This window comes from Peromyscus maniculatus, chromosome X (genome assembly GCF_049852395.1).
Source record: "Peromyscus maniculatus bairdii isolate BWxNUB_F1_BW_parent chromosome X, HU_Pman_BW_mat_3.1, whole genome shotgun sequence".
Classification (NCBI taxonomy): domain Eukaryota; kingdom Metazoa; phylum Chordata; class Mammalia; order Rodentia; family Cricetidae; genus Peromyscus; species Peromyscus maniculatus.
The window spans coordinates 108,156,012-108,228,100 of NC_134875.1; positions in this window are offsets into that span (position 1 = coordinate 108,156,012).

Genomic DNA, 72,089 nt, shown 5'->3' on the forward strand with positions numbered 1-72,089 from the left:
GCCTCATCACTGCCTGTAAGTACCGCCCTCCAGGTCTTAAAGGCGTATGTCTCCAATACTGGCTGTATCCCTGAACACACAGAAATCTACCTAGCTCTTCTAACCACCACGCTCTTACTATGGCTCTAATAGCTCTGACCCCAGGGCAACTTTATTTATTAACATAAAATTAAAATAACATTTCAGTACAAATAAAATATCACCACACAAAATGGCCTGCTGGGCAAAGGACTGTCCATGCCTCAGCTGCTGACATGCTGTCCATTCAGGAAAAGCAGGACACCTGGAAAAGCAACTACTGAAGTCTGCCAAGACAGGGTAAGATGGTCTTTCAAAATTTCTGCTTCTGAAAATGGTCTGTCATATATTCTAGGCCTATAGCCAAAATGGTTGCCCCAACAGTGCTGGGAATCTTTAGGTGACTGTCCAGGCTGCCAGCTGTCTCTTATCTATTCTCTCAAGAATTTCAGAAATTGCTTGCTTGCATTTCTCAGGTATTATTATGTTCCTTCTCAAGTCTTTGATGGGATTGAGGACTAAGTAATTACAGTTATAACCTTCTTGATCCTTAGCTAGAATATTAAGTACTAGATTCAGATTCTTCAGGATAGAACAGCTATTGGAGTAATCTTTGTACATGCTATTTACCTATTTTCTGGACATCTCTGCATTTTAGTATGTGTTTCTTGTTTGATGGTAATTCTTGCTGGTGGTAATTCTATTTTTGTTTAGGTTATTCCTTTTCCCCTCTACTGGACAATACTTGATAATTGTTCCTATTGTATATAGTTTTGTATTAGGCTAGAACTCTCTTATTTAGACAAAAGGGGGAGATGTAGTGGGTAGCTCTTCTGTCTATGACCTTGAAGCACCACCCCTCAAGATGCATCAGGTAACTGCTTCACCTGCCTATGACCTTGAAGTATATGCCCTTAAGATCTAGGATGCACATAGGCAGTTCTCTCTCTCTCTCTCTCTCTCTCTCTCTCTCTCTCTCTCTCTCTCTCTCTCTCTCTCTCTCTCTCAGTTTTGGATACTGAGATGAACCAGGCACAAGAACAGTGTGGATCATAGCTCAGCTTTCCAGAAGTCTATGATAAATCTCTCATGCTGTAGTGAGTTTTTATCCCCTATTAAATTCCTTGTCCTTAAAACCGACTCCATGGATTTCTCGTCATACAATACAGGGTGAAAACAAGTATAAGAGCCAGGGTTTATGGTGGGTAATATTTTCAATTTGGTTTGATTGAGAGATAACTTAGGAAATCAGTCAAGTACATCTTGAGATGTGTCTGAGCAGGCATTTCTAGAGACAGAGCACAAGGGATCTAACTCAATGAATGGTTTAATTCAATGAAGAAATCAAAATCCAAACAGACCATTGGGAGGTAGTGTAGTTGTAGAAGGCAAAGTTCAGTTGGAGGAAGTAGGTCACTGGGAAGATGTCCTTGTGTGGTAGGTAAATCTTACTCTGTTGCTGCTGCCCTCTGGATCTTTGCTGCCAAGAGTTAACAGCTCTACAACATACCCTCCCTTCCATTATGGTGATGCATTTTCATTTCTGAAATCATGGTATAAAATAAACCCTTCTTTTTCTTTTTTCTTCATAAATTTTCAAGATTATAATATAATTATATCATTTTTTACTTTTTTCTTTAAATTATGTGTTTGTACATGAGATCAGTTTCTTGAGGAGGCAGAAAACGTCACTGGATCCCTTATAGAGCTAGTGGTACAGGTGATTGTGAGCCACCTGACATGGGTGCTAGGAACCACATTCAGGTCCACAAAAAGTATGCTCTTTTAACTGCTGAGCCATTTCTATAGCCTTAGTGGTGGTTTGAATGAGAATGGCCCCCAACAGACTCATATGTTTGAATGCTAGTCCCATCTGGTAGGACTGTGAGGGAAGGGTTAGGAGGTATGGACTTGTTGGAGGATGTATGTTACTAGGAGTGGCCTTTGATGTTCCAAAAGCCCATACAATACCATTTTAGACTCTCAGTCTCCCTCTCCCTTCCATCCTCTCTCTACCTCATACCTGTGGATCAAATGGAAACTCTTAGTTACCGTTTCCAGCACCATGTTGCCTATCTGCACCCATATTCCCTGCCATAATGGTCAGGCACTCACCCTCTCAAACTGTAAGGCAAGCTCCTATTAAATGCTTTTTTAAAAAAATAAGGTGGCTTATTACAGCAACAGAAAAGTAATAAAGACACACACTTTTCTTCCTTTAAAAATTTTCCCACAAGTATTTTGGTCACAGCAATGAAAAATACTGATTCATAAGCCTTTCCATGGCCACTTGATGCAGAAGACTTAAAAAAAATCAATTTATTTTATTTTTTTGTGTATATGTGTTGCATATGTTTGTAGATGCCTATGGAGGCCAGAAGAGAGTGCTGAATCCCCTGGAGCTTGTATTAAAGATACTTGTGAGCTGCCCAATGTATGCTGGGAAGCAAACTCTGGTCCTTTGCAAGAGCAGAAAACACTCAATTGCTGAGCCATCTCTTTAGTCTCAAGTCTGGGCTTTGGCTGCTTTCTCTCTTTGGAAGACCTACCAATGCCAACACTGTAGTATCTAGAATATTGGCATGCTCTTATAGACCATGTTGGTAAATTCTTTAGGGAGGAGGCATATCTCACCCTCCATCTATGAACTGTAATTATTCGTGTAGTTTGATTTGTTTCAAAGGAGAAAATCCCATACATCCAAGAAATCATGTTCTTGCCCATTGTTTTATGTCATTTAGATGTTTAATTTATTTTGACTAGTGACCTTGTCTACAGATAAAATAAATGATCCCTCCTGATTATAGTTGGACAGTTACATAGAAATGTACTGAGGCCCATTTCTCTAAGGATGAGGAAACCAATTAAAAATATAAAGGTTTACAAAAAGCATGATGAAGTTATAGAGGCTTATACCCTCAGCTAGCAGATGAGGGATCTCTGCCAGTTTTATTGGAAGGGAAAACATAGCGATCACCCAGTTACTTAGTGATTAATCCATATTCCCAAATGACCACCTTGCTGACAAGAGAAGGATGAAGAAACTTGCTGCTGAGATCTATGTTACTTAGTCTGTGGTTTATTTAGTATACCCAAGATTACTTTTCTGCTCACACCTTTCTTTCAAGAACAAGGGGGCTAAGGTAAAACTTGAGGGCTTTCCTTTGACTAGAATCAGAGGCCTTATTCACTGATGAAAGTTTGTTGGAAACTATATCACATGCAAGAATTGTTTGTTCATGTTATATACATTGATATAGAACTCATCATGATTCTCAGAAGCTCTTGTAGGCACAGTAAAAATTTTGCTAAAAGTTTGTGTTTAACTTTCAGATTGAACTATTGTCTAATGTGAGTTGGTTGTGTAGCAGTTTTCTATGATTAAAACATACTGTCCTGTAGGGAGGCTTCTTAAGACAAACTATAAACAACTCAAAATAGCTACAGGAAGCCTCTGAAACTGACTAGATTCACTAGGCCCCTTCATCCCAGAGTAAGATCAATGACAGCTGAGAGTCACTCTCAGACAAGCCAAACTGCAAAGAAGACTCTGAGACCAGCTGAGCTTCCTGGAAGAGGTTTAGACCAATTGAGTCGCTTGGAAAGGACACTCTCCGAACTGTTGATCTACTTGCAGGCTGGACAGCATGCTTTCAGCTTTTATGAGCATCACCCATGCTGGGATGGGCTTTGGTGATGCAGCTGTCCTTGAATCATTTCTACTCCAGTAGGTAACCCCAAACCCATAATTCTGTAAGTAACCCAAATAAAACTCCTTAGTTGACCAAGGTGGACTTTGGTGGTATCCTTAGTTTTGTTTGCTATAGGTTCCCTATCTGGGGTGGGTTAGTAGATATGTGTATGTATTTTTTTCTTCAGGAAAAGTTTTGTCACATAACACAGCTTAAGAGTAGGTACTTCAAAAATTTATTTATTTATTAATTTTGCAGTGTTATGGATCAAACCCAGGGCCTTGTACATGCTAGGGCAGTATTTTACCACTGGGTCAAATCCACAGCCCAGCATGGGCATTTTTGAGCCAATAAAAGGCTGTTGTCAATGATGCTGTTCAGTGTATTGTGGAAAGGGTTGTAGAGCTTCAAAGCAAAGCCAATGTTGTTTTGCTCTCACTAATGGTCTTAACTCACAATGAAGTCTCAAATATGAGCAATAACAAAGTGGATATTGTCCAGGAATTATCATTTTTAAAGAGTTATCCATTTTAAGTGAAAGTTTAAATCATACAAGAGTTACAATAAGAAGTATCCAGTACCCCTCCATATGAAGAAGTCTCAGATACAAGGACTGAGTTAGCACTTCTGCCTTCTCTTGGCATCAATACACATTCATTCTTGAGAACACATGCATGATTTTCATGAATACATCAGCTAAGTAAAGGGCAGGAAGAAGATACAAACTGTGGAAGCTGTAGAATCTCAGAGGAAATGGCTTGCTTCTGTACATGGAAGATGAAATTCTGATTAATGGGTAGAATCTGAGCCATGTTATTTTTAATGAAAAAAAAAATAGCCTCCAAATGTGCCTTACTGTATATAAGATGACAGCATGGTCTTGTGCCTGGCAGTGTGATAACTAGATCTCATCTCAACCTCTAGCAGTGGCAAACATGGTCAGTGTTGTTTGTGCCACATGTGGATGTACATGAATAAGAATCTTTTGAGGAGAAAGAGTTCAATCAACAGGCTCATGATACCTTTACTACCTGTAGCTATCTATATTGTCCAAAAAAGCATGGTGATTCATCTATAATTTGGGACCAGCCTCCTAGACAATGCTTAGTGATCCCAGTGTGGGTCTTAGGAAGCAGGGTTAATGTGCTTAGTGTACCATCTGCATAGTCAAATAGACAGGGGACCACTGGATAATAGCTAGAAGTGATAGACCTGCTGCTCTTCTCAGGTATACTGACAGGCAAGGACTGCAGTAGATTCTTTTCTCTGCTTATGCTGTTTCCAAGCTTATCCACAAAAATGATGGTGAGTTTTCTGTAAGAGCTTTTAGTTGGACTGTGTTGCTGCATGAACTTAATGATTAGTTTCTTTATTGTGGTGCTGGAGATAGAATCTAGGACCTTGCACATGCTAAGCAAATGTTCTACCATGAGCTACATTATTAGTCTGGACTGTGTTTGCTTACATTTGGATTCACCACCCATGTTGAGTCAGATAGTGGGGCTACCCTTATGAAAAAATATTTCCAGTAGTAGAAAATATTCTAGAATGCCATTGTGCAGTGATTTTCACCCTTTCCAACCCCATGACCCTTTAATATGGTTCCTCATATTGTGCTGCCCCCAAACATGAAATTATTTTATTGCTACTTCATAACTGTAATTTTGCTACTGTTATGAATTGTAATATAAATATCTGTGTGTTCTGATGGCCTTAGGTGACCTCTGTGAAAGGGTGATTTGACCCTCAAAGGGGTCATGACTCATAGATTGAGAACCACTGGCACAGTGGAATGTGTTCTTACTGAAGAAACTTTAAAGAAGTCAGAAACAATAGTAAGTTCCCAGTGGTACAGACACATAAAAATAAAATTAAAATAAAATTCAAAAATTTATATAGCATTTCCCAAGACAGCTATTCCTATTTAAATTTAGTGTTTTGTTATGAGTTTGAAGACAATGTGGAAGTTCAGACCAAATATAACAGAACCATGTCATGTAATCCTTCCCATTTAACATTTCTCCCCATACTTACATTTGGAAAACCAAGGTCTAGATTTTTATGTTACAAGTAGAAATTAGGTTGTTGGATATTCTAACCTGACCTCTTATTCTGTCTGGTCATTTTTTATTGGTTATGTGCAAATATGAATCATAGAGATGGTGATAATGATGGTGAATATGAAGTGACAGGCAATTATATGTTCACTGTTATGGCCACATGTCTGAGTGTGGGAGATGTTCCAAAATGGTACTGAGTATTTAAGGAAGGAATTCATGAGCCAAATAAGTGTGATATGATTAACTATATGTTTAAGATGGTGTCAAGGTTGAACAAAAGAAGGCAGCTACAGAGAGTTATCCTTTGAGCATCTCATAGTTGTACAGATCCATGTGTCTTAGGCCATGCTAGCTTCAGTATGACATTTTTGAGGGTGGGGAAAGTAAACCTTGTTATTTTGCATGTCGTAGGGATACTCTGCTATTGAGGTATATTCCCTGCATTCTTTTTTTTACCTTTTACTTTGAGACAAGGACTTAGTAAATTGCCCAGTCTACCCTGAAACTTGCTCTGTAGGTCAGGCTGGTCTTGAACTTGTAATCCACTTGCCTTAGCCTCTGGAGTACAGTACTCCACCACCAGGCGTGTCCTATGTCTATGACTTGCATATTTTTCTCTTAATTCATCTTGTTGCTTTGATTTTTATCTGAGTCGATCTCTCCTCCTATCCTTGGATTCTTCAAAGCATGTCTTTAAATTTCTTTTTATCTTAGGCCTCCTCTTTGTTGCCAAATTCTACCATGGTGAAGATGATTTCTCCATCTGTATTTCATCTCTTGATACCTCCCAGGCTTCCAGATACTTCCTGTAATGTCACCACATGTTCATTTCTCTGTCATGTCCAATTCTAGATGGGTATTCTAGGGCTGGTATTAGGCAGCTATGAGTTTTCATGTCACCTAACGCAGTGCTCTGATTTCATATGATTAGAGATTGCTCAGCACCTTGTATAACCCCAAAGAGGGCCTAGAGCAAGACAGTAAGACTATAGCACAGGGGCTGACTGTTTGCTCAGGTTAAACTAGTCTTGTGAAGGAAGGGCAGTATGATTGTTGGTTAATAATGACCTGCTACTCGGGTAGCTTTTTATTCATCATAGAGCAGCTTACAATTCTAAACAGATTTGATGATGAGAGCATTGAGTTGTGTTCTCTCCACTAGGTAACTCTATATACTCTGGACAGAGAAATGTGAAAGGTCATCAGACTGCGGTGTTAGGCTTCCTGTAGCTGCTTTTGTGCTTTCTGTCACACTGCACATGCAGTAAGTTATTTTTGCAGACATGTAAATGTTAGACCACTTACAGCTACTGTTGAGCTCAGTTCAAAGCTATCTAGAGGGCACAGGAGAGAAAGCATAGGGCATTGGTAAATATGGGCAGCAGGTGCATTCCTTGCTGTTTCTCATAGGCATTTTTAAAAAATCCCTGAGTGAAGTAGAAGACTATTAAAGCAAAAATTGTTTCAGTGTAAAGCTTAGCATTTCCACTAGATGGTGGCAAAAGGCTGCATGTTGTCCTTTCACAGAGACTGAATTGTTTACGATAGGCCTGAATCTCTAAAATTAGAAGAATGGTTCTAGGAAAGTGAAAATTATGTCTGAAATACTGGTTCCTTTGGAGAGGATAAACACACTAGGCTCAAACCTATGAAAGGAAGTGTTTGTGTAAGTTGTCTCAATGAAATAGCCTGCTCAGATGGCAAGCAACCAACAGTCACAGGCCAGGAAGAATACATTATTTGAGTGGCAAACAGCTTATCTGTTGGAAGTGTAAGGGCCTCTTTACCTTCCATTGTCCTAGTGTCTTCTTTCGGGGGAACCCAATGCTCTTGTTGGTGCCCTTCCCAGACAAGGGACTAATAAATGTCCAGGCAACAATAGGACTGATAACACCATCTCCCCACATATGTTATTTGGCCCAAGTCTCTGTACAGAGGCTTCAACAGAATGCCCAAATTGCTATTATGCAACTTTTAGCACCAGAGTCAGTTTCTACTATAAAGGTTAAAAACCCTTGCTGTTACTTAAATTGAATGAGGATTAGTTGTTTAGGAATCCTTGAATCACCCCTGAACAAGGGTCCACATGGGAGTGAGAGAGAAACCTCGTTATTTCCTGATTTTTTTCCCTCTGGGATATATTGAGATGCCTTGTCTGTATCAGGCATTAGCTCCAAGTAGACCTCCTTCAGACAGACATTAGAGTGTCATACTATATTTCATGAAGAACCACAAAATAGTCTCCATCCTCAAGGGACTTACCACCAAGTTGAAGGCAGTTGTCCATATTTATAATACAAAACTCAGGCTCAGGGGTTGGAGAGATGACTCAATGGTTAAAAGCACTGGCTGCTTTTCTAGAGGACCCAGTTTCAATTCCTAGTGCCCACATGGCAGCTCAGAACAGTCTGTAACTCCTGTCCCAGAGGTCTGGCTTCCTCTTCTGGCTTCTGCAGGCATTGCATGCATGTGATACATAGGGATACACGCAGGCAAAACATCTATCCAAATAAAATAAAAATAAATAAATCTTTAAAAAAAATCCAAGACAAAACAAAACAGACCTCTCAAGCTCAAAGGGACATTCCAGTCTAGGACATACCTCAGCACTTCATGAGGAGCTTAAAAATCCTTTCACATATTTAGACTCAGTTCTGTGGATGATTTAACTGGTCATTAAGTCCACATGCATGTATCTTTGGTTTCATTCGTGGCTTTAAAAATGCAAGTGATGGAGGTTAAGAGCACATTTACTAGGTGTATTAGTTTTTCAGGATTCAGAGGAACAGGACTGATAGAATGAATCTATACTACAGGGGGATTTATTAGAGTGGCATACATGCTGTGGTCTGGTTAGTCAAACAATGGCCAATGGAATCCAATAGTTGTTCAGTTCAGGAGCCTGAATGTCTCAGCTGGTCTTTGGTCTATGTTGGAGGCTCTAATACCAGCAAAGAAATGCCTCAACTGCAGGGTAGATGCACTTGTCAGAGAGAATGTGGGAGAGCATACACAATTGAAAAGCTTCCTTCTTTCATGTCCTTTCATGTCCGTTGTCGCCAGGGGTGTGGCCTAGGTTTATGGTGGTTCTTTTGATCTCAAATGATCCAGATTTAGGGTAGGACTTCCCACCTCAAATAATCCAATCAAGAAAAATCCCACACAGGTATGCCCAGCTGTTTGATTTTGGTTAATTCCAGATGCAGTGAAGTTGACAACAAAGATTACCCATCAAACTAAGACACCTGTTTGTTGAATCAAAAAACAAAACAAAATAAATTAAGGTCTCTCAGTAAGCCCCACAGCCTTGACTGTACTTGCCCAAGTCTGCATAGCTTCACTACCATTCCATTAATGGCATTAGCATATCTGGAGTGGGCATTTGATTCCTTTAACTTAAATTCAGAATGGACATTCTTGAGACTGTCACTGGCTCCAGGAGACTGAGGTCTGAAGTGCTAGAAATCTCTTTCCTTCTCAGCTAGAAACCAGATTTAATCTGTGGAGCAGGTCATCTTTTTGGGTATAGTCCTCGGAGCGGATCGTTTTTTTTTTTTGTGTGTGTGTGTGTGTGTGCGCGTGTGTGTGTGTGTGTGTGTGTGTGTGTGTGTGTGTGTGTGTGCGCGCGTGCATGTGCTTGGGACTAAATACAGGGCTTCACATATGAGGTAAGTGCTATACCCAAGCTACATCCTCAGTCTTGGTCCTCATCTTTTGCCTCGCCTGACTCAAACACAGCTGTACAGGTAGGATTTGCATAATAGATTGCTGTTAGTATATAATATTATAGGTCTGGCTGGTGACACATCATTTGTGGAAAATTGAGGCAGGGAGGAATTAGAATGAGAAATGATGGCCAAAGCAGGCCCTGACCTTACAGAACTCATAATCTAGACAGAGAAAGATGTTACTAGAAATGTCTTGGGTGGAGCTGGAGAAATGGCTCAGTGGTTAAGAGCATGTATCAGTTTTCCAGAGGATCTGAGTTCCATTCTCAGCACCTATGTCAGGCAGCTCACGAGGACTTGTGACACCACCTCCAGGGGATCTGACTCTGGCCTCTTCAGACACTGCCCCCCAACACACACATGGCATACATTCACATACACACACACATAGATAAATGATTAAAAATCTAAAAGAAAGAGAGAATTGAGTTGTATTAGTATAGATTTATTTTGAGAATGAATCAACTTAATTTTCTATCTATTGTGATATCTATCATATATGCACAAATTTTTGTGTAATATGTAATTTAAATAGTAACACTTATTTTCCCTATAGGTCACTTGAATAAAAGAATTTCCTAACACATTTGATGCTTTGTGTTCTCACTGAATTTTGATAAATTTCACCCTTACTATATTATTTTTATTGTATTTGCATCTATTCCTAGACAATATAGTGGTTAATTTTATGTAGTATTATTGTATCTATTCTATTTGTTGTTCAATTGCCTTATTTAATCTGAAAAATTTTTTTAATAAAATTTGGAAAATTTGAAAAAAAATGGGGTGTGGGGCTCTAGGCTGGGTGTGGTGTCATCCTAGCACTTGGGAGGCTGAGACAGGAAGATGGTTGCAAATGCAAGGGATGACTGTTACACAGTGAATTACAAGCCAGCCTGGACTAGTGAATGAAACACTGTCTCAAAACGAAAGGAAACCAAACCAAACCAAAACAGAGCTCTGGGCTTAGGAGGATAGCTCAGTGCTATATTCACTTGCCTAGTATGTACAAGGTCCTGGGAATGATCCCCACTACTGAAGTAAAACCACAAAGTAAACAAACAAACAAACACTCTTGTTTCTGTTATCCTTCTGGCTTTGTAAATATATTTGACCTCTCTGAGATTCAAAATATATATGTAATTGGAAGAATAATACCTTTCAGATGGCATGAAATGATAGAATAAATGTAATGCCTTGAGTGTGGGCTGGATTTATGTTTTTTCACATCTGAGAAATATTCTATATATGAACCATATTTTCATTATCTATTCACCAGTCTATGGACATCTAGATCAATTCCATTTCAGAGCTATTGTGAATAGGGTAACAGTGAACATGGATGTGCCAGTGGTTCCATAGTAAAGTATAAAGTCTTTTGGATATACACCTAGGAGTGATATAGTTGAGTCACATGGTATATCTATTTCTAGTGTTTTGAGAATCCACCAGACTAATTTTCAGAGTGGCTGTATTACTTTACACTCCTACCAGCAGTGTGTAAAGGTTCATCTTCTTCACATCCATGTCAGGATTTGTTGTCTTTTGTATTCCTGATGATGGCCATTCTGACTGGAGTGAGATGAAATATTAATGTAGTTTTAATATGTATTTTCTTGATGGCTAAGGATATTGGAGACTTTTTAAAAAGTGTTTCCTAGATACTTCTTTTGAGAATTTTCTGTTCAGTTCCTTAGCACATTTTTAACTGGGTTGTTTGTTTTCTTGACATTTAGGTTTTGAGTTCTTTGCATATTTTAGACACTAATCTGATCTTAGATGTACAGCTACTGGCAAGGATTTTCTCTCATTCCGTGGGCTGCCTCTTTTTTTGAATGTTTGTTTTATTCTTCTCTCATATATTACATCCAGACCACAGTTTCTCCTCCCTCCCCCTCCCCCAGATCCACCCCCACTGTCTCTTCTCAGAAAAGGGCAGACCTCCCTGGAACATCAACCAAATAAGGCATAGCAAGCTGGCTGATATGTGATCTTCCTCCTTAGCCCTTGGAGAGATACAAGAAATCAGCCAGGAGTAGATGGCATTGAGTGAGAAGGGGGCAGAACCCATTGTGCACAAGGCTGCGAGTGGCACTACAGGTAAGTCACCATAACATCAGGCCTGGAAGAGGCAACCCAGTAGGAGGAAGAGGATCCATCCCACAAGTAGGCAAAAAAGTCAGAGACAGCTCCTGCTCCCACTGTTAGGAATTTCACAAGAACACCAAGCTACTTAGCCATAACATAAATGCAGAGATCTATGTAACTAGAGTTTTCCTGCCTTGCCCACAGTCAGGACAAATCTTTGTCACCGGCCAGCCAGACCCAACCAAGTAAATACAGAGACTTATATTGCTTACAAACTGTATGGCTGTGGCAGGCTTCTTGCTAACTGTTCTTATATCTTAAATCAATCCACTTCCATAAATCTATACCTTGCCACGTGGCTCGTGGCTTACCGGGCATCTTCACATGCTGCTTGTCATGGTGGCGGCTGGCAGTGACTCCTTATGCTTTCCTGTTCTTTCTTTTCTCCTCTCTGTTAGTCCCGCCTATACTTCCTGCCTAGCCACTGGCCAATCAGTGTTTTATTTATTGCCCAGTCAGAGTAATTTGACATACAGACCATCCCCCAACACTAGATCAGACTCTTACAGGCTCCCTGATCTCTGCTTGGCCCCACCCCCATGAGTTCCACTCCTTCTGTGGGCTGCCTCTTGATTGACCATTTTCTTGGTTGTACAGAAGCTTTTTAGTTTCAGGAGATCCCATTGGTTAATTTTTGGTCTTATTTCTTGAGCAGGTGGAATCATTTTTAGAATGTCCTTATCTGTGCCTATAACTTGAAGTGTATACATTCTCCTTTATTTTTCTTTATCAGTTTCAGGATATCTGGTCTTATGGTGAGATCCTCAATCCATTTGAGTTGAGTTTGGTGCAAAGTGAGAAGTAAGAACCTATTTTCATTTTCCGAATGTTAAAAATCCAGGTTTCCCAGTACTGTTTATTGGGTAGCTGTAGTTGTTGGACTTAAATCTGGGTCATCTATTCTGTTTTTTTGTGGGGGAGGGGTTTGAGACAGGGTTTTACTGTATAGCAGCTTTGGCTGTGCTGGAACTTGCTTCGTAGACCAGGCTGGCCTTGAACTCAAAGAGATCCACCTGCCTCTGCCTCCTGTGTGCTGTGATTAAAGGTGTGCACCACCACCACCAATCTTGGGTAATCTATTCTATTCCATTGATCTATGTATATATTTTTTGTACCAGTATCATGCTATTTTTATTACTATGCCTCCAAGGCATAATTTAAAATCTGGTATGTTGATACATCTTGCAGTATTCTTTATGTTCAGGATTGCTTTGGCTATCCTTGGTATTTTGTGCCTCCATATATATGCTTGTAGTTTTTTTCTATGTCTGTGAAGAAAGGTCATGGTATTGTGGCTGGAGTTGTATTGAATCTGTAGACTGGTTTTATTAGTATGTCCATTTTAACAATATTAATCCTGTTAATTGATGAGCATAGGAGCCCTTTCTGTCTCCTGTTTTCCTCAATTATTTCTTTAGTGTCTTTAGTTAGATATCAATGATCTTCAGAAAATCATAAGGATGTATTAAAAAAACATCTCCATTAAATTGGAAAATCTAAAAGAAATTGATGAATTTCTAGATCTATACAATATAACAAAATTAAACAAAGATGAAATACATTAACAGATTCATAGACAGCAATGAGATTGAAGGAGTTTCCAAGCTATAAAAATCTCTGGTCCAGATAGATTCACTGAAGAATTCTATCAGAACTTTAAAGAAGAACTATCAGGAATACAATAGTTATTTTTCAAGCTAGTATTATCCTAATACCCAAACCAGACACAAAAAAAATAAAGAAAATTACAAACTGAGCTCCTAGATGAACATAGATGCAAACATTCTCAATAAAATAATGACAAACTGAATCCAAGATAATATGAAAAAGGTCATTCATCCTGACCAAGTTGGTTTTATTCCAGAAATGTGAAGATGGTTCAATATACACAAATCAATAATTGTTATTCATCACATAAATAGACACTAAAACAGAGATCACATGCTCATTTCATTAGATGAAGAAAAAGCCTTTGGCAAAATCTAACATCCCTTCATGATAAAAGTCACGGAGAGGCTAGGAATTCAGGTAACATATCTTTTAAACAATGTATTTATTATTCCTTTGAGAATTTCATGCATTATTTTCATATTTTGATCAAGTCCATTCCCTCCCCCAATACTTCCAAGATCCATCCATCATTCCATACTCACTCAATTTTAGGTCCTCATTAAAAAAAAAAAACTCAAATTCAATTTCTGCTACCTTACCCTTTTGTGTGTGTGGGATTCCATGGGAATATGATTAACCTACCAAGAGCCATATCCTAAATAAAATAACTCTCCTTCTTCTAGCAGCTCACAGTTACCAACAGCTCAACAGCTAGTGGTGGGAATTCATGGCTGCCTCCATTCTCCATACAGGGATGTTGTCTAGCTTGAGCTTGCTCAAATCTTGTGGATGCTGTGACAACTGCTGTGAGCCCAAATGTACAACTGCCCTTTCAAGTGAGAGATCATATATTAACATAATAAAGCTTATATATAACAAACATATAGCCAATATCATGATAAATGGAGAAAAACTCAAGGTATTTCCACTAAGATCAGGAAGAAAACAAAATTGTTTACTTTCTCGGCTCCTATTTAACACATAGTGGTTGAAGTATTAGCTAAAACAATAAGGCAGCAGGAGGAAATAAAAGGGGTACAAATATAAACAAAGTATTCCTATTTTCACATGATCTGATTTTATATATATATTAGAGACACAAAAGACTCCACTGAAACCTTTTAGAGATGATAAACACTTTCAGCAAAGAGGCAGTATATAAAGTCAACACACAAAACCCAGTAGCCTTCTTATATATGACTGACAGACAGACAGGAAAAAAAATGAGGGAAAATACTATTCTTAATAGCCACAAAATATAACATACCCAGGAGTAAACCTAACCAAGCAAATGAAAGGCCTCAAAAATGAAAACTTCAAAATTATTTTCTTCTGGCATCCCCTTTCTTTTTCTTCTGAAATAAAATCTCACTATATAGCTCAGACTGTCCTGGAGTTCATTATGGCTGGCCTTGAATCCACAATCCTCCTGCCTTTGTCAGAGTTATAACAAGCATGTGCTACTTTACTTGGCTCTTGTGATATATTCTTGTAACTATTTTAATTTTTAAGGGTTTCAGAATTTTATTTTATTGGTCTTTAGATAATGCTTCTTGAATTTTAGGATTAAATGAGTATGATCAATTTCATCAACTGGGTATTGAATATGACAAAAGAACAACTTTCAGTGAGCCTATACAAATCTGTTTATATAACTTAGAGAAGAGGATCAGTTGGTAAAATGCTTAGTATGCACAAAGCCCTGGGTTTGATCTATCTAAAATGAATGTGGTGATGTATGCCTATAATTCCAGTGCACAGGAACAAGAGGCAGGAAAGTCAAAAGTTCAGTGATACATCCAGCTACATAATGAGTTTGAGGTCAGCGTGGGCTACATGAGACCAAAAAAACAAAACAAAACAAAACAACCTTATAAATAAATGTATTTCATTGGTTTTGAGAAATCATATAGAAAAATATTCTATTTATCACAACTGTCATGAATTTTATGAAGTTAACTTTGTGTAATCAGTAATTGAAACCTGGAAGCTGCTTTATGAAAAATTCTGCAAATATAGATTAATTTTATATATAACTTGACTGTTTTTCTTCTAGAAAATATTGATTAGATTTTTTTCACAATTTACTGCACACTGTCATGAAGGTTCAAATGTATTTTCTAAGCGTTAAAGACATTTAGGTTAGTGGATACTATTTTGGGGAAAAATGAGAAAGGAACAAACATATATGGAAGAATTGTGTGGGCAGATGCATTCTTGAGGCAACATGTCTTAAACTTCAGTGTGCATATGAATTACCTGTTCATCTTGATAAAGATGTCAACTCTGATTTATTAGTTCTGGGATGGGTTCTAAGACTTTGTATTTCTAACAAGCTTGCAGATAATACTTTGTTGTTTGTCTAGGAACCACATGATTATAAGTCTGTTAAATCAGTGATTTCTATCAAGAATCTTTTGTGATGGAAGTATTCACAGGAGATGTTCGTAGCAGTGATTATGTTTTAATATTCTATTCAAGTAAGAATATCTGCAAAGGCCCTTATGCTAACTGCTAGCTTTCTATTTTAAACTCACAATCAAGGAAGAGAGCACAAGCTGGATTTAGTGGTGCATGCCTATATTCCCAGTACCCAGGGAGGCTGAGGAAAGATAACAAGTTTGAGGCTAGCATAGGCGAGATAAAAAGACTCTTCTTCAAAATAGGAGGGTGGGAAAGGATATCCTCTCCTTGTTGTACATTTATATAATATGCCAGAGCAAACGTTAAGTGTGTGTGTGTGTGTGTGTGTGTATGTGTATGTATGTGCATTCATACATGCATGTGTGCAGTTGACAAGTCTGGATACCACTACTTAACTTCAAGCTGTGACAATGAGGAATTAAACCCAGTATAAAACACTGCAAGTCAGAAGCATGGTGTCATTGTAGCTTCTGTTTTTTCACAGTATATACCATGTTTTTGTTTATGCTGCCCTTGTACTTTGGTCTAAATTGATTTCAGGATCAGAAACAGGAATTATTTTGATATTTTTATGAAATATTTGTTTTCATTTTTAATTGTGTGTGTGTGTGTATGTGTATGTGTATGTGTATGTGTGTATGTGTATATAAGGGCTTGCAGAGACCAAAGGGGTCAGATCTTCTAGAGCTAGAGTTACAAGCAGTTGTGTGATACCCAATATAGGTGCTAGGAACCAAACTCAGGTTTTCTGTGAGACCAACAAGGCATCTCCCAAGCCTTCCTTTAAAAAAAATAGCTGATAAAACAATAGGTTTCCTTAGAGAAATTTGTACATATTTACTTTTGGTGGATTCTCCCTGCTCCCTCATCTCCCTACTCCTCCATACCCCCAGTACGGATGTACTTCCAGTCACCCCCTTTTAATTTCATATTACAGATTCTTGTGCCTTCACTACCCTCTCCTTTAATGCTTTCCCCCCAAGTCTTATTAGTCTCTTTCAGGTTTCCTGCACAAATCTTGATGTACACACAAGTCATCTAGGCAACTCAGTGAAGACAGATTCCTGGGATGCATTTCTGGGGATTCTGTTCTAGTTGGCCTAGGGTTTGCTTTGGAACCTGTAATAGGCACCTATGTAGTTCAGGCCCAAGTAGTAAATGGCCACACTTGGAGAGATATTGAATTAGATCTTTATAATTAACACAGAGAGATTTAATATCCAACTAGCCATCCGGCCTTCTCTTCCTGGGAAACAGAGAATTAAACCTTCATGAAACTTCACATTTTTTCTAATTCTCAGCTGTGAGCGATGTACTGTTCTCCAAATAATGAATTTTTGCTCCACTAAAAAGCAAATGTATCAATTTGACAGATATTTTTTAGGAATAACATGTAGATTTAGGTATGGTTTAGTAATGTATTTAATGGGGGCCCAAGCCTCTTGCACTGTCTTGCTTGGGCCTCTCATTAAGTATTATGAGTCAGTGTGAAATTGTTGGGAGTTTGAGTCTACTTGGAGAGGCTATTTATACCACAGCTACAAATTAGGCTTATTCTTCCATCTCCCAAGCAGCTTAAATATTTACCATCACACTGATGAATGAACTTTTCCCCATTATCATGAATTCTATCAGTTTTCATGCATTTTTTTAAATCTTAAAAATGTTGATTTCAAGGTGTTGAGACTTCCCAAATTTTTCAAGGTATACCACTTTTGTGCTTCTAGGGAGGGAGTCTATAACTCAAATGATTGAGTGGCTGTTATCAAATAAATAGTTTAGGACTGGGAAAGATTAACAGAATGATACAGAACTTCATTTGTAGGTGGCCTAAGAGCCAAAATTTATCTCTAAATGTGTATGGCATTTTACTTTCACTAATGCTACTCAACGCTTAACCCAAAGTTGAGAAAGCAAAAGTTTATAATTTGCCACCTGACATTTCATATATTTAGGTTCTCTATATAGGAGAGTTAAGTTTTCCTATTATACAATACACACAAAAGGCAACCAAATGGAATTAAATGGAACAATTACTTATAAATAGGGTTGCATATTCGCAGGGAGCTGTTATAGAATATTATTTTAAGGTGTGTTACTTTTGTTTATATTGTATTTGTTTAACTCCGTGAAGCTGTGTTGCTGTGTCTGTCTAAAACACCTACTGGTCTAATAAAGAACTGAACGAACAATAGCAAGGCAGGAGAGAGACATAGTTGGGGCTGGCTGGCAGAGAGAATAGAAAGAGAAGTCTGGGAGAAGGAAAAAGAAAAGAGATGAAGAAGGAGAGGGAGGAGCCAGAGAAGGAGGACATCAGGGGCCAGTCATCCAGCCCCTCAGCCACCCAGCTACCCAGCAAGCCATGGAGTAAGAGTAAGATTTATAGAAGTAAGAGAATGGGAAAAGCCCAGAGGAAAAAGATAGATGGGAAAAGTTAAGTAAAGCTGGCTAGAAACAAGTCAGGCTAAGGTCAGGCATTCATAATTAAGAATAAGCCTCAATGTGTGATTTATTTGGGAGCTGCGCGGAGGCCCCCAAAAAAGATGAAAAAAAAAAACCAGAACAACAGGAAGCCTTTTGTGATGGTGAATGAGCTGAACTCATTTCCATTCATAAGGCCTGAGGAGGAAGGTGTAATTAACCCAGCCTGGTGAGAGATTGGATTATCTCTACTTGCAGAGAGTTCTTTGTACACACAACATCACCATCACCTGAGAACTCAGTTCCTGTCTCTGATTGCTTGAATCAGAATCTGCACTTTTAAGAAAACCCAAGTTTATTTGGATTCTTATTAATACTGTGAGAAACTCTCCTGCAGCTGTAGGGATAAACAATTTGCACAAGTTCTGCTCTTCACTCAAAGAAAACAGGCATATCTAAACTGTGGCCAGGCAGGGAAGAAGCTGAAGGGCTAATACATCAAGCTCAGCTTTGTCCCACACTTCAGTTTCTCCTTCATGTATCTGGGTGCTAAAGCTAACCAGAAGCCAAGGAGTAATTTGAAGCAATCTATGAAGTATACCACATATAGAAGAGGGGAAGACAATGGAAGGGCAAATAATATTCAACATATCCATTAAAACAACTTTAAATGTAGTCATGTCATAGTATTATCATAGTGCATTAAGCCAAAAAGCTTGGGTAAAGCAATGTTTTGTAAAGAATGCATAAATTAGGATTGGAGAAGGAATTGTGGCTTGATTATTGGTATAATTATTGCATTTTGTCCCTTCTCAAGCCCCAAACTTTTACAGTCATTGTCAAATAGGGTTTAATTAGAAAACCCATTTATAACAATGTCTAGAAGGGCTCTGTAACTTTGATCAGTAGGAATAATATAAAAGGATGATAGAATGTATTTGATTTAATGGCAACCATGAGCATTTAAATCTATAATATTACATTATTATGTGCAACCATTATAATTTAAATGAAATGAGCTCTGAGATTACTTTCAAGTTTGCAGATCAAGGAACAGGTGAAAATTTGAATTGTCTCTCATCTGCTAAGATCTGGATTTCTCTTCATGTGAGAGCTATTCTGTTAGGTTGCCTCTTTTGCTACCTGGAACAGAGGCGCAAATTAACCATGGATTTAAAAAGAGAAATTTATTTCTCCTTTATGAAGTAGTAATGTGATGTTACAACTTTGAGCGATTATACAGAGATCCATTCTGCTATTTTCCTGTTCCCCTGTCCTCCTTTTATGTATCTTTAGATGGTTGACCACACATTTATGTTCCAGGCACCATGAAGATGTGATAGGAAGCAGGAATGGGAAATATTCCTTGCTTTTTAAACGTAAGGCCTAAAGGTTGCACACATAGTTTCTCTTGGATATTTACTGGCTGGAACTTTATCACATTGCCATTTGAACAGAAAAAGAGGCTTAGCTATCTAGTTCTTTTTTTTTTTTTTTTTTTTTTTTTTTTGGTTTTTCGAGACAGGGTTTCTCTGTGTAGTTTTGCGCCTTTCCTGGAGCTCACTTGGTAGCCCAGGCTGGCCTCGAACTCACAGAGATCCACCTGGCTCTGCCTCCCGAGTGCTGGGATTAAAGGCGTGCGCCACCAACGCCCGGCGCTATCTAGTTCTTAAGTGGGCAGCCATAATTAGAATAAAAACTTTATTATGTAGAAGAAGGGGAGAATTGACAGGGAGTTCCTGTAGTCTTTTTGTGGGTAATTTGAAATTTTGTGCACAAATCTGACAGATCTGGAAAGATGTTTGCTATTTATTTACTTATTTATCAAAAATGCTCACTATCTGCCAAAAATGTTTTTAAACGTAATCTTTACATTGCTAAGGAAATGAAAAGTTTTTCTATATCTTGCCAATATAACAGTTCTACTAACTAGGAACCAAGCATTCATATATATGAGCCTAGGGGGCCATTCTAAATTAAAATCACATTATTATTTTTTTTGATAGTAACAAAGTTGGATGGGTAGGGAGGTGGGTTGGATCTGGGAGGAGTTGGAGGAGAGGAAAACATGATAATACATTGTATGAAATAATTTAAATAAAACAAAAATTGAACATAGTCTATCACTTCATATCTTTTTATAATGAAGATAGTTGCATTCTACTTTCAGCAGTTTTGAAATATAAAATATGTTATTAATTAAGGTCACCTTGTTGTGTAATAGACAACTAGAGTTTATCCCACTAGAGACCAGGGATTGGAGGAATAGGAAGAGAAAGTAGGAATGTTGGCTAAAAGAGCTCAAAAAATCTCTTTGTATAAAGGGATATTGTATTTTAAGTTTATAAGTCTGTTACTTCTGTGAAGAATGGGAACTTTTTTTTTTCTTGGTTTTTCGAAACAGGGTTTCTCTGTGTAGCTTTGCGCCTTTCCTGGAACTCGCTTTGGAGACCAGGCTGGCCTTGAACTCATAGAGATCCTCCTGCCTCTGCCTCCTGAGTGCTGGGATTAAAGGCGCATGCCACCACCGCCCGGTGATAACTTTTTTTTAAAAAATCAGGTTATACTGTTCTTTATTGATAATAATGTCTTATGAATTAAGTTAAATTTTTCTCGCTGGTATTTCCGTTAATACATATTTTGCACATTGTCCTATCTTGGTATATGCTTCCGTACTGGCTAGTTTTCTATCTTCTTGACAGAAGCTAGAGTCATCTGAGAGGAGGGAGCCTCAATTAAGTGAATGCCTTAATTAAGATCGGACTGTAGGCAAGCCTGTAGGGCATCTTCTAATTGGTGATCAATGGGGGAGGGCCCAACCATTGTGGGTGATACCATTCCAGGTCTGGTGGTCCTGGGTTCTATAAGAAAGCAAGCTGAGCAAGCCATGGGGAGCAAGCCATTTTCTTAGTTAGGGTTTATATTGCTGTAAAGAGCACTATGAGCACAACAACTCATACAGAAACATTTAATTGAGACTGGATTAGAGTTCAGAGGTTTAGTCCATAAGCAACATGGTGGGAAGCATGGTGGCATGCAGGTAGACATGGTACTGGAGAGGAGCTGAAAGTTCTCCATCTGGATACACAGGCAGAAGGAAGGAAGAGGCACTGGGCCTGGCTTGGGCATCTGAAACCTCAAAGCCACCCCCAGTGACACATTCCAACAAAGCCACACCTACTCCAACAAGAGCACACCTTCTAACAGTGCCACTCCCTGGTGACCAAGTACTTGAATCTATGAGTCTATGGAGCCATTTCTATTCAAACCACCACAGTCACTAAGCAGCTGTTGTGTGACAAAACTTTTTCTGGGGAGACACAACACACACATCTGCTCACCCCAGCTAGGTATCCCATGACAGGCCAAAGTATGGAAAGTCCAATGTGGTGAACCAATCAGTTTTATTGGGGTTACATACAGGAGTATGAATGTGGCATTATTTACAGGAACAGAAATTACTCAAAGACAGCTACATCACCAAGGTCAACCCCCGTGTGGGGGACAGCTCACAAAAGCTGGGAAACCTGGAGCACACTACACAGCCTGCAGGCAGATGAACAGGTTGGGGAGTGTCCTTTCCAAATGTCTCTGGCCTAAACCTCATCCATGCCACATGGATACTTTCTGCTTTTTCCAGGCAGCTGGTGTGGTCTCAGAGTCTTTTCTACTCTGCAGTCTTCTTTGCAGCTCAGCTTTCTTTTATATGGGAGGAACTCTCTGCTTTTATTATTTATTCTAGCAGGAAGGGGCCTAGTGAATCTGGTCAGTTTTAGGGATAAACTCTGGTTATCTATTGCACAGCAAGGTGACCATAACTAGTAACATATTTTATATTTCCAAACTGCTAAGAGTAGATTGTAAATATCCTCATCATAAAAAGGGACGTGAAATGATGAATATATCCTGATCAGAATTTATTATTTCTTTCATTGTCCTTTGGAGGAGATGGAATCTCAATCTTTAAATTGAAAATTTCTTAATGGTTAAGGGTGTTGAACACTTTTCCAAATAGTTATTTATCGTTTATATTTCTTCTTTCAAGAACTATTTGTTCACTTAATTCACATTCTCATCTTCTATGAGTCTAAAATATTTTTAGATTTTAAATATGAGTGAGATCATGTGATATTTGTCTTTCTGGGCCTGGTTGTAGTTCCTAGGCAATATGGGTGGGACTATTGATTGCTTTTATCCCTTGGCAGATTATGTAGATCCTTTTGGTACTATCAGAGCTAGTTCTCAGAGAGGAGGCTTCCAGTTCCATTCTGGCTCAATTCTGCCGAGTCCTCTGTTCAAAGCATGGGGTGTCTTTAACAAGATAACTTCAATTTCTGGAACAGCTGTCATATTTATAATGGGAGGAGTTATATTGTTATTATTGAAGGTATGTTGTGGAAAAAGAAAATAATAAACTGTATTAAGTTCATTACCAGAAATTTTGGAATTGGAGGAAGGGTACATAAAAATTTATGAATGACAAGTCTTGAAACTCACAATTGATTTTATCTTCATAAACATATACATGCATATACAAATATATACATCTTTTTAGTTCTGTCTACTAGAAGCTCCTTCTGGTACTGTGAGAGCCAGGTTTCAGGTTTCTTTACTGCTCTGTCTGTGGTTTCTAAATACTATTTACCACTAAAATGGAAGCAGAGTTACTTGAAGAATGACAGGTTCTATATCAGAAGCAGGAAATGTCCAAAACAAGCCTGCAGTGTTGGCCATGCCAAAACCCAAGAAAGCTATCAATGAAGATTTTCAATAATGTCAAAAGGAATAAGGCACCTATCTCAAGATGACTTCCCCAACAGCAAGAGATGATATTGTTTTAGTATTAATTTAAAAATGAATGAAATAAATATGCTCACTCAGTGGGTTCATGGAATACTTTAGGAACTTACTGATCACCTTTGGAGGGTGTTATAACATGAAAGTTGAAACACAGGACTTGTTTGGGGATAGGATTTGGAGAATGTGAGTGATCTTCTGATTAATACTATCAGGAAATTGCTACTTCACTCTCACTGAGTACAAAAGAAGAAATGCACAAGCTTTTCAACTAAATGTGCTCAGTCAAAACCAGGGGCATGAACAAAACAAAACAAAACTAGCAACTTATAACAGAGAGAAAGGACCACAAAAATACCAAACAAATGCCTTTATCTCAGGTTGTTGGGTAAACAGGAGAGTTAATGCAAATAAAATTTTCTCAATATGAAAAAGAATACAAAATAAGATATTTGAACATTAAAATTATGGACATTTAATCATAAATATCCATATATAAATTAATACATACATGCATACCTGCACATACACACACATAAACCAACTAAACAAACAAACAAAATCAAAACAAAACAAAGCAAAAGCAGATGATCCAGGGTGGCAGTATGAATGATTTCTACTCTTTATTTTTGTAAAAATTTTCTTTATCATTTGTTTTCAATTACATGTCTGTGTCTGTGGGTGGTTACATGCCTGTGAGTGCAGGTACCAAAAGAGGCTGTGCTGTCCAGGCTAGTCTCCAAACTCATTGTCTACTTGCCTAAGCCTCTCATTTTGTACTGGCATTACAGACATGTGTCATCTGCCCAGCTGTTAAATTGCTCTTTCAGAGGAAGAATCCATTTCTGGCAAAGTTAGAGAAAATTTAGAGAATCTTATTTCATGTTGAAACTCAAGGTTAATAACAGCAGTGAAAATGAACTTGCAGACAAGCAAACACTATTGTTATGATTGTATGTTTGCAGCTTCAGTGGCTCACCCAAATGACTGCTTAAACCTGAGCTGAACAAGGACAGCAGTAATAGACATTTCAGAGTGCATGGGAGAAAACCATTAAGCCTCAACCATAAACAAATAACTACAGGCAACTAAGAAATGCCAAGGGTGAGAAACAGTTTTCACCAGGGAAAAGCACATCAATTGGTGTGTTATTCAATATCAAAATGGTCAGCCCTAAAAACTTATGTACAAATAACATTATATAGACTGAGGAAGTTATATTTAGGAATATATATCCTATATATGTATATATACATATATGTATGTAACAACAGTCAATGAGATAAGAGGTCATGAAGAAGCTTTGAAAGAGAGTAAGGAGGGGCATATGAGTAGTTTTGGTGGAAAAAAGGGATTTGGGAAATGATGTAATTATAATCTCAATAGTGAAAGAAAAAAGAAAAATTTAGTTAAGGCCACCATGCTTCAATTTATATAGGTAATGATCTGTAAAACAGGAGATATGAATAAATAACTCTAAGACTTTTTTTGTAACATTTACTCAATATCAGTAAGTAGTATGTCTAACATGAAAAGAAATGCTAGAGGAATAGGATAAAAACTTTGTGACCTTGTTTAAGAAAATGATTCTCATATAGAAATCCTAATTAGCTTCTGTAAATTACCTTGTCTTCTGCAAAAATACATCACTAAACTCTTTAGTTCTGGTGGTTGTTTTCACTTTCATGGAGAGTTCTTCCATATGATGATAGAATCTACATAAGTACACCATATAGCTGAAAAAAGGGGGCCTAAGGATTAATTTATGGGTGTCTCTCTCACACACAATTTATCTTTCATAATAATCTACTTATATTGACCAATTTAAGGGACTTTATTTTTAATCAATTTTTTACTTTATAATTGAGTGTAGTTGCTCAATCTTCCTCTGGAGGCCAAAAATCTTGATGGCATGAAGAGTAGAAGCCACCAAGGTGGAGGGAAAAATGCTAAGATTTAAAGATTTTATTTTATGTTTTGTTAGGAAATATAGCAAATGCAGATTAAAAATCAAATAACAATTATTAACTTCGGTATCTTGAAAATTGTTGATAGCATTTCACTGTGCTTTTCCATCTCATTGATTTAACAAAAATAAGATAAACCTGGGCATAGTGGTACATGCCAGTAATTTCAGTACCAAGAGGTAGAGACAGGAACATTGTAAAATCCCAGTCTGTGCTACCTAGCAAGATCCTACCCTGAAAATAGGATAATAATTTGTCTTAGTTAATGTTTTATTGTTCTGAAGAGACATCATGACCAAAGTGACTCTTATTTAAAAAAAAACATTTAATTGAGTGCTTGATTACAGTTTCAGAGGCTTAGTACATTGTCATAATGGTGGGGAACATAGAGGCATTCAAGCAGACATGGTGCTGGAGAAGGAGCTGAGAGCTACATCCTGATCTGCAAGCAGAGAGAAAAAGATCCTGGGCCTGACATGGGCTTTTTGTTTGTCTGTTTGTTTTTGTTTTTTTCAAGACAGGATTTATCTGTGTAGCTCTGGCTGTCGTAGAACTCTCACTATAGACCAGGCTGGCCTGGAACTCACAGAGATACAACTCCCTCTGCCTCCCTGAGTGCTGGGATTAAATGTGTGCGCCACCGCCACCTTTGAAACCTCAAAACCCATTCCTAGTGACATACTTCCTCCAACAAGGCCACACCTCCTAATCCTTCTAATCCTATCAAAGAGTTCTACTCCTTGTTGACTAAGCATTCAAATGCATGAATCTAAGGAGGCCATTCTTATACAAACCACCATGTAGTGTTTATTATAGTCTATAATATGTTTGCATCAATGTGGTGATATTGTGTCCCCCAATATATTGTGTACCTTAATAAACTTTTCTGGGGTCAGAGAACAGAACAGCCACTAGATACAGAGGCCAGAAAATGGTGGCACACACACTTTTAATCCTAGCATTCCAGAGGCAGAGATCCATCTGGATCTCTGTGAGTTCAAAGCCACACTGGAAACAGCCAGGCATGGTGACACACACATTTAATCCCAGGAAGTGTTGGCAGGAAGCAGAAAGTTATAGAAGGTGTGAGGAACTAGAGCTTTTTTAAGCTTTTAGGCTTATGAGCAGCAGAGTCAGCTGAGATCCATTTGGATAAGGACACAGAGGCTTTCAGTCTGAGGAAACAGGATCAGCTGAGGAGTTGGCGAGGTGAGGTGTCTATGGCTTGTTCTGTCTCTCTGTTCTTCCAGAGTTCTCCCCAATGCCTGGCTACAGGTTTGTTTTTATTAATAAGACCTTCTAATAATTCATGCTACACACCAACTATATGAGGTCATAAACCTACGTGTCATCTTCAGGTGTCCTGACTGCTGAATCTTTTGACTCAATGGGCCATGCTGTAGCTAGAGTTTTCTCTCTGGGTCTCACCAAGCCCCAGCAGTCCGACAGCCCACTTATAAAATAAACACAAGACGCTTATATTATTTAAACTGTTTGGCCTAATGGCTCAGGCTTCTTGTTAACTGTTCTTATATCTTAAATTAACCCATTTCTATAAATCTATACCTTGCTACATGGCTTGTGGCTTACTGGCATCTTTACATGCTACTTGTCATGGTGGTGGCTGGCAGTGTCTCTCTGCCTCAGCCTTCCACTTCCCAGAATTCTCCTCTCTGTTTGTCCCGCCTATACTTCCTGCCTGGCTACTAGCCAATCAGCATTTTATTTATACAGTGATATCCACAGCACCATGCCTTCACATTTAGACTTGGAAGGAACAGCAAGCACACTAAGTAGTGACTTTTCTGCCTTCTCTAGGGCCTGGCTGATTTACTAGGATATTAGGTAGAGAATTTTTGCCAGTGTTATATAGGAGCTAGTCAGATATATTTTCCCTTCTTTTCATATCCTCTGGAGCACTCTGACATATGAGACTTTCCAGTAAAGTTTCTGAAGAAAATCTCTGTGTTGCATGGATACATCTGCTGAGAAGCTTGTGGTGTTTTGTTACAGCTTCTTGCAAATCAGTAATCATGGCAAACGATGTATAACATTTCATGCTTTCCTTACCTTGTTTCTCTTCTTTGCCTCATCATCAGGTTCCTGAGTTTTTACAAATCAAATATATTTAGCATATTCATGTTTGTCTCAGGTTCTGCTATGGAGACAATCTGGGATAAATTGGAGATCCTATCATTTTATATATTATGCACATTCTCTTCTACTATTAAATGCTGCTTAGTATTTCATAAATTACTTTTTGAATAACATTAGTGACTTGATAAAATATGTGTGTTATATATAGGTATAGAGTTTTATGAATCAAATTTTTATCATGTATATATATATAATACACATATAAAATGAAATATTTGAAGCAGACAACTTATTAATAAATGTTTATTTAGCTTATAGTTTTGAAGGTTCAAGGGCATGGTACTGCCATTGACTTAATTCTGGTGAGGCATTCCTGGTGTATATGGAGTATGCATGGGAGGAAGAGATCACATAGTAAGGCCACAAGCATCTCTGCTTGCTAGATGGGCCATACTTAAAATTTTATAGCATCCCTCTCTGTTATTATACTGAGTCATTGTGTCAGTTACTTTTCTATTGATTTACTAAGATTCTATGTCCAAAGCTTGTAGATGAGTTTATTTGGGCCTACAGTTTCAGAGGGTGAGATCATCATGACGGGGAGCAAGGAAGCAGGCAGGCAGGCATGGTGCTGAAGTAGCTGAGAGCTTATATGTTGAGACAACAACCATGAGGCCGGGGGCGGGGGGGGGGGAGAGGAGAGAGAGGGGAGAGAGGGAGGAGGGAGAGGGAGGGAGGGAGGGGGGAGGGAGGGAGAGGAGGGAAGGAGGGGGGAGGGAGACGGGGGGGGGGAGCTAACTGGGAATGGCATGGGCTTTTGAAACCTCAAAGCCCACCCCTAATGACATTTCTTCCAACAAGTACACACTTCCTAATACCTACCAACTGAGGACCAAGTATTTAAACATATGAGACTACAGGGGCCATTCTCATACAAACCACCACAGTCATGTAAAACTGACCTGAATCCCTTTCAAGGCATTCCTTTAATAACATAAGGCTATTAGACCCCACATCTTAAAAAATTATATGTGTATACTGAATTTTAGTTATTTTTGATACCCTCCATTACCCTTTCTTATCCAATTCCCTGAAACCTCTCTTTCCAACAAAATTCTTCTTACTCTTCTGTTTTCTTTTTGTCAGTCACTGAATTTGATTGTTTGCTTGCATGAATATAGGTGGAGGTTATTTACTGGATCATAGGCAACTTATCAGTGGCTATACTAACGAAGATACCCTTTCCCCAGGAACCACTAATTACCAATGGCTCACCAAGGATGAGTGGGGCTCATGGGCTCCTCCCTCATCCATGATGGAATGTTTAAGGACCCAATTTTGTCCAGGTCTTGTGTGAATAACCATAGTTGTTGTGAGTTAATGACAGTGATGGGCTGTCATGTCCAGAAAACAGTGTTTTGCAACACTCCTCCCCATCTTCTGGCTCATATATTCTTTCCTCTCCATCTTCATAACTGTTCGCTGAGCCTCAGAGGGGTGATAGAGTTGTCCCATTTATGGCTGAGTGTTCAGTGTTCTCAGCTCTTTAGCCTGTTTCTTGTACTACCTGTTATCCACTGCAAAAAGAAGCCTCTCTGATGAGGCTAAGAGCCCCTCTAACCTATGGGTAAAGCATAAATATTGTGGGAATCTTTATTGAATAAGCACTCCAACACCCATGAGAGTAGATGAGAGGAGATGTCACTGGTGGAGCAAAGCCAGGGTAGCTCCTGAAAGGTTTCATTTTATACTCTCAAACCACAAGGTAGGCTAGACAAGCAAGATAGTTTTGAAGCCTACATAGCGGTCTTGGCTAGTTTTATGACAACATGACACAAGCTAAAATCATCTAAGAGGAGGGAGCCTCAGTTTAGCAAATGCATCCAAAAGATCCAGCTGTAGGCAGGCCTGTAGGGAATTTTCTTAATTAGTGATTGTTGGGGGAGGGCCCATTCCATGGTCGGTGGTGCGTTTCCTGGGCTGGTGGTCCTGGGGTCTATAAGAAAGCAGGCTGAACGCCAGGCGGTGGTGGCGTACGCCTTTAATCCCAGCACTCGGGAGGCAGAGGCAGGCGGATCTCTGTGAGTTCGAGGCCAGCCTGGGCTACCAAGTGAGTCCCAGGAAAGGCACAGAGCTACACAGAGAAACCCTGTCTCGGAAAAAAAAAAAAAAAGCAGGCTGAACAGGCCATGAGGAGCAAGCCAGTAAGCAGCACCCTCCTTGGTCTCTGTGTCAGTTCCTGCCTCCAGGTTTCTGCCCTGTTTGAGTTCCTGTCCTGACTTCCTTCAGTGATGAACTATGATAAGAAAATGAAAGCCTTCTCCCCACCAACTTTCTTTTTGGTTATGGTGTCTCATCACAGCAACAGAAACCCTAAATAAAACAATTATGTAGTTTATAATTTAAATGGGCATGACATTTCTACTATAATTAGCTTAGAATGATTTAGACTAGTTGGAAAATTGGAATAATATTCACTTGTGAATACTTTGTTACTGAAAGTGTTCCCACCAAGTTATGGGCATTCTATTCATTGAGTATTCTCATTCTCATTCTCTCTCTCTCTCTCTCTCTCTCCCTCTCTCTCTCTCTCTCTCTCTCTATATATATATATATATATATATATATATATATATATATATATCAGTCACTCTGTTTCAGTATCCTGTGTGCTGGGATGGCAAGTGTGCACCACTACATCTAGTTTATAATTAGTAATTTTATTGGATTTATGTAGCTGTAAGTTTTTTCAGGTCCTGCGGGACTGTGGGGCCAGGCAAGACCTGAAAAAACTTACAACTACAGGTTTATGGAGTATTTTTGAACTATAGATGAGACAGTGGAATGCATAATATTTAATAAGTTGTTCCTGAAGAAATAACATTTATTTGCATAAATTTCTTAGAGTAGAAAATGGGCAGGCTGGAGAGATGGCTCAGCGGTTAAGAGCACTGGCTGTTCTTCCAGAGGTCCTGAATTCAATTCCCAGCAACCACCTGGTGGCTCACAACCACCCATAATGACATCTGGTGGCCTGTTCTGGCCTGCAGGCATACATGCAGGCAGAATACTGTATACATAATAAATAAATAAATCTTAAAAAAAAAAGAAAATGGGTATTTCAATACATATGTTAAAAACTCATCTTTTCATTAATTGTTGCTAATGCTGTTTGTACTTGGTTTATAAAAGTTCATTGTTTCCTTAGGATGAACATGGTAATCATTTTGGGGCTTACATTTTAATGTATCTATTTACTTGATTTCTTCTTAATTATTGTTATCTTCCTTATATGTTTTCTAGGTAATATTTCTCAATTTGGGGAACATTTATTGTGTCCTAGTGATGTATTTAAGTCCTCAGCCATTTGCAACAGAATGGCCCAAATTAAGTGGGAAATATTTGAGCATAACTTAAGGATGGGCAAGCTTTTTTCTTTCTTTTTTTAATCAGGGAGAATCACATCACTGGGATTTTAGATAGCTCATTTTATGGGGACCAACTTTAATAGAGGATAGGATTATTTACTAGTTAAGGTGGAGATTTCTGGGAATAGGAGAAGATTTTCTGGGAATAGAGTTTGTTCCCCTTTTCTGTCTGTTGAGTTTCCTAGCTTTTGTCATGAAGTTGGGTACATGATGGTAGCTGACAATTTTGCAAGGCTAATGATATGGAGATGCCATTATATTGAAACAAAGGTCAGTTAGCAATTATCTCAGTGGGCTATGTTGGTTGTAGCCATTTTGGGGGTGGTCATGTGTCTGTACTCTTTGATCAATCAAATGATGTCCTGCTGTGATACAGCTCTGTAATTGTATCAGCCTCCAGCCATTGTGGACTTTACTTCTTTACCCATGCCCTTTTTGCCTACTTCATTTTCCCATTTAGAGATGTCCATTTCTTAATCATAAGGCATTGAAAAGAGTCAAGTATCCATTTTCTATAGCCTAGCGAAGGAGAAAGCAGCATATTTTGTTACATGGATTCAGAACTACAACAAGCCTGTAAGGAATTCACAAAAAGAAATGAATTTTACATTATAATCTAGGACATGCAAACATATGTGGTCGTGTATGAATATAGACATAGTATATATGAAAGATATACCTATTATACAGTAATCCCCATTTGCCTGAGGTTTTTCTTTCTGTTTTAATTTTATAAAGCTAACAATTTCTGAAAATATATATTTATATATTTGTTGTGCGTGTTCATGTGAGTGTATGTGTATGTACTTGTGTATATGTGAAGGTCTGAGAACAACTTGTGGGAATTAGTTGTCTTTTGCCAAGTGGGTTCTGGAATTGAATGTAAGTTCTTCAGCGTGGTGTCACGTGGTGTTGTCCATTGAGCTATTCAGCTGGCCAAAGTTTTGGAAGTGTTAAATGAGAAATTTCAAAAATAAACAATTCATCCTGCTCTGAATATGAATCATTCTTTTGTATAGTGCAGCCATCCCGTATATACTAAGCACCTCTTAGTCACTTAGTAGCCCTCTCTCTTACCATTTAGGTATTACAGTGCTTGTGTTCAAATGAAGTAGTCTAATACTACACGACACTGCTTACATTATTCACCTTACTTCATCCTATAGGCATCATCACTTTTCATATCAGCATAGGAAGGGTAATGGTAACTACAAATAAATACAGATAAAGGTAAGTTCAGATATTTAGAGTGAAATCACATTTACAAAGTCATATTGCAATTCATTTTTACAAGTGTTTTTTTTTTTTTGCTAATTGTGCCTAATGCAGAAAATTAATTTCACCATAAGCATGTATAGAAAAATGATGGTATATAGAGTTTGGCACTATCCCTAGTTTCACAAATTCACTAAGGAGGTTTTGGCTGGAACATGTCCACTATGAATAAGGGGAACATCTATATATGTAAATAACTTGATATAAAATTCTTCATTGTAAAATGAAGAGGCTGAGAAAAATTACCTATTCATGGTTACATTATCAATATGCAGAACTTGGCACAATTTAGATGCCTTTGTGTCAAGTAAACCTGGTAACCACTACATTTAGGAAACTGGATGAATTTATAATGTTCACATACTCAAAACATTTTCATTTGTTTGTAAAGGAAGAATGAAGCCCACTTAGATATGAAATAAAGAGACTTAAAGCTCATCATTAATTTGCATATGACAACTGATTCATGAACATTATAATTAGCAGCTGACAAAATCAAGATAGAAAATAGATCTGTAACAATACCCTTAAAGAATTTCAGTGGTTGGCAAGAACCAATAAAAGATGAGAGGTTATAAAATACTGGTTTGTGGGAGCTATTCATAATTTAATAGCTTCTTCAAGCATAACATCATGGACATACTCTCCTTTAACTTCACATGTATAGAGATTTTACGTATTATGTGTCATGGGAATATCAATACTGGCAATACATATTATTCAGTCATAGCCATTTAAAGAAACAATAGAGAAAATGTTTCAGAGACAAAAGAACCACATAGATCAAGTTTTATTCCTTCCTTTTATCCATAGACAATTTGAACCTGAAAAATTGAGAACCTGTGTCTTCATAGACTCCATGAGTCATCCTAGTATTTTATAGCTAATTAGAGATTAGCAAGCTTGAGGGTCACAATGGCAATAGAACTCTCATTGGACCTTTGGACGATGAACTATTTTGTCCTTGTTAGCACACTTATTTTAAGGAGGAAGTATCACAATTGTGCCTCTTTAAGATTCAAAACACTAGCCGGGCGGTGGTGGCGCACGCCTTTAATCCCAGCACTCGGGAGGCAGAGCCAGGTGGATCGCTGTGAGTTCGAGGCCAGCCTGGGCTACCAAGTGAGCTCCAGGAAAGGCGCAAAACTACGCAGAGAAACCCTGTCTCGAAAAAACAAACAAACAAACAAACAAAAAAAAAAGATTCAAAACACTATTAGAAGGATAGTTACAGATTAGTCAAAAGAGATGAAGGTGCAGGTAGCAAGACTTTGCCGAAACCTATTTAAGGGAAGGCTGTTTCCTTCTGGTAAAATATGGCTATTTTTAAAAGTTTCATATATATATATATATATATATACATGCATGTTTTGTCCAGGGACTGGAGTTAAAGACATTTATAAGATACCAGTAGGTTCTGGGAATCCAACCCAAGTCCTCATTCTGCAGTTTCTGCCTTCTGAGTACTGGGACCACAGGAATGTGCCACCACACATGGTTTATGTGGTACTGGGAATTGAATCCAAGGCTTTGTGCACGTGAGGCCAGCAGTTTGCTAACTGACCTACAGCTCTAGTCCTGGAATGTTTTTATCATAAAGAAATATGGTTTGGAGAGATGGCTGTTGGTTGAATGTGGGGATAACATGAGGACCAAAGTTTGGTCCTCCTCACTTGTATGAAAAGGATGGTGGTTTGTCTGTAATCCAGGGAACAAAGAGATGATGATGTAGTAATTTCTCTGCTGCTGTGATGAAACAACATGACCAAAAGGAACTTAGAGAAGGAAGAGGGTTTTTTTCCCCTTACAGTTACAAAGGTATAGGGCAGATATGGGGCATCACGGTAGCAGAACATGCAGTGGGATGGTCTGTATGTCAAATTACTCTGATTGGTCAATAAATAAAACACTGGTTGGCCAGTGGCTAGGCAGGAAGTATAGGAGGGACTAACAGAGAGGAGAAAAGAAAGGACAGGAAGGCGGGAGGAGTCACTGCCAGCCACCACCATGACAAGCAGCATGCTGGTAAGCCACGAGCCACGTGGCAGGATATAGATTTATGGAAATGGATTAATTTAAGCTATAAAAACAGTTAGCCTGCCACGGCCATACAGTTTGTAAGCAATATAAGTCTCTGTGTTTACTTGGTTGGGTCTGAGCGGCTGTGGGACTGGTGGGTGACAAAGATTTGTTCTGACTGTGGGCAAGGCAGGAAAACTCTAGCTACAAGAACAGGAAGCTGAGAGCTCACATCTTGAATTGCAAGGACAATTTCAAGTACAGAGAGGGTGAACTAGAAATAGGGCAAGTCTATATAATTCTTATAAGATTTCTTTCTGTGACATGCTTCCTCTAGCAAAGCTGCCTTTCCTAAACCTCAAACAGTGCCACCAACTAAAGACAAAGTGTTCAAATAATAACCTATGGGAGCATTACTCATTCAAACCACCACAGATGGAGACAAGTAAGGTCCTAGAACTTGCTTACCAGCCAGACTGACTGAATCAGTGAGCTCTGGGTTTACAGAGAGACCTTGCCTCTATTTCCTCTCTTTCTTCTTCTCTCTTCTCTTCCCTATCTCTAAAACCCACCACTCTGTCAACTACCCATGGGCTCAGCTTTCTTGAGATAAAAAGATGTTTGTTGTAACTTTAATACTCTGGTTTGTTTTAATTTTGATATAGTTTTTATATGATACAAAACACTAACATACTAACAAAGAAAACGAGCACATTGTGATTGACAGAGTTCAGCAGAAAATCAAAGGCTAATTACAGCTGCTGCCACTGAAGAGCTGCTATGGTAGGCTCTGCTGGGCCTTAATGGCCAAAGAGATGATTGCTCCTACTTCACAAGCACTCTTAACTGCTGAGTCAAATCTTAAGCTCCCTGGGATAGTTTTTCTTCCTGAACTATACTCATTAGAATTACCTGTAGAGGTGAGTACCTTTTTGGAGGCATCTTTGACCTAGTTTCTCTTTAAGTTTAATTTATCCTTACTGTTGAGAAACATCAAAATGGAATTGAGACAGGTTCTTTCATTACATTGAATATACTCAATAAACTCCTGAAATTAGCATGTCAGCATCTTTATAGGTTAATTAGCATGATATTTTTAGTCCCTAAAACATTTTAAAATTTTCATGTGTGTTTATTCATTATACATGGTGCCATGTTACATAAAGACGTTTTTATACAAGTATATTTTGTACATTGTACATGTCATGGATGTTCCCAACCATGCTTTTTCTCATACCTTCCCCTTTACTTATCAGATAGTTTTTGTTTCTACTTTTACCCTTCTTTTTACTATTTCTTTTTTATTTTTTGAGACTATACTATAATTACGTCATTTCTCCTCCTTCTTCCCTCCTTCCCCTCCCATGTTTTCCTTTTACTTTCTCTCAAATTCATGGCTTCTTTTACTCTATTTAAAATTATTTTTAATGTAAACAGAATTATATCACTTCTCCTACTCCTTTTCCTCCTTTCAGCTTCTCCTATCTGCCCTTACTGGAGCCCCTCCCATGCTCCCTAACTAGCAAGTTGATAGATTATTTTTCTGATATATATGTATATATATATATATATATATATATATATATATATATATATATACACACACACACACACACACACACACATGCTCATCCCTGAAATAGGATAATTCTCCTTCTCCAGTGGTCATTTCTTGCCTGTAGTTCTTTGTCTAGGAGTGGGACCCCATGAAATTTTCCCTCTTTCATGTTCATTGATATTGCTGTTTTCCTGGTCTTGTTTGTGCAGCCATTTCTAGGAGACAGTGTTTCACAGAAGACTTCCTTATATTCTAGCTTTTACAATCTTTCTGGCCCCTTTCTCCAAATGTTCACTGAATGCAGGAGTTGTGATTTAGATGTATCTGTAAGGGCTGAGCTTCGAATGATCAGCTGATCTCTGCATTGTGTTCATCTATGATTTTCTGTGATAGTCTCCATTTGCTCTAAATAATGCTCTTTTAAATGGGGGTGATAGCTACACTTATCTATGCATAAAGGATAAAACTCACACTTGATCAGTCAAAGGCCGAGAAGTGATTAGGATAAAATTTAGAATGTAGTTAGGAATTAAGATGGCCTAACAAAGTAAAGTAGGAGATTATTTTCTAAGGTCCATGATGTCACTAGCCCTGGAAAGCTGGCTGTATATAAGGAGTGATTTTCCACCATTTGAGTGAGTTCAATTAGATAGCTGGTGGTTGCCCCCAACATGTGAGTATGACTTAAATTGCCCCTTTACGTATATCTTGCCAAAGGTGTTGAAGCTGCATAATTGCTTCCCTCCCTTGGTAGCTTGTATAGTATTTTTTGAAACCTTGGAAGCTAAACTGCACAAAAGAGGTGTGTAGGTCAGTCCAGCTCAAATAATCTGAGTCCTGTGTTCTAAGTGTATGATATCTTCAGCAATAGGGTCCCACCTTTAACCCCTGAGAGGCAACCAAGAGCTATATTGATAATCTATATTGTTTTAGGTGTCACTTGGAATATCTTAAACAACCATTCAAAAGGTTTCTTGCTGGTACTGAGATATTTGTTATTTCTTGGCTCTTGTGGAGAGTACAGACTTCTTTTTTTTTAATTGTTGCTGTTATATTTTAGTCAGTCTTGCTATGTAGCATAGGCTGGCCATAAATATACCAATATACTATTCAAGTCTCCCAAGTGCTGTTATTAAAAATATGTGCCACCATGCCCAATTCAACATGATCACTTTTGATTCCTGAAAATAATTTGATTGGGATAATTTATGAATTCTTATAACTTCTAGTTCCTTATGTTCATTCTTGATTCACCTGTCATATTATAGATGTTTTTTTATGTTAATAAAATAATGAAGGATATGTTGTTGATTTTGAGAGAATAATTGCATCTCTTAGAATTTCATGCAAAACACCTTTAACTTTATTCACTTATGCACTATACTGTGTTAGTTGTTTGTTAGTGACTTGGTAAAAAACTTAAAATTATTATTTTTTGTGTCCCTTTGGAAATAATGCTTTTTATCATGGAATTTCCCCCCATTTCTTCTGGGAAGTTTTTGTACTGATGCCTGAAGACTATTTGCAGGGTCTGATGATTCAACTTGCAAGTGAAACATTAATTTAATTGAAGGTGTCTTTTGTGGGAAGGACCCATGAGTCATACTAACATATGAACTTGAAACTTGAAATTGGTTTGCTTATATATGTCAAGGTTTTGGAATTTATTAGGATTCATTAACACAGTACTCTCATATAAACTTTATTTCTTGAATTATACATTACATTTATTATCAGTAACAAACCTCACTATCTTATAGTGGTAAGAAATGACATAATCTTCCATTTATTATTTTTATATTTCTTTTCTGTGCTGTTAAAATTACTATTTCCAATTTAACATTTCTTCTTTTAAAAGTCATTAATTCTTTTTTTTAAAAATCAAAACCAGATAAATAATTTATTTTATTTTTTAATTTAATTTTATTTTATTTTACAATATAATTTATTTCTACATATAAGCCACAGATCCCCTTGTTCTTCCCCGTCCCGCCCCCTTTTCCTTCCCCCCAACCCACCTCCGATTCCCACTTCCTCCAGGGCAAAGATTCCCCAGAGGATTGAGATCAACCTGGTAGATTCAGTCCAGGCAGGTCCAGTCCCCTCCTCCCAGACTGAGCCAAGCTTCCCTGCATAAGCTCCAGGTTTCAAACAGCCAACTCATGCACTGAGCATAGGACCCGGTCCCACTGCCTGGATGCCTCCCAAACAGATCAAGCCAATCAACTGTCTCACCTATTCAGAGGGCCTGATCCAGTTGGGGGCCCCTCGGCCTTTGGTTCATAGTTCATGTGCTTCCATTTGTTTGGCTATTTGTCCCTGTGCTTTATCCAACCTTGATCTCAACAATTCTCGCTCATATAAACCCTCCTCTTTCTCGCCAATTGGACTCCTGGAGCTCCACCTGGGGCCTAGCCGTGGACCTCTGCATCCAGATCTGTTAGTCGTTGGATGGGGTTTCTGGCACGACTATTAGGGTGTTTGGCCATCCCATCACCAGAGTAGGTCAGTTCTGGCTGTCTCTCGATCATTACCAGCAGTCTATTGTGGGGGTATCTTTGTGGATTTCTGTGGGCCTCTCTAGCACTTTGCTTCTTCCTATTCTCATGTGGTCTTCATTTACCATGGTCTCCTATTCCTTGTTCTCCCTCTCTGTTCTTGATCCAGCTGGGATCTTCCGCTCCCCCAAGCTCTCTTTCCCTCGTCCCTCGCCCTTCATTACCCACACTCATGTCCAGGCTGTTCATGTAGATCTCATCCATTTCTCCATCATTGGGCGATCCCCGTGTCTTTCTTGGGTTCCTGTTTTACAGGTAGCCTCCCTGGTGCTGTGAGTAGCAGTCCAGTCATCCTTGTTCCACCTCTAGTATCCTCCTATGAGTGAGTACATACCCATGTTTGTCTTTCTGAGTCTGGGTTACCTCACTCGGGATGATTTTTTTCTAGATCCATCCATTTGCCTGCAAACCTCATGATGTCATGGTTTTTCTCTGCTGAGTAGTATCCCATTGTATATATGTACCACATTTTATTTATCCATTCTTCAGTTGAAGGGCATCTAGGTTGTTTCCAGATTCTGGCTATTACAAACAATGCTGATATGAACATAGCCGAGCAAGTGCCCTTGTGGTATGATTGAGCATTCCTTGGGTATATGGCTAAGAGTGGTATAGCTGGATCATGGGGGAGATTGATTCCCAATTTTTAAGAAAGCACCATATTGATTTCCAAAGTGGTTGTATAAGCTTGCATTCCCACCAGCAGTGGAGGAGAGTTCCCCTAGCTCCACATCCTCTCCAGCATAAGGTGTCTTCAGTGTTTTTGATTTTAGCCATTCTGACAGGCGTGGTATCTCAGAGTTGTTTTGATTTGCATTTCCCTGATAATTAGGGATGTTGAGCAACTCCTTAAATGTCTTTCATCCATTTTAGTTTCCTCTGTTGAGAATTCTCTGTTTAGTTCTATAGCCCATTTCTTAATTGGACTGTTTAATTTCTTGAGTTCCTTATATATTCTGGATATCAGTCCTCTGTCAGATGTGGGGTTTGTGAAGACCTTTTCCCATTCTGTAGGCTTTTGTTTTGCCTTGTTGACCATATCTTTTGCTCTACAAAAGCTTCTCAGTTTCAAGAGGTCCCATTGATTGATTGTTTCTCTCAGTGTCTGTGCTACTGGTGTTATATTTAGGAAGTGATCTGCTATGCCAATGCATTCAAGACTACTTCCTACTTTCTCTTCTAGCAGGTTCAGAGTAGCTGGATTTATGTTGAGGTCTTTGATCCACTTGGACTTAAATTTTGTGCACAGTGATAGATATGAATCTATTTGCAGCTTTCTACACGTTGGTAGCCAGTTATGCTGGCACCATTTGTTGAAGATGCTTTCTTTTTTCCATTGTACACTTTTGGCTTCTTTGTCAAAAATTATATGTTCATAGGTGTGCGGATTAATGTCTGGGTCTTCAATTCGATTCCATTGGTCCACATGTTGGTTTTTATGCCAGTACCAAGCTGTTTTTTATTACTGTAGCTCTATAGTAGAGCTTGAAGTCAGGGATCGTGATGCCTCCAGAGGTTGTTTTATTGTACAGGATTCTTTTGGCTATCCTGGTTTTTTTTTGTTTTTCCATATGAAGTTGAGTATCATTCCTTCAAGGCCTGTGAAGAATTGTGTTGGTATTTTTGATGGGGATTGCATTGAATCTGTAGATTGCTTTTGGTAAAATTGCCATTTTTACTATGTTAGTCCTGCCTATCCATGAGCATGGGAGATCTTTCCATTTTCTGACATCTTCAATTTCCTTTTTCAGGGACTTAAAGTTCTTGTCATATAGGTCCTTCACTTGCTTGGTTACTCTTACCCCAAGGTATTTTATATCATTTGTGGTTATTGTAAAGGGTGATGTATCTCTGATTTTTTTCTCAGCCTGTTTGTCAATTGTATATAGGAGGGCTACTGATTTTTTTGAGTTGATCTTGTATCCTGGTATGTTCCTGAAGGTGTTTATAAGCTGTATCAGTTCCTTGGTTGAATCTTTGGGGTCACTCAAATATACTATCATGTCATCTGCAAATAGCAAAAGCTTGACTTCTTCCTTTCCAATTTGTATCCCCTTAATCTCCTTATGTTGTCTTATTGCTCTGGCTAGAACTTCAAGTACTATATTGAATAAGTATGGGGAGAGCGGACAGCCTTGCCTCGTTCCTGATTTTAGTGGAATTGCTCTGAGTTTCTTTCCATTTAATTTGATGTTGGCTGTTGGCTTGCTGTAAATTGCCTTTATTATGTTTAGGTATGTTCCCTGTATTCCTGATCACTCCAAGACCTTTATCATGAAGGGGTGTTGGATTTTGTCAAATGCCTTTTCTGCATCTAGTGAGATGATCATGTGTTTTCTTTCTTTGAGTTTGTTTATATGGTGTATTCCATTGATGGACTTCTGTATGTTGAACCACCCTTGCATCCCTGGGATGAAGCCTACTTGATCATGGTGGATAATTGTTTTGATGTGTTCTTGGAGTCTGTTTGCCAGTATTTTATTGAGTATTTTTTCATCAATATTCATGAGCGAGATTGGTCTGTAGTTCTCTTTCTTTGTTGTATCCTTGTTTGGTTTAGGAATCAGGGTAATTGTAGCCTCATAGAAGGAGTTTGGTAATGTTCCTTCTGTTTCTATTGTGTGGAACAATTTAGAGAGTATTGATATTAACTATTCTTTGGTGATCTGGTAGAATTCTGCACTGAAACCATCTGGTCCTGGGCTTTTTTTGCTTGGGAGACTTTAAAAGTCATTAATTCTTAAAAGTCTTGGGTAGGTGCTGTCTTCTACTCATGCTACTTCATTATTTCTGAAATCATAAGAACCCAGTCTTTGCCTTTTATGGTTTAAAAAAGGGAACAAAACCTACTTATTTACTCATCCTATATAAATGTACTTGTCAGCATTTCCTCAGATGTGTAGGAGAGAATTTGAATATTTATTGATACTCCATAGAAACATGTCTTTTGCTTTGTTTTTTAACATAATATTTTTATTATTTGGAAATTTCACATAATGTGCCCTGATCACACTCACTTCCCAGTCCTCCCAGGTCTTCCCCCCACTATCATGCCCTCCCCCACAGAAAAAGTAGAAAGAAATATCAACAAACAAAACAAAAATCCCCACAAGTCCAATTTGTGTTGCCTGTATACTCACTGGATCATGGCCAAACTCCCAGTGTTCAGCTCCTTAAAGAAAACCGAGTCCTTCCCCACCCACATCCCTACCAGAAGCCATCAGTTGTGGAGAACTACACTTCAGCATCCTTATCACAATTTTTAAGATTTCTCTTTGATGGCTTCCTGTTACTATTTTGGCTGAGGGGAGGGGTCAGGTGGGATGGAGTGGGAGTAGGGATTGTCACAGAATCCTTCCATGGCCTTTTTTCTCAATTGTGAGTGTGCAGTCATTAATGCAACTGTAAAATTAGCTTTCTTGTCCTTTACAGTCATTGGGAGCATGGATCATGGACTTCCATATAGTTTCTGGAACCAGTATGGAACATGGACATCCACATGGTCTCTGGTAGCAGTACAGATCATGGACATCAAAATGGCCCTTTGCTGTAGCATGGGCCACAGACACTATCATGGGCCTCTGCAGCAGCACAGGACACAGACATCAACATGACCTCCAGGGTATGGGCCATGAACACCAATGTGAACCCCAGCAGCAGTCATGATCTCTGATTGCAGCTCAGACCACAGACATCAATACAGCCCTCAGTCACAGCACTTGATCATGGGCACCTTCATGGCCCTTGCTGGCAGCATATGCCACAGGAAACTTGTTTCCTTTTTAAATTTATTCTTCTCCCATATATTACATACATTCCAACTGAAGTTTCCCATCCCTCCTCCCCTCTCAGGCCCTCTACTTCACCTCCTCCCATCCACTCCTCTTTTCTGTTGTTTCAATGATCAGGCAAACAGAGGATGCTAGATTTAAAGGAAGATAAATTGGTTCTTGAAAAGAAGGTTTGGTATAGTGTTTAGTATACAAATGTACACTCTGAATTTCCCAAGGAAACCTTTTACTTGAACATTTTAAGTATTCACTATTATTAAGAAGTTTGAGAAGTATGCAAATGTGGTAATTTAATTGTTTTTTCTGGTGATATTTTTCTTGTTTATACAGATGATAAAAGTTAAGTGTAAAGAAGTTGATTTTCTTATGGGCAAAGAGCTATGAGATAGAACCTTTATACAGATTCATATCAGATATATATAAAAGTTCCTTTCATTCTTTTCCTTGCTTCCTCCTCTTTTTCTTACCTTTTCTAGGTTGACTGTATTCAATGTGGCCAGGCCACATTCTTCAGTGTATTTCGGTAACACAGATTGAACTGAGTGGGTTAAAAAAGAAGAAAATTCAGAGTTGGATGGGTATGGAGGTGAGGGTAGAAAGTGGATTTGGGAGGAGTTGGGGGATGGGGAGTGAATATGATCAAAATATATTGTATGAATTCTCAAAGATTTAATAAAATATTATTAAAATTATATTTTATTTAATTATTAAAGTAATATAATTGTAGAAAATAAAATCAGAGTTGGTCAAGGAATATGAACACTATATAATATGAATGAGTTAAGAAAGCTAATACATACAATATGACTGTACTGTATATTCAAAACTTGCTAAGGTAAATTTCAAATATTCTCATCACCAAAAGAAATATAATTACTAATATAGAGGCAAAAGTTATTAATATAGAGGAAATATATTAATAGCAGTATTTTATTATAGGAGTTATTTTACTACATATATAGATATCAAGATATCTTAATATGTTTCATTTGGAAATTGTATTTTAGTAAAGAAGAAAAAAGAATGAAAGTTACAATTACCCCATCCCAAATTAAAATTATAATTTTAACATGTGGCAGTATTGTGTTCCCAAAAATATTGTGCATGCTAATAAAATTATCTGGGGTCAGAGACAGAACAACCACAATATTAAATAGAGGTTAGGCAGTGGTAGCACATGCCTTTAATCCTAGCATTCCAGAGGCAGAAATCTCTCTGGAACTCTGTGAGTTCAAGGCCACATTGGAAACAGGCATGGTGACACGCCTTTAATCCCAAGAAGTGAGCCTTTAATCCCAGGGAGTGATGGCAGATAGCAGAAAGGTATTATAAGGCATGAAGACCAGGAACTAGAAGCATTTGGCTGGTTAAGCTTTCAGGCTTTTGAGCAGCAGTTCAGCTGAGATTCATTCTGGATGAGGACTCAGAGGCTTCCAGTCTGAGGAAACAGGATCAGCTGAGGAACTGGCAAGGTGAGGAAGCTGTGGCTTGTTTTGCTTCTCTGATCTTGCAGAATTCACCCCAATAATTGGCCTCAGGTTTGATTTTATTAATAAGAACTTTTGAGATTCATGCTACATTAACATCCGCTTTTATAAAAATTGATTGAGAATTTCATACATGCATGTAATGTGTTTTGATAAAATTTATCCCTTATTGCTTTCCATCCAGTTTCTTCCCTCTTCCACCACAACTATCCCCTTCCAATGTCATATGGTCATTTCTATAAAATGCACTGAGTCCACCTAGTGTTGCCAATATGGGCATGGCTGTAAGAACATTTATTGGAAGATTACTTCCTATTATTTTTACAAAGTCACTTTTACCATATAACAAAAACACACAAAACCTAACAACAAATAAAATTATAGAGCATTATCCCTAAGATACAGAAAATTTCAATAAAGTACTTGCAAACAGAATTCCAGAATACATAAGAAAGGTTATGTACTCTAATCAACTTGGTTTTATCCCAGAGATAGAGATGATTCAACATACATAAATCAATAAACATATCCATTGTATAGATTAATAGACAAAAACTGCATGATCATCTTATTAGATTCAGGTACAGAAAAGGTCTTTGACAAAATCCAACATCCCTTCATGATTAATGCCATGGAGAGATTCTGGAAATAAGGGGAATATATACCTCAATATAATAAAGGTCATTTACAGAAAGCCCACAGACAACATCAACTTCAAAGTAATTCCACTGAAATCAGGATTAAAACAAGACTGTCTACTCTCTCCATACCTATTCAGTATAGTATTTGTAGTTTTATCCAGAGAATAAGAAAACTGAAGGATATCAAATGACTTCAGATATGAAAGAAGAAAATCAAAGTATCTTTATTTGCTGAGGACATGATTGTATACATAAGTGACCTTAAAAATTTCACCAGGCAGTGGTCTAGAGGGTACCTGGACTGGTCTACTCCAATGACCTGTCTAGTGAATACCCTAACTGCCATCATAGAGCCTTTGTCCAGTGACTGATGGGGGCAGATGCAGAGATCCATGGGAAATCCAATTGATGAGAGAGAGGAGAGATACTGCAGGCAGGGAACGTTGAGATCATGATGGGAAGACGTGCAGAGATGACTGGCCAAACTGGTGGAAGCCTATGAACTGTAGACTAGTGGCTGTGGAGCCTCCATGGGACTGAACAAGGCCCTCTGGATATGGAAGATGGTTGTTTGGCTCGAACTGTTTGGGGGGCCCCCAGGCAGAGGGATCTGGGATCCATTCCTGGCACATGGGCATGCTTTGGGGAACATAGTACCAGTGGTATGATGTCTTGTGTAGCCTTGGTGCAGTAGGGAGGGGCTTGTACCTGGCTAGCCTCAGTGTGTGGGGCTCTGCTGACTCCCCATGGGAGACCTTGATTTGGGGGGATGTGGGGTGGCTTGGGAGGGAGGGCTGGGGCATGGGAGGAGGGAGAAGATGGGATCTGTAGAGTAGAAAATTTCTTAATAAAAATGAAAAAAAACAGAATTCAGAAAAAAAAAAATTTCACCAGGAAACTCCAGCAGTTGATAAACACTTTAATCAAAATGTAGCTGGAGAATTTCTCTCCAGCTCCCTCCAAGTTCCACCAGTCCCAGAGCCCACTTATAAAATAAACACACAGACTCTTACAATATTTAAACTGCTTGGCCATTAGCTCAGACCTATAATTGTCTAGCTCTTACTCTTATATTTAGCCTATTTCTATTAATCTCTACTTTGCCACGTGGCTTGTGGCTTACCGGTGCTTTACATTTTCCTTGTCCTGGTGGCGGCTCCAGGCAGTCCCTTCATTCCTCCCTCCTTCCTCAATTCTCCTCTCTGTTAGTCCCACCTATACTTCCTGCCTGGCTATTGGCCAATCAGTGCTTATTTATATAGAGCGATATCCACATCAAAATAGCATACAAATTAATACACAACAATCAGCCTTCCTTTATACAACAAATGACAAGTGGACTGAGAAATAAATCATGAAAACAGTATCTTTTACAATAAGCTCAAAAATATCTTGGGGTAATTCTAACCAAGCAAGTGAAAGGCTCACATAATATAACCTTTAAGACACTGAAAAAACAAACTGAAGATATAAGATGATGAAAAGATCTCCCATACTCATGGGATAACATTGTGAAAATGGCCTCCTATCAAAAGCAATCTACAGTTTCAATGCAAACCTATCAAATTTCCAACACAATTCTTCACAAAAATTGGAAAAAACAATCTCCAATGGAATATGGAAACAAAAAACACAGGATAGCTGAAACAATCCTGAATAATGGAAGAACTCCTCAACAGGAGGGATCAAATGGGGAGAATACAAGAGAAACAACTAGAATTGGGGAAATTTTAGGAGTGAGGTGGAAACCCAATGCAATGGAAATTCCATGGATTCTACCAGAATAACCCTAGCAAAGACTTTTAGTAATAGAAGACAAAGAGGCTTAACTGGCCATCTTCTGTTACTAGACAGGGTCTTACATGAAAGGATTGGGATACCAACCCAGCCACAAAACCTGCGACCTACAGTTTGTCCTGCCTACAGAGTGTTCTGGGACTGGAGCCTAGCAGACAAGTCATCAAAGAGATCAGAAAGATTCCATCCAGTAACCAATGGGAACAGATGCAGACTCCCACAGCCAAACATTAGGCAGAGCTCAGGAAGTCCTGCAGAGGAGGGGGAGGAAGATTCAAAGGTCAGGGACACCATGAATACATGGCCTACAGAATCAATTGACTGGAACTCATGGGGGCTCACATAGCTCAGGGAGCCTGTGGGGGTCTGACTTAGGTCCTCTGTATATATGTTATGGCAGAGTAGTTTGTTGTTCTTGTGGGACTCCTAACAGTGGGAGTGGAGCTATCTCTGACTCTTTTGCCTACTTATGGGACCGTTTATCTTCTACTGGGTTGCTTTGTCCAGCCTTAATGTGATAGTATGTGTCTGGTCTTATAGTAGCATATTATGCTGTGTTTGGTTGATATCCCTGGAGGCCTGTTCTTTTCAGGGTGAAGACAGAGAGGGATTGGATCTGGGAGAGAGGGAAAATGGAGAGAGACTGGGGGAGAGGAAACAGTGGTCATGGTGTAATATATGAGATGATGATAATAATAATAATAATAATAATAATAATAATAATAATAATAGTATTATTATTAAAAGAAATGCTGGAGGTGTAACCACCCCAGACATTGATTTGTATTACAGAAGAGCTATAGTAATAAAAACAGCATGGTATTGGCATAAAAACGTACACATTATTCAATGAAATTGAATTGAAGATTCAGACATAATTCCACACAACTACAGACACCAGATTTTTTTTTTTACCATAAATACATAAATACCCACTAGAGAAAAGGCAGCATCTTCAGCAGATGGTACTCGTAAAATCAGATAGATGGATTTAGAAGAATACAAAATAGATCCTTACTTATCACCTTGTATAAAACTCAAGTCCAGGTGGATCAAAAACCTCAGTATAATGCCAAATACACTGTATCTAATAGAAGAGAAAGTGAGAACTCATGGGCACAGGAAAAGATTTTCTGAACACAATACTATTAGCACAGGCACTAACAACAATACATGGGACCTCATGAAACTGAAAAGCTTCTGTATGGCAAAGGGAACCATCATTCTGACAAAGTGGCAGCCTACAAAATGGAAAAAAACCTTCACTAATTATATATCTAATAGAGGGTTAATATCTAGAATATACATATATATATATATATATATATATATATATATATATATATAATCAACAACAAAAATTCCCTGAACATCAAGATAACAAATAACCCCTTTAAAATGGGGGTACAGAACTAAGCAAAGTTCTCAAAAGATTAAATACCTCATCTGTTTAGCTGAGGAACACTTGAAGAAATGTTCAATGTCCATAGTCATCAGGGAAATGCAAATTTAAACTACTTTGAGATTGTATTTTACACCAGTCAGAATGGCTAAGATCAATAAAACAAATGACAGCTCATGCTGGTGAGGATGTGGGGAAAGAGGAACACTTATCTATTGTTTTCAGGAATGTACCTCCACTATGGAAATCAGTGTGCAGATTCCTCAGGAAGATGGGAAACTATCTACTTCAAGATCCAGCTATACCACTCTTGGGCATATACACAAAGGACTCTACATCCTACTACAGAGATACTTGCTCATCTATGTTTATTTCTGTTGTATTTGTAATGCAATCAACTGAGGCATGGATAATGAATATGTGATCCATTTACACAATGGAATATTATTAAACTATTTAAAATGAAATTTGAAGGCAAATGGATGGAGCTAAAGAATAAACAATACTAAGTGAGGTAACCTGGACCACAAAAGACAAACATTATATGTTTTCTCTTATATGTATATGTTAGCTTTTGAGCTTTATATATGCTGTAATCTGAATAGCCACAGAGATTAGGTACCTAGTAAGGGACAAGGAGAGATAATAGGACCTTGCAAGGAAGGGGAAATACAACACAGTGTTATAGAGAGATGAAGCAGAAACTAGAATAGGAGGATTAAATGGGTAAAGGGATAGGAGAGAAGGATAAGAAATAAATAGCACTATAGGCTTTTTGAAAACCCACATGGAAACCTACTAATGGAACTTCCTAGAATATGTACATAAGTGAAAGGAATTAAAATGGAGACCAGCCCTAACTAGACATCTTGTGCCACCAAGTAAAATTTCAAGTGCTAGGAATGGGTTACATCTTGTTGAGGCATTAGTCAATGTAATCCCCCCATACATCACATGCTTTCTCCAAGGCTCTTGGTTGCCCTCTACAATGGGATGGTAAGGTCCTGTTGCCCATGATACTGCTTACTTATGATACTGAACACAGAAACATTGAGCTGAAGACTCACCTAGAAGCTTTGTCCTTAATGTTTTGGGAGTAAGCAACCATTATTTGATAGGATTTAAAGTCCATTTCATGAGATGGAACCCAAACCTGCCATTGCTAAAGTTGCCAACAACCTGAGAACATCACAAGCCTAGGGGAAACATGCTACTTTTATTATGCTAGGGGAACATAGCAATAAAATGACTCCTAATAACATATTACTATACTCATAGGTCAGTGTCTTTCTCAACCTTCACTATAGAAGCTTCGTACAGTACAGTAACCCACCGACTCACAATGGAAAAATTTACAGAGTATGAAAGACTTTGGTGCACTGTCTTAAATAGAATGTCTTTATCAAATCTCTTCTCTCAAGGCTCATGGAATCTATGTGGAAGAGGAGGTGGAAATGATATAAGAGCCAGAGATGATGGATGACTCCAAGGAAAGAGTGTCTTGCAGATACAGCTGGTCTGATGCACATATGAACTCACAGAGACTGGGATAGCATGTACAATATCTGCACAGGTTCAAACCAGACAAGGTTCCAACAATGAAAGTGGGAAGTGTACAAGGAGTCCCATCTCTAATCAAGAAACTCTGAAATTGATATCAGCTGGTAAAATGGAAAGTCAGTTTTCCTCAATGAAGTGACACTGGGTATATCAACCCCACTCCAGGGCAGACCTCCATGCCCAAGTGGCCAACACAGAAAGAACTCTATGCTTTGTTTTATTTTGTAGGTATTTTGTTTCATTTGATTTGTTTTGTGGGTTTTCTTTTAAAGAGAGGAAATGAGGGAGGGAGAGAGGAAGAGAAAAAAAGAGCATAAAGTTGGGTATATAGAGAAGTGAAAATGATATGGGTGATGGGAAAACATGTCAAATTTTACTGTGTGAAAAATATTTTTAAGTAAAAAGACATTGAAGCATGGGTAGCCTCTTGGGCTGCACCTCTAAAGAACACTGACTCTTCCCTCTGTAGCAGTCATCAATTGCCAGTAGCTCCTCCGCTTGTGGTAAGACTTCATGAGGCATTCACCCATCCATGCTGGAATTTTGGATGGCTTGATCTTATGTGGATCTTGTACATGCAGTCATGGTTGCTGTGAGTTCTTGTTAACATTTTCAATGCTCTAAATATATCTTTGTATCATATCTATATAGTGTGGTTTTTAGTTTAAATCAAGGTAATACTACATAGAACTATAAGCTGGTAATATTAAACAACATTTGAAATAATTTTTAATGGGGATTCACCAATTTTTTTAGTTGAACTGTTTTTCACTATTTAGGAATTAAAGTTTGGAGACAGGGCCTTATGTAGCCCAGGATGGCCTCAAGCTCACTATGTAGCTGAGAATAACCTTTGAACTTCTGTTGCCCCTGCCTCCACCTCCCAGTTTCTGAGATTACAGGGATTCACTACTGTGAACATGTTGTGGGGGGACATGGAAAGTATCAGAGGGGAGAGAATGAAGGTAAATTTGATCAAAACCCATACTCATGTATAATTCTCAAAAAATAAAGAGGAAAGAAAATGTGATTTGAAAAGAACTCAAAATAATAAAGGTAGTTAATATTTAACTAATGTTCCTTTAGTGTATCCCTCTTTTTCCCACAAAAATGATCAAGTCAGAGAAAGATATTTCAACCAGAGAAATCCTAGCTGCAATTTCTTTGCTTGGGATAAGGGAGTGCATTGAAGAAAGGAAGGATTAATAGTCTTAAATAGAATATGCTTCATCCGCGGTTTTGCCTAGAGTAGATTCTGAAATTAGTTTCATGCCTTGATCATGCCTGATGTAACCCTGGAATGCTTGGGACCCATCTAGACCATGTGTAGTAGAATATTATTTTAAGATGTGTGTAGAGGCCTACAGAGGTTTCCTAGTGAGATCTGAGCTTGCTTTACCCAGTAGAGCTGCATAAGTGGATGGCTTGACCAGGGGTGAGGTTACCAGGTGTTTGGAAGGGTCTGCACTTGGCTGTGCAGTGTACTTTGATCTAGCAGGGGGGAGGAATTTTGCCCCACACCTTGGCATTGTTATAAAAAGCCCCTTTGAAGTGACAGAAGGGGTCATTGGGCATTGACCCAGGTCCTCCCAAAGCTATCCTGTGTTTCTGTCTGTCTCATATCTGCTGTCTTTCTATCTACAAGTTTCTCATCCCTCTTTCCTCAAGAGTACTCTGGGTAGGAACTGGCCTCTTACAGGTGTGTTATTTTTGTTTATGTTGCATTTGTTTAACTCTGTGAAGCTGTGTCACAGTGCCTGTCTAAAACACCTGATGTTCTAATAAAGAGCTGAATAGCCAATAGCAAGGCAGGAGAAAGGATAGGTGGGGTTGGCAGGCAGAAAGAATATACAGAAGGAGAAATCTTGGAGGAAAACAGCAAGAGAATAAGTAGCCAGAGAGGGAGGAGGACTCAGGGGCCAGCCACCCAGCTACACAGCAAGCCACAGAGTAAGAGTAAAGATTTACAGAAATAAGAGAATGGCAAAATCCCAGAGGCAAAAGATAGATGGGATAATTTAAAGTTAAGAAAAGCTGGCTAGAAATAAGCCAAGCTAAGGCCATGCATTCATAATTAAGAATAAGCTTCTGTGTGATTTATTTGGGAGCTGTGTGGTGGGCCCCTGAAAAGAGCAAAAACGAACAACAACCATGTGGAAATAATAATATGAATAAATAAACCTATCAATTCATATTATCTAGATACAGCATGAGCCTTTAATTTGTGTTCAATTCAGGACATAATTAATTTGAAAGATGTGATGTTTATAAGATTCACATTTCTGAGCAACCAATATTCTTTTGTTCTGAAGTAAACCTCTAGAACTCAATGCTGTCTGAACATGCTTTAACCTAAAGGAATGTAACAGTCTGGATCAAGATAATAAATAATAAACTCTTGTCTTAAATGTACCCCTTTTGCTAAAATCACACACACACATACACACACACACACACGTATGGAGTCATGTGTAGTATATGCTGTTAGGGTTTGTTTGGAGGCATATGTCAAAAAGCCTGCTCCACTTTAATTCCTGGTTTGTGTTCAGATTCCTCCTAGAAGCTAAATCCTATTCTTCTAGGGCTGCTTAATAAAGATTCTGATTAGGGACCAGAACTGATCCTTGCCTGGTTACTGTAGATCTGTCTTCTGCTTAAATCCAGGTTTTCCAGCCCTTTCCTGACCCAGGAAAACACTTTGTGCCAATCTCTACCCGCTATATTGAAACGCTTGATTATTAGAATATATCTGGATAGAGGCCTTTGGATTATGGCAATTGAGCTATGTTGCCTATGCTTAGTTTGCCTTGATTTTGTTGTCTAGAAAGTTTTTTGCAGATGCTGTGATACAGTATACACACTTTATTCAACCTGTAGTGGTCCAATGTTACCCTTTTCCACTATTAATATTTACTTTGACTAGAAATGTGCTTCTAGTCATATTACAACACTTTGATAGATCAATGTGATGGACAGTGATAGCAAAACACACCCAAAACACATGAATAATTTGAAAGAACAATCAATTGAAAATCTTATTTTATTTTGTCTGTAAAAGGACAAAATGGACACAGAACAAAGCACACAGATTTATATATAAATTAAAAATTCTATAATAACTTGTTTTTAATAAGTTTATTTGTTAAAATGTTAATGTGGTGAAGCACAAATTTTAATACTGCTTAACTCACAGATATTCAAATTTCTGATGCATTCTTATTTATTGACATGCATTTTCAATGGTGTCGTAGATCAGAAGTATAGATTTGAGTTTGACTAAAAATGTTTCATAATGAAGCTTAGAATTTAATATTTGTACATAAAATATTAATATATTTATACCCAACATCAATTTTAAGTAATTTGTTGACACTCTTTTGGTGTTGGCAATACAGCATTAAATTAAAGTTTAAAGTCTATAATTTCAGGTAGCATTCTTGTGATGAAATCATGGCCTAAGGTTGAGGGATGTTAGCAGGTGGTGAACCAGTCATGACACCATTCTTTCTTGCCATCTTCTTAGCCAACAGATTTGAGTGTGATACCATATAGTAGGAATGTCTTAGTTCTTCCCCAGTAGCAGAGTGAGGGAGATGGTAGAGGAGTAGGAAAATGAAATAGGGAAGAGAAAGAAGCTTTAGACACCACTGACTGACTTCCCATTAATTTCATGTGAAATTCTAGAAAATAGAACCTCCTTCTCAGGAGCAAGAAAGCTAGGATGTTTATTCCTGATTTCCCATCAGTCATTGGTTTGGGGTTCCTAGGGACAAGGTTAAGGTTCATTCTGGCATGCTGTGTGGTCATCAAGGTAAGGTTTGGGATCTTGAGAAAGCTCCCAGGTATAGGCATCTAGCCTTTTTAAGTTAGAATGATGTGCACTGAGTTGGTGAGAACTGAGGTAAGGAAAGTAGCTGAGATCTATAGATATTGAGGGAGAACCATGTTTTCATGGTAAATGAAGTTCTATTGCCATTTCAACAAGGTAACTGATGCATGGTAACTGCAGGTGGAAACAATGCTAAGACTTCATTATAGGTGTAGTAATGTATGAATGTGAGGCTCAATGCTTAGCTGGAACAAAACTTTCATACAGGGAAAGAAGAGGGCATCTTCCTAAGAAACACTAGATGGTGTTCTTCTCTAAGTAGAAGACAATCTACTATTAGCTTTTGATGCTGATTTATTATTACAGGTTAGCACACAATTTTAAAGCAGTTGGGCTTCAATCAATCAAAAAGTATTTACTGAACTCCCATTAAGTGCCAGAGTTGGGCCTGAAATAGAAGGGAAAATAGTATTAAGAAGAGAAAGACAGCAAAGCAGAAAACTGCAGCAGCAGCTTTCCCATTTAAAGTGGTGTGGATTTTTCCTTTCTTTTCAGAACAGTTAGGAAGAGTCTGTGTAGGCTTAGAAGTTTTGCATAGTGAAAGAACCTTATAATTATAATATTTACTATCTGTTTTTCATGATGATATTTAGTGAATATTACATATCCAGTTCCTGATTAGAACCATCATTTGGCTATATGATAGGATTAAGAAACATGATGTTTTCTATAAAATGGTATTTGAATATTCTTCTTAAATGTATTTTTATGAGCTTTTTATGTTCAATCCCCCTAATTTTAATTACTCCAAACTTCTAGTATCACTGTGAGTAACTTACATAGTCTTCAGAGAAGATCTTCTTAACCTTTGCTTTATGTAGCTGGTTCCAGGGCACCTGGTTAAATTAGCCTGGCTTCCTGTCAAAAGATGCATGGATAAAGAAAATGTGGTATTTATACATACACAATAGAGTATATTTTATCCATGGGGAATGAAATTTGATCATTTGTGGTAAAATTGTTTAGTGAAAGCATTTAGGCTGTGAAAGAAAATCATCACATGGTTGTAGCTGGAGTTTTCTCTCCAGGTCCCGCCAAACCCCGGCAGTCCCTTAGCCTATTTATAAAATAAACATACAGATGCTTATATTATTTAAACTGTTTGGCCATTAGCTCAGGCCTATCATTGTCTAGCTTTTACTCTTATATTCAGCCCATTTCTATTAATCTATATGTTGCCACATGTCTCGTGGCTTACTGTTACCTTTCATCTTCCTTGTACTGGTGGCAGCTGCAGGCAGTCTCCCCCTTCCCTTCCTGTTTCTTCAATTGTCCTCTCTTTTAGTCCTGCCTATACTTCCTGCCTGGCTACTGGCCAATCAGTGTTTTACTTATTAACACATTTGCCATACAGAACATCCCACAGCATATGGTGTCTCTCATTTATGAATCAGATTTTACATAGACACATAAAATCACATATATATGAAATGAAAGTAGACTTGAGATTGTTTGGGGGGAATGAAGAAGGAGACCAGTGGAAGAGGATGGGGAAGATAGGGAATGAAAAGAAGATTAAATCTAAGTGAGTGATATACTTGAATGAAAATACCATTATTAAACCCATCACTATCAACAATGAACATATGCCAATAAAACAAGCAAACAAATAAAGGCAAAATCAATCAAACAAACAGAAAACCAAGAAGAAAAAGCAAATTCTGAGTTAGTAGGTCTGGGGTAGGGATCAGGAATTTTGCTTTTTCTGCTCTTCAGGCCACACTGAGTAGATTTTTTTTCATGTAGATATGATTACTGAATGAGTTTGTTCCTGGTTAAAAACATGTTTGAATTTTGAATTTCCTTTATGAAAATTACTTTGCCTTTGTGAGTCTCCCCACATCTTCATTTTTCTTTATAGGGTCTCTCCCATTGTTGTACAATTAATGGTATATTTCATACAGTACTTACTTGATAGATGTAAATGATAAATGGAGGAAATGCTTTCCCATAAAATATGGAATGTTTTTATAGCTTCAAGGCCATTCTTTTCTTACCTTCACCAGATTCTTTGCCCCAGGATATTGGTCTACAGGAACCTCATCAAAAGGCCGCTGTTTTCTTCTGTCTCCAGATTATTTCTGGTCATAGATATCTTAGGAGAAGATCTGTGGGGTTGGGAGGAGGGACAGACAAAGACTGGGGAAGGGGGAGGCAGACAGAGACAGAAAGGAGGTCAGATATCTGTGGTCTCCTTGGACAAGCTGAAAACTTTTTTTGTTACTTCTCTTTTCAGAGCATTGAGTTTTATGTAACTTTCTTGGGTTTGTGGAAACTACTCTTCCCCACTCTCTTTCAGTCTAGGGGTTCCTAACTGCTTCCATATTATTACTTTAGTTTACTTATGGCTCCTCTGCATCTTGACCAGTGTTTTCAAAAGTTGCTTTGCAGAGTAAATATTCCTCATATTAACTTAATTTCAGTGTATCCTGACTGGAACACTTGATTTTGGAAATACAAACAGATAAAATCTACTTGGCCTGTAGAAGGACAAAAAAGTGGAATGCACTTAATACCCACAATTTTAAGGAACATAATACATTGATTATGATCACCTTGTACAGCAAATCTCTTCTGAAGCATATATTATGTAGGTTGACTTGGCCATTGAAAATGTGCACACATTTTATAATACTGTGCTATATATGATAAATTTATACAGTTTTATTTGTCAAATAAATAAATGAGCCAGAGAACATGTGAAAAAATTTTAAAACAGGAAGTTGAACCAAGTAGGAAAAGCTAAATTTTGACAAGTATTTAATTGCTTTACAATTTTTAGTACATGATAGCATTGCATGACTTTACCGGGTCTGTTGGGGCACTGACTGCCATTTGAGTTAGGTCTTCATTAGCTCTGTGGCATTTGAAATGTTCAGACAAATTCTTCTGTTTCTCTGGTTATTTTAAGTCAGAGTCAAAGTTGGCTATAGCTCAGCAGGGGCTCAAGGCTTCTTCAGGAATATTTCCCAGACTGCTGGTCTATATCCTCCTTATAATTGATGATGAAAGACAGCAGAAATAATAAATTTAACTTACATTGAAAAAGAACAGTAGTAATTATCTCATTTGACTCAGTTTTATATGAAAAGATTAACACTGTCGTCAGGGTCCATTTAACATTCGTGTATAAGTTTCAAGGTATGAAGATATACAATCTAAGGTTTTAGTATACAGAGATTTCCTTTTAAAATTATGTTCTTTTAAATTTCTCTCTCCCCCCCTCTCTCTCTGTCTCTGTCTCTGTCTCTGTCTCTGTCTCTGTCTCTCTCTCTCTCTCTCTCTCTCTGTGTGTGTGTGTGTGTGTTTGTGTGTGTGTGTGTGTGTGTGTGTGTGTGTGTCTGCCTGCGTCTATGTTTGCGTGTGGATGTGTGCAAGTACCCTTGGAGATCCAGAGGCATCCAATCTCCCTGGAGGTAGAGTTGCAGATGACTGTGAACTGCCAGACTTAGGAGCTAGGAACCAAACTTGTGGTCTCTGCAAGAATAATATGTGCTCCTAACTACTGAGTAATTTCTCGAGCTCTCGACAGAGTGTTCTAGTAGTCTGGTTGGAGGAGATTCTTTTTGTGTGGAATGTACCCACCATCTTATTTAATTTGAATCTATTTAAATGTCAAAAGATTATGTATCTAGTATTTGGCAAGGAATATTCCAGGATGATAAATGTTGTAGTCTTTAATGTGGCAGGGATTTTCTTCTTGGCTTTATTGATTCCTTCTTCATTAGACTTAACATTTGAAGCTGCAAACTCATTCCCGTCCTAAACAAATGCTAATGGACTTTTCTAGAATTTTATTACTATCATGGAGAACTTGTGCAGAATTTTTTAAATGGGAAAATTTCATGGCTTGCTTTCAGCTTTCAAGGTTATTACTCAGAGAAGCAGATATGTTACAAGGTTTTATTTTTATTTTATAGTTATTATCAGAATAGATAACGTGGCCAACTCCATTGCTTAAATGATTGAAACTGGAAGAATATTTTCACTTGGGACAATTAAGAAGTCTAGTTAGAATGTTTGGAAAAATATAACCATTGCTGGCTTAATTAATTTCTTCTCTATTTGAGTCATTCATCTATTCATCATCTGGTGATTGAAAGCAAGTGTTATGTGTCTAGATTGGAAAATAGATGTTTCCTCATGGGGCTGTTTTTAGGAGAATAGCACATCTATACAAGTAAATTTTAATTTATTTTTAGCAACTGTAACAATATTAGTCATATGATATATAGAAAGAGAATCTTGTTTGATTGTTGGACTGGAATTGGTTGCAAGATGCGTAGGAAAGGTGTTGACATCTGAGTGGGGTTTGAAGGCTGAATTGAAGAGAGAGATGGCAAGTACCAAAACTCTAAAAGATCTTATGATTCCTATTTAGGAAGTTGTTTTTTTTCTCCTGTAGACAGTAAAAAGCCTCAAGAGAATTTTAACAAGAGAAGAGATAGCAAGTTTACATTTTTGAAAGACCTTTTTGCAAAGATATAATCAAATGCACTAGAAGGGAGAAGTGTGTGAGATAGATACTAAGAGCAAACAGGAGCTAATATTCGAAAGCAAAGTTGGCCAGTAACAATGAAGAGACAGGCAGATTCAAGACATATTTGTGGCATTCATTTAGCAGAACTTGCTATGTTAAAACTTGTTGCTATACCGTGAAATATACAAAATAAAATGGGTAGGGAGAGAAAATGATTTTACATATAGATCCTTTGGAATTGTTTTTGTAAAAATCCCTAACAGGTAATTAGACTATGAGATAACCTTGAAATAGAAAGTTAAACATGTCAACATACAGACATGTGTTTGAAAATCATGGAGTACTTAAGAGAAATAGAATGGGTATTTACAGAACTCCCCAGTCTGTTGTTCTACCTTTACACTTTTCTTCTGTGGAGCACTTGTCAATTATAGATGATTTCAACCAAGATGGAGCTGTGAGGGGCCATCCATTCCTAAGCTCATTTTTTTTTTGAGACAGTGTTTCTCTGTATAGCTCTGGCTGTCCTGGAACTAGCTCTATAAATCAAGCTTGCCTTGAACTCACAGAGATCCACCTGCCTCTGCCTCCTGAGTGCTAGATTAAAGGCATATGCTGCCACCACCTGGCTCTCTAAGGTTTTTTTTTTTTTTTTTTAGAATCACTAGAAGCTGGAATTTGAAGTCCACTATTAATATAGGAAAAGAATAACATATATAAAGCATCAGAATCTAAAGATGGTTGTAAGAATGCAAAAATCCATCACTCAATGGGATATATTGGCTTAATGTAATACCAGAAGTGAACAGAGGAGAAAGACTTCTTATGTTGCTCATGACAGAAATTTCTTGGATATCGTACCAAAATATAAGCAATAAAAATATATAAGTAGAGATATGAAACTGAGAAGTTTCTGCAAAGCAAAGGACACAAGTAGAGAGAAAATATGTCCTACAGAGTAGGAGAAAATACTTGCAAACTATCTTCTGGTATGGGGTTATCTGGTATGGGATAACTAAAAAATAGAAAATTCTATAGCAAAATTCTATAGCAGAATTCTGTAAACTCTAAACCCACTTAAAATGAGCAAAGTGGAATGGGGAAATGGTCAGTTTGTAAAATCCTTGCCTTGTAAGCATGAGGACCTGAGTTGAAAAGCCAAGCTTGGTTGCATGCACTTGTAAATCCAGCACAGAGTGAGGCAGAGATGGCTCATTGGTTAGACATTCTAGCCTAATTGGTGAGTTCCAAGCCAATGAGAGATACTGTCTCAAAAAACAAAGTAGATAGCTTCTGAGAAATGATACCTGAGGTTGTCCTCTGGCCTCCACATTTATGAAACCACACATACACATGTGTACATTCTTTTACACACACACACACACACACACACACACACACACACACACACACACACACACACACGGGAAATAACTTGAGTATACATTTCCCCTAAAAAGTAGATGGTCAAGAGGTCTACAAAAATAAGCTCAATATTACAAGTAATCATGGAAATGAAAATTAAATTCATGCAATATTACCTCATACCAACTACAGTTTAAGAGTCAAAAATAAAACAAACATTTGCAAGGATATAGAATAATTGAAACTCTTGTGTAGTATTGATGGCCATGTAAAATGTTTCGGGCACTATGACAAACAGCAACTTTTGGTGGTTTCTCAAAACAAAAACAATAACAACAACAATAGCAACAACCCTGAACTAACACATTGCCAGGTCTATCTCCAGAAGAACTTAGGTCTGAATCTTGATTAAAATTATATACTCCTATGTTCATTACAGCTTTGTTCACAGTAGTCAGTATTTGGAATCAACTGTCTATCAGTGGTGCTTTGTTCACAGAAGCCAATATTTGGAATCCTCTCTATCAGTGGTAGGAATGAATAAAGAAATGTCATATATAATGGTATACAATAATAGAAATAGTCTTCAGTATGAAAAAGGTTTTGCCATATGCAACAAAACAGATGAACCTTTGGCACATGTTGCTAAGTACAATAGAGCAGATATAGGATAGACAACACACATTCTACCTAAATGAAGTGCTTTTATTAGCTAAATTCATAAATATAGAAGTAGAATGGTGCTTGATAGGGTCATGATGAGGGAATCAAAAAGTTATCTGAAGTGTATTAAGTTGCAGTTCTGCAAGCTAAGTAATTTCTAGAGATCTTTTATGTGCCTAGAGGTAACAATTCTGAGTTGTATGTTTAAACAGTTTGTTATTGGGGCAGATTCCATGTTGTGTATACCACTAAAACAATATATGAATATTTTCAAATATTTGGAAGTGATAAACATGTTTATTAAAGTGATAATGGTTTCATGAGTATGCATTTCATAATTTTATATGTTCAAGCTTATAGAATTCTATGTGTAGATTTTATATGTATAAGAGAGAACATTTCTGTTGTCTCTTGGAGGCCTGTTCTTTTCTGAAGGGGAAACAGAGGGATAGTGAATGTGGGGGAGAGCGGAGTGAGGGGGAAGACTGGGAAGAATGGAGGGATGGAAAACTGGTCAGGATATATTGTATGTGAGAAAAATCTATTTTCAATAAAAATTTTAAAATATATATGTAGAACAACAGTCACACTTAATCAGAAGTATAACTCTTCTATAGAATATTGATGACTTTGAAGTCAGAAATACTTGTCGAAGACTTCAAGCATTTGAAATAGTTGTCATGGAGTGCTTCATTAAAACCCTATGTCTTTGACAGTATTTATTTCATTTTTTTTTGAAAAATGTCACTTTTACTACTTGCAAGAAGTACTTGGATCATGTCTTTAAAAGTATTTTCTTCAGGATTTGCCTAATCATTGCTTCTCCAATTCAGAACATTAAGAAAAGGGGGTGTGGGGAGAATCAAAGCTTGGTTTTTCATTTGTACGGGTTTTTCTGAAACAGAGTTATAAACTCAAACTACTCAGAATGATATTAGAACTCAGAGCTGAAGCAGATAAGATGTTAGTAAAGCTCCTCTGTATATACTAGTAGTAACATTTGGTGGATCCAATTTGTAAAAACTGCTGCATATCCTGGTCAGTCTGGTATGTCTTCCAATCCAACATCCAGGCTCCCGCTGCTCTGAGTTTTCCTACTGTTAATCGGACTTACTGAGTTCTTTAGCAATAAGGATGCTGAGCTCTCCTACTCATGAATCAACAGTGAGAATAAAACTAGTTGGGTCATCTTTGAAGAACTTCATAGAAATATTACAGTGAATTCTAAGAAGCCATTGTGAACATACTCATGTTTATATCTGGCTCAGTATTCTGAGATCAATGCTGAAAAACTCAGTCTTTTTAGCCACATAACAAGGTTCTGGGACCCTGCTAAAGGATCTGTCACAGTACTGTATACCTAAGGTGGTTGAGAAAGCTGATGACAATCTACATATTAAAGAAAGTTGATCATGGCTTTAGAAGCCAATTGAATTGGGTGAAGTGTGATGATAACAATCTTAAAACACAATGGAAATATCCAAATTGATGTGGTAATTGTTAAGATGAGACACAAGTGGAATTTATGTGTGCCTCTTGTAATTAGGCATTGGCTACATTGTGACAAACCATGTCAATCCTGCTGAGAAAGTTAGATTTTTATTCTGAAGGCAAGAGAAAGCCACCTGCTGTCATATATTTGGTTTAAATAGGGCATAGCATATCCTGGGGTTTCCATGCATTTCTTTTACTTGAATGGTTTCAGTAAAGTCTATTCAGGTATAATTTATGTGCATAAAATTCACTTGGCACATGCATATAGAGTGAAGTAACAAACACTGCAGTTAAGCTATGGAATACCAGGCAAATGATTCTCAATTTGTATCAACCCTCCTCCCCACCCTAGCTTCTATCAACCACTGATAATTTTTCTCTGTTCCTGTAATTTTACAACCTTTGGACAATTACTATGGAAAACAGTTTTGCAGTTTCTTCTCAGGTAAAATATGAACTTATCAAATGACTTAGCATCAATATCCGAAAAGTCTAGTTACTCTACATTCTGTCCAACACTTGATAGAATTAGCTTTGTAAGTATTCATAAAAATTTTGTAATGTTATCTCATTGTATGCTTAATTTTTATTCTCTTAATGATCAATAGCATTAATCATATTTTTAAATGCAGATACATTATTTTACAAATATTTTCTCCTACTATTGGATTACGGGTTTATTGCCCAAGTGTCTTCTGTAGAATAGAAGCTTGAAATGTTGATGAAAAGTAATTTATCAAAGTTTTCTTTTATAAGTCTTGATTGTGGCATTTCCCCCTAATTGGAGGTAATACAATTTTCTCTCATATCACATGAAGATTTGTAGTTTAAAGTTTTACCTTTAGGTTTATATCCATTATGAGTTCATTTTTCAGATGGTATGAGGTATCAGCTAAGAATCTTTTTTTCTCTCTTTTTTGCAAATGAACATCCAAATGTTCTATGATGTAGAACCACTTATTGAATACAGTCTTTTTCCTCTATTGAATTTCATTTGCACCTCTGTTGAAATCATTTGACCATGTGTGTATGGCTCTATTTTTGGACTGTCTATTCTGTCCTATTGATCAATGTGCCTATCTTGTTGCCAATATAACACCAACTTGATTGCTTTATAGGAAGTCAGCTAAGCAAGAAGTAGTATAAGCTGTCTGTTTCTTTTGGGGGGAACAACTTTGACTCTTATGGTTCTGTTGCTTTTCCATACAAATTTTAGAATTAGTTCATTGATTTCTACAAAAGTCCTGCTGGTATTTCTATTGAGGTTATAGTGAATTAATAGATGAATTTGGGGAAAGTTTTCATCCTAACAACATTGAGTTTTATAATTCTCTACAACTATATCTCTCCATTTTACAAAAAAAAATATGATTTGGTTATTTTATTAGCACTGTGCATAATTTATTATACATATATTTGCTTATTTTGCTATATTGTACTGAAGTATCTTATGATATACTCGATCCTACTATAAATGGTACTAATGAGTGTGGAGCTATAAGTGTCTTTGTCAGCTAAGGTTGGTGGTGACTATTCTTTTTGGCCAACACTATGGATGTATGTAATAGTGCTAAATGTTGTTGGTATATACAATGGCAATAGTTGATAAAGCCTGAACAATTGCTCACCAGGGAAGGTGGGATTGAAAGGTGGCAGTGGGTGTGGATTCTGGACCTCTGTGTGGTCATGACTGTGCCTGTATCTGAAAAGTGTCACTTGTGCAGTTGTAAATAAGAGGAGACCTGAAACATACATGTGCATGATAAGACTATGGCTATGAGACTTGGTGCCTACAGTACAGGAGCTCCCACTGCTGTACTTGCAACATTGTCAAGAAACAGATACTTGCAAAATAGCTAGGAAACAAAGACAGACCTAAGGCATTTGAAGAGTTAAGAGTAGTACCAGTGTTGGGATTGGGCCCAACTCTCCATGATATCTAAATTAAATGCCTAGAGCATGGTCATTATGCATGTGGACGTTGCTTTGGAGCCCTGAGTATGACATAACTCACTTTGGCAATAAGGTGTAAGTAGGCTCATTGCACTCACAGATCCTGGGTCAGGAAAGTAGGCATTAGGAAGGTGGCTTTGGGTTGGGAGATGTTCAAGAACAAATGTTTCTTGGGAGAAGGACAGATATAAAAACTTCATTTATTCTCTGGGTTTCTCTATTGGGAGTGGCTATTGGTTGTGTTCATGGCAGGGGATACTGCCCTTTATGGAGCAGGCTGCTATGGAACATGGTGGCATCTATCATGTGGCTGGTAAGAATTATTTTCATATTTCTTCATTGCTCCAACAGTCTCCTTTTATATCACCTCTCTCTCTCTCTCTCTCTCTCTCTCTCTCTCTCTCTCTCTCTCTCCCTCCCTCCCTCCCTCCCTCCCTCCCCCTCTGTCTGTCTCTGTCTGTCTGTGTCTCTGTGTGTGGGAGCCCGTTCTCAGGTTCCTCGTGGCTTTACCCAGCAGGTCCGAATAGAGGATGATCAGGACCACGGGCCTGAGTGCAGGTGTCTGAGATGGTCTGCACTTGGCTGTGCTGGGGAAGGAGGTCTTTTGCTCCACCCCTGGGGCAGAGACAGTCAGGGCCCGTTGGAATAGGTTCCAGGCCCTCTCGAGGCTATCCTTTATTTTATTTCTATCTGTTTATCTCTGCAAGATTCTCTGCTATAAATCCTTCTATCTAATATTTCCTGCTGATTGCACTCAAGAAAACTCTGGGGAACTGTGAGGGTGGTGGGTAAACGCCACACAGAATGGAGCCATGAACAGGGACTAAAGAAAAAAGAAAAAAAAGGACTAAAGAAAAAAAGGGGGGACAAAAAAGGGGGGACTAAAGACAAATGAACAGAGACTAAAGAGAAAGGAATAGGGACTAAAGATAAAGGAAAATAATAGTTTTATTACAGAGTTTTTGGTGAAAGTGCTGTCAGCCCTGCCAGTGGAAAGGCATGTCGGTGTTATGAAAAAAAAAATATTTTATATATATTTTTGGGAGGCAGGGGTTTTATCCTCGAGAGAAAAGGAAAGCAGACTGGAAGGATGTCCGATGCTGCAGCGAAATTCTCTTCTGTCAAAAATTTCTATCTTCTATCCCTTTCTCAGTTTCTATCTGTGAAAAATAAGTATAAGGTATAAGGTAGTAATATAGTGTAGGAAAAACTTAGAAGTGTAAGATTGTGTAGGAATAAGTAAGGCAACTAGACAGAAAAACTCTTCAATTTTCTAACTTTGGGGACTATGAAAGCAAACTGGGGGAAAAATCTTTCTTTGGGCTTTACGGGTAGTAAAAAAGCTCTTCTCTGAGCTTATGGGGAAGAAAAAGTTTCCGATGGAAGCTTTTGACCTAGGGACAGGTGAAATGCTAAGTCCAAGGGGCAGGAGAAAGTGTTTTCTCCCTGAGGCAAAAATGGGGGTGTAAAAAGCCAAAAAGTTTAAAGTTCAGAAGTTTTGGGAAAAGTTGGTCTTTCTCCTGGGGGGAAAAAAAAAAAACTTCTCTTAAACTATAAAACTTTTCTTGGAAAATTTGGGGGGAAAATATCTCTCTAAAAAGCCTTAATCTTTCTCAAAAGCTCTCAAACTTAAAAACTAAAGCCTTTCAGAACTCTCTCTCCGAAGGACAAAAATTAGAATCACCTGAAGATATTAGTATGGGGACCACCTGTGATTAGCTCTAAGGGAAAACAACAAACCTCTTAAGACAGCAAAACCTTTAAGTTCTCTTTTAAGCTTTAAAAATCCTGCCTGCAATGCAGGAGGCAGGGACAGGTTCCTAAAAACCTCTTCTAAGCTCTGTCTCTTCAAGCTGGTAAAAGACAGTGGGTCAGAGTACCCTGAGGGAAACGCTTGGGAGAGTGTGGGTGAAGAGCTACAGAGAGTCCAAAATGGCAGGAAACTTTACCTGAGAAAAGAAAAAAAGCCTAGCTTTTCAGTTACAGCCCAGCTGAGGCAGCAAAGGTTTTGAGTGAGCATTTCAGAATGAAAAGGTGCTCCTAATCGTCCTATGCAAAGATTCCCTGAAACTGTTAGCATTGTATCCTCGCTTCTGAGCAAAAACCCAGGGGCGACTGGCCAGTGTCTCTGAGTTGGAGTGCATTTCGGGGATACTAGGGTTCCTGCAGTTGTAAACTTCCTGGAGCACAGAGCTGAGGCAGGAAGGTGCAGGACCCAGGGGAAGATTGCTAATGAACAAACAAAGCTAAAGCCAGTGGGAACGGCACAGTTGTCCACTTTCCTACAAGTCCCGGGTTGATTGGTCCACAGCTGCAAAAAGAAATCTGAGAAAAGCTTTCCTATCAGAGAAAGGACCTTTCTGGGAAAACAGTAAAGCTGAACTGTGTCTGAAGCAGTCAGGCTGCTGAGTCAGAACACTGTCTGGGGAAAGAGCCCAGCCAGGACAGAACAGAAACTATCCAGGAGTAAAGCTTTCTTTTCTGTCAGAGAAAGTACCTCTTTAAGAAAGCGTTGTTTCAACTGACTTCCTGTGAGATGAGGGAGTGTAGCCCTGAGGGGTGATTGCCTCTGGTATAAGCTCTGTCCTTGAGCACCCAGACAAGCAAACACAACCCACTGGGGGACTGGGCCAGGTGAAGGTCTGATGAGGCAAAACACCCGTCCTAATGGGAGTTTAGAAATGGCAAAAACCTCCCTTGTTAGATTATCAGTCTATATGCAAACCACACAGACCCCGAAAACAGAAATGGACAAAAAAAAAAAAAAAAAAACCCTACCTCCAGTAGCAGGGAAAGCTGCCACTGTAGTGTTGGAAACTGTTTCTGGGGTAGAGGGGATAAACTGAGATCAAACTGGATACTGTCAGGAAAAAAGACTCTGAAGAAACAGAGGGGACAGATTCCTCCCCAGAAAATGCATGACCTGACAAAGCTGCTAGAGTTTGAGGCAGATTGGGGGGAGAAAAAAAAAGCCCCTACCTCCAAAGGCAGCTAGCAGAGGTACAGAGCCACAGACAGATACCTGAAGGTCTGCATCTGGGGAAGGAAGGAGCAAGCAAAATGAGATAGATCAGTGGGAGAAAATCTCTCTGAAGGAGCTATGGAAAAGCTCTGTTGCAAATGATCTTGTTTTTCACTGACTGGCTAAAACAAACACAAGCCAAGAGGAAAGTTGCTATCAGAAATGCCAGCCTCAATGCCAGCTAAGGAGGCAGGTGCAGTTCTGATTTGGGGGCCAGTGTCTAATGAAGGAGAGACACCTGTTGAAGCCAGCTGAGGAGAGACCAGAACCTCCCAATGTACCATAATTGAAAATGTAAAATGCTTGTTCAAATCTCCCGTTGCAAAAGCAAAAAGCTTTGTTCAAACCTCCCGGGCAAAAATTTGTAAGCAAGTATGGTAAAAGAGAACCAGTTGACTCTCAAACCCTAAAAGAAATATGGGAAATGATATATGGGACTGATATTATGGACTGATATAAGGGAAATGCATTCTGGGAAAGGTAGTTTTTCTGCTAAAGATGGCGACATTGCCCTGAAACCCTTTTGTCAGCTCGAAAATACGTTCATGGTAAACTTAAAATACAGCTTTTAAAAGAGTAAGGAGGATGGGGCTGGAGAGATAGCTCAGAGGTTAAGAGCACTGACTGTTCTTCCAAAGGTCCTGAGTTCAATTCCCAGCAACCACGTGGTGGCTCACAGCCATCTGTAAGGAGATCTGGCGCCCTCTTATGGCCTGCAGTCATATATGCTGTATACATAATAAATAAATCTTTAAAAAAAAAAGAATAAGGAGGAAAATCGTCTAAGGGTTTAAGTGTCAGTTCCAATGAAAAATTGAAAGGGTACAGAACTAGGTGCTTCGCGGTTTGGGGCTCCATTGGTAAATGCCTTATTTACCCTAATAGCTGTGCAAAGTTTTTACAGTAGCTGGATGACAGAAAGCTACCTATAAGAGCAAACAAGCCACTTTAAAATCTTTAAAATAAGGGAAAGCAGTTTATACACTGAACGTTGTCTTAGATATGAAGAAACTTATGTTGAAATTAAAAAAAAGTTCTTTGCTGTTTGAACAAACTGCCTGCAATGAGTAATTCCTTTGCAAATCTAATAAGGAGACAAGGAAACAGGCATTCAAAAAAGAAATGACTGCTTTATAGATGGGAAACAAACTTCAGAAAATCTAGCTGTCTTACAAAAGAGTTGCTTCACCTGAAAGTTCCTTATAAGAAATCAATGCTAAATATCACCGCTGCTAATAACATCAGGAGTTAAAGCTAATGAAGTGAAAATACTAAATCCTGAAACTCAAGTGAAATGGAAAGATCCCTGCTCGGGATTATGGAAGGGTCCCTATCCTGTTTTAATATGGGGTCGAGGACATGTTTGTGTTTTTTCACAAGAGGAGAATGAAGCTCGGTGGTTACCAGAGCATTTGGTAAGGAGCTTGGAACTAAGAAAAGTCAGCTCCGATGACGTTCCTATAAAGGAACCAGAATGAAAGTGGCTCGATTAGTATTTGAGGTTTTTGTCACTGGTTAATGCAAACAGTGAGGAAACAGAGTTCAGAGCTGTGTCACTTTTGGCTTTACTAGCTCCTTTAGAAAAATACCTTATATCACCTAATAGCTGTGCAATATTTGGCGAAGAGCTTTACAGCAGCTAAATACGGTAATTTCACCCTCAGCATGAAGTGAAGTTTTTCAGTAGAGCAAACCAAAAGTACTGCTGTGATAGAAATGTTTATTTGAATTGAAGTACTTAGGGAACTATTATGAATTTGGGTGAAGGGACAGCCTCTAGTTAAAAACCGTTTACCACTGACAGTACATCTCGGCTGGTTTGGAAATGCCAAGAGAACTTGGCAACTTTGGGGTGTGGCTTTGTCCAGAGAATGTTACAGTCCCCTAGCAACAAGTATTACAACTCTATAATGACAACACTCACTAAATTCCAGTGCTTCATAACAAAGCTGACTATAAACTCTAAACTTTAGAAATGATGTACGTACTTCCTGTCTAGTTAAGAGAATCTTTCTAATAGAGATAGTGATAATAATTAAGAGTAAGAAGTAGAAAAATGAAAATAAGATGTGAGTTTGTAGAAAATATTCTCTTGTTAGATCTCTGTGTTAAGAAATCTTTAGGTGCCGGGCGGTGGTGGCGCACGCCTTTAATCCCAGCACTTGGGAGGCAGAGCCAGGCGGATCTCTGTGAGTTCGAGGCCAGCCTGGGCTACCAAGTTAGTCCCAGGAAAGGCGCAAAGCTACACAGAGAAACCCTGTCTCGAAAAAACCAAAAAAAAAAAAAAAAAAAAGAAATCTTTAGGTGTTTGCTAAGTTAGATATATGCTAATGGTAGCCTATATAAGTTTGTAAAATAGATCTATAGAGTTCCTTTAAGAATGTAAGCTTGTAAGAAGTATCTAAGGTAGTCTTAAGACATGTAGTAATAAGCTTGTAAGATGCTAGTTGTAAATGTAAGTTTAAATAAGAAATAAGATGGAATGAATATAAGTATATAAGAATTAATGAGAAATATATTTGCTAAAGTAGTTCTATAGTTTTCTTAAGTATAAATAAGTAGATGTTAATACGTTGTATGTGAGTTTGTAAAAACGTGTAAATGTTGAATGTGAGTCTAAATGCTTTGCAAGGCAAAAAATGTTATATGTGAGTTTTTAAAGTATAAATGCTAAGTGTGAGTCTATTCTTAATGTATATGATGAAAGAACCTGAGACACAGTAGGTAGTGTCCTAGTAGACTGCAAAGCAGGCAGTCTGAATGGTTTCAAAAGCTCCAGAAGCCGCTAAGAATGGCGGACGCCAGAACCAGCACAACAAGGCATCCGCAGCTGAGATCTGTGGAAAATTGACGCAACACAGAAAAACCTGAGCTAACAGCAAAAACGGTGCAGTTTAAAATATTACTATACTAAAAAGGTCTGTCTGTGAGAACAAACGTTGCAGAGACGCTTGTTTGAACTAAAATTGTTAACTGCAAAAAGTTTTGGTTGTAAAACATCTCTTCATATTTGAAAGTGAAAGCCTGATACCAGAATTTATTTCTTGTTTGAATTTTTTGAACTTAAAATGAGATAAAATTACAAAAGTTTTGGTTATGTATTTCTCATATTTGGAAGGCTAGTACCAGAATTTATCATTTGAATTTTAAGACTTAAATGAAATAAACAATATGTTTCATTGCAATGGGACAATTTTGAGTTTAGTTATAGTAATGACCTAGGAATGGTTTTCTGGAATTGGGTTAAATGAAGAAATTTATTTCTACCTAGAATCAAGATGCAGTTTTGTGTATGCATATATTCTTTATTAACTAGTGATTTATTAATTGTTTTGTGGAACTGTTTATGTAAAAATGGAATTACTTATGGAACTGGTTTTGTGTTACAAATGAAACTGTTTAAACAGAAAAGTTTGGTTTTCTAACTAGGCTTGAGATTTTGCTTAAAACTATAAAGAAAAGGGAGAGTTAATATTCCTTAGTCTATTTAATTTAAATTGTTGTTTGAGTGGATTAATGTCATGTTTTGTTAGTAAGAAATGCAAATGGGGTATACTAAGAGACTACTTTTAAAGTGTGTAAAGAGTTTTATTAAGAAACTGCTTTTGGATGTTTTGCTAAAAGTTTTCAAAGTGTTAATGGTTAGATTGAAAATATTGCTTTTCAATATGGGTTTGTAGGAATTGTATAAGTTTGGGTTCCTCTAACTAGGTTTGAGTTTTTGTTTAAAAATTATAAAGAAAAGGAGGAGCTATGAGATTGAATTATGTTCGCAGAAACCTATTGATATTAATGCACCCTGGTTTTGTGGAGTTGAGGAAATGTTTAAGTTTGATGTGAATACATCGAAGTTTTTCCTATGTTCTGTTAACAAGAAAATTCAAATGACTGAGTTAAAGTTGTAAGATGGAGAAAATTGTTGACTATATATAGCACCATATATGCTAATTCAAATGGTTCTGTTAAGAGTTTGCTTTGAGTTGTAAGACTGAGAGAATTGTGACTATGTATAGCAATATTTATGTTAACCTCTTAATGGTAATGATGAAGCTAAGGGATTCTTTAAGTTTGTAGTTGCCTTAAGAGTTTTTGGTTTAGAAAGGGCTTGAGGCAGCTAAGGCTGCTGTGGTCACCTTGGACCTAATTCAAAAGAGAAATGCCATCTATATCATCCTCTACTCCCATACTGGGAGGTGTAACAGCTATGGAGATTGCTGTAAGCCATTAATAGTTATTTTTTTTATATATTAAGAAGGGGGGACCTGTGGGAGCCCTTTCTCAGGTTCCTCTTGGCTTTACCCAGCAGGTCCGAATAGAGGATGATCAGGACCACGGGCCTGAGTGCAGGTGTCTGAGATGGTCTGCACTTGGCTGTGCTGGGGGAGGAGGTCTTTTGCTCCACCCCTTGGTGTCTCTATAAAAACTCTGGGCCAGAGACAGTCGGGGCCCGTTGGAATAGGTTCCAGGCCCTCTCGAGGCTATCCTTTATTTTTTTATCTGTTTATCTCTGCAAGATTCTCCACTATAAATCCTTCTATCTAATATTTCCTGCTGATTGCACTCAAGAAAACTCTGGGGGAACTGTGGGGGTGGTGGGTAAACGCCACACATCTGTGTCTATCTGTCTGTCTGTCTGTCTGTCTGTCTGTCTGTCTGTCTGTCTCTCTCTCTCTCTCTCTCTCTCTCTGTGTGTGTGTGTGTGTGTGTGTGTGTGTGTGTGTGTGTGTGTGTGTGTGTGTGTGTGTTCCTATTCATTTTCCTTCCCTCCCTTTCCATTTTTTGAGGCAGGGTCTCATATAGCCCAGGCTGGCCTCAAATTCACTGTGTAGCTGAAGATGACCTTATATTCCTGATTCTCTTGCCTCTACCTCTTAAGTACTGGGATTGCAGGCATGCATCACTCTGCCAGACTTTTTATTCATTTTTGACAGGGTCTGATTTTGTAGATAAGACTGGCCTTGAAGTTATTATCTTGAGTTCTGGGATTACAGAGTTATGCCACTATGTTCAACAGTACCAGTGATGGTTTTTAATGTGGATATTCTTTTTTCTTTACTATGTTGCTGCAGATCCTTTAATGGCTTTATAGTGAGTATATGTCTGTTTTGGGATATAAGGAAGGCTAGACTTTCCTACTCTGCCTGTATATGATATTTAAAAATTGTACTATATAGTTATTCATTGATAGAATGTAGAAATGTAATTAATTTTTATATGTTGACTTTGGTGCTACAACCTCATTAGCATCATTTGTTATGCTAAAAGCTTATTTATAGATTTATTAGGATTCCTCACACAATATAAGTAGTCATGTCCTCAGTAAACTGACATGCTTTATACTTCTCTTTTGTTGGTTGAATGTACTGGCAAAGGAATTTTTGTGTGATATTGAATAGGAGTGATATAAATTGTTTTGCCTTACTATTAACAATAAAAATAAAGACATCTAGTCTTTCACTAAAGAGTCTGGTTTTGCAACTCTGAGATACCATCTTACACCTGTCAGAATGGCTAAGGTCAAAAGCACTGAAGACAGCTTATGTTGGAGAGGATATGGAGAAAGGAGAACACTCCTCCACTGTTGGTGGGAATGCAAACTTGTACAACCACTCTGGAAATCAGTATGGCAGTTTCTCAGAAATTGGGAATAAGTTTTCCTCAAGAACCAGTTATACCACTCTTGGGCATATACTCAAGGAATGCTCAATCTTACTACAAGGATACATGCTCAACTATGTTCATATCAGCATTATTTGTAATAGCAAGAACCTGGAAACAACCTAGATGCCCCTCAACTGAAGAATGGATAAAGAGAATATGGCACATATACACAATGGATTACTACTCAGCAGTAAAAAACAATGATATCATGAAATTTGCAGGCAAATGAATGGAACTAGAAAATATCATCTTGAGTGAGGTAACCCAGACTCAGAAGGATAGACATAGCATGTACTCACTCATAAGTGGATACTAAATGTGAGGAAAGGGATGGCCAGACTGCACCCCACAACTCCAGAGAGGCTAGCTAACAGCGAAAGAACCTATGAGGGGCACATGGATGACCCTGTGTAGGAGAAGTAGATGAGATCTACATGAGCAGACTGGGTGTGTGTGGGGGGGGTGGCAGAGGGCAAGGAGTGGGGGATGAGAACATAGGGAAATGGGAGGGTCAAGCTGGAACAGGGACAGAGTGGGAGGGCAGGGAGGAAGATACCATGATAGATGAGGACATTATGGGAATAGGAAGAGGCAGGGTGCTGGGGAGGCTCTCAGGAAACCACAAGAATGACCCCACCTTGGTTTGCTGGCAGTGGTCCAGAGGGTACCTGGAGTGGTCTACTCTGGTGACCAACCTAGCAATAACCTAGCTGTCATCATAGAGCCTTTGTCCAGTGACTGATGGAGGCAGATGCAGAGATCCATGGCCAGGCACCAGGCTGAGCTCCGGGGATTCAATTGATGAGAAAGAGGAAAGATACTGCAGGAGAGGGACTTTGAGATCATGATGGGAGGACATGCAGAGATGACCGGCCACACTAGTGGAAGCCCATGAACTGTGGACTGGTGGCTGTGGAGCCCCCATGGGACTGGACTAGACCCTCTGGGCGGTTATTTGGCTCGAACTGTTTGGGGGGCACCCAGGCAGGGGAATCGGGATCTGTCCCTGCTGCATGGGCAGGCTTCTGGAACCTGTTGCCTGTGGTGTGACACCTTGCATAGCCTTTGTGCAGTGGGAAGGGG